Genomic DNA, 63,957 nt, shown 5'->3' with positions numbered 1-63,957 from the left:
CGAATCACGACCCTGTCTCCAAAGAAATTCTTTCTAATCTCCGTTCTGAATCGATGTCCCTACATTTTGAGGCTGTGCCCTTTGGTCCTGAACTCCCACAGCAGACGCTCCACCCGCTCCCCTCATTCTTCTAAACTATGGCGTCTATAAGCCTAGATCAGTAAAATGTTCCTGAAATGTTAACCCTTACATTTCTTGGACACCTCCTCCGGGCCTTCTGTTATGACCACATTGTGTCATGGCGGATTTCAAATCCCCTTATATGAACGGGAATCTTCTTGGTGCAATGGGTTCAGGTGGTGCAGAATTTGCGACGAATATTCAGGTACATTTCTTAAACGAATTTGTAGAAGGTCCAACGAGATGTTGAGAATCAACCTGGCCAGAGGAATGAACTTCCATTTGGAGAGTAGTTAGGGAACAGTGACCATAAATTTCAGGAGAGCTATATATAAGTGGTGTGGGAGATTCTTAAACTGGTTCAGCATGTTTCGAAAGCATAAGGCAGGAACAAAGAAGCTTTAATTGGGAACTCTGGTAAGTCCTCATCAGACATGTAGAGGGTGGTTAGAGATCAACTGCATAGAGCACAGGAAAGAGATGTTCCTGTTAGAAGGAAGGACGGGTATGGAAAGATAAGAGAATCTTGGATGTCGAGAGAGGTGATGACATTAGTCGAGAAGGCAAATGAAAAGTATGTTTTACTTCTAAGTGCGATCAAACAAAGCACATAAGGAGTATAAAGAAGCTAGAAAAGAACTAAAGAAGGGAATTAGATAATCCAGGAGAGGCCATTAAAAGTTCTTGGCAAGTAGGATTAAGGTGGAGCCTAAGGCACTCTGTGCATTCATCAAGAACAAGATGATATCTTGAAAGTGGGTGGGACTGCTCTATAATAAAAGGCGCAACATTTGCACCAGTGCGGGAATGTGAGTGTGGGACATTTACGTAATAAGTACTTTGCTTTTGTGTTTACCCTAGAAAAGGATATGGAGGATCAAGAGATCAGTGCTGAGGGTATAAGTATGTTGAGGCGTTTAGAGTTCAAGGAGGAGCAAATGTTGGGCTTTCTAATTATTATTAAAATGGATAGGGCACCAGGGCCAAATGGGATTCACCCCAGATTTTTGAAGGAGGCAAGAGACGAGATTGCTGAGTCCTTGACCAGTATCATAATGTCCTCTCTCGCCACAGGCGAGACCCCGGAGGTCTGGAGAGTGGCTGAAAATTTACCTCTATTTCAGAAGGGAATAAGGGAAACTTCTGGGAAATATAGACCGGTCAGTCTCACGTCATTTGTGGAAGAAAATTATGGGGATAGGATAGATGAGCATTTGGAAACCCGTGGCATAGTTAGGGATCATGGCTTTGTGTGAGGCACTCTGTGTCTTACCAACTTGATGGTCTGTTTTGACAAAGTAACGAGCAGGATTGCTGAGGGTATGGTATACGTTGTCTACAAGGTATTACGGTCTGTGTGAAGGAGTTCCCCCTCTGGCTCCCCTGAGACATTTCACTTTTAACATTAAACCGTGACCTCTAGTTGTAGTCCCGTCGAACATCGGTGGATGAGGTCTGCGTGCATTTCCTCGACGTATATACATCTCATAATTTTGTATCCCTTTATCGAATCTTCCTTCATTCGCTAGAGAAAAAGGCCTATCGTATTCAATTTTCTCTATAATCCAGGTCCGCGGCCCTGGCAACATCTTTGTAAATTTTCGCTGCACTTTTTCAATCTGGCTGATATATTTCTTCGAGGTGGGTGGCTGTTATTGGACAGATTTTTTTTTCCATAAGTATTCACCAAAGTGTTATACAACTCAACATAACATCACAAATCCTGTACTCGACACATTGATCCCAGGAACCCTCTGTTTTACCGCACTCCGTAATACCCAAACACTCACTGCATATGTGGTGACCTGGTCTGTCCCCATAAGTGCAACATTTCACAACTGTCTGCAGATGGTAAGCGGCTGAATGCTGGTAACAGTGAAGTAAGCTATGAACAGCTGAACCGAGAGGTGATGTTCACACAGGACCCACATCCATAAGCTCGCACCTAAATGACTTATCGAACTGTTCTTCGAAAAAGGCCGAAGAGAGGACTTTTAATAATTGATTAAATGATAACCAGTCGGGCCGAGAAGTTAAGGAGTGTATTATCAAAGGGAAAGATTGTAATGTTGCAAAAAATGTGGGAAGTAGAAATCAGCAAAAGTGATTCAAGCGGTTGAAAAAGGGAAATAGAGCTCTCGATTTAGATAGCGATGAACAAAAATAACTTATTACACAATCTTCTATAAATATATGAAAAATGTGAAATGAACATTAAAACTTCATGTGGATCCGTTTAGGACTGAAAATTGAGACCTTCGTTTAGAAATTAGGAAATGATGGATACGTTAAACAAATAAATTAGAAAAGAAATAATTTTCCAAAACAATATCGTGATCCACAGGCGCTAAGAGAAACTGAAATAATGTCATTTTTGTTCAGGGTACGTCAAAATGCCCAGAAAGCATATAAATTCCTCAAGTAACCTCTGACTAAGTCCAGCGGAACTGTTTCTACTTGCCAGGAGAAGAGGAAAAGAGGGTTTCTGGACCCGTAAAACCAGTCGCATCGAGAAGAACCATAGAACAATAGAACAGTACAGCACAGTACAGGCACTTCAACCCTCCATGTTGTGCCGACCCATATAATCCTTTAAAAAAGTACTAAACTCACACTACTCCATAACCCTCCATTTTCGTTTATCCATGTGCCTGTCCAAAAGGCTCTTAAATACCCCTAATGTTTTAGCCTCCACCACCATCCCTGGAAAGATATTCCAGCACTCACATCCATCTGTGTAAAAAGCTTACCCCTGATGTCTCCCCTAAACTTGCCTCCCTTAATTTTGTACACATGCCCTCTGGTGTTTGCTATTGGTGCCCTGGGAAACAGGTACTTACTATCCACCCTATCTATGCCTTTCATAACCTTGTAGACCTCAATCAAGTCCCATCTCATTCTTCTATGCTGCAAAGAGTAAAGTCCCAGCTCTGTTAACCTTGCTTCATATCACTTGTTCTCCAAAGAACCTGGTAAATCTCCTCTGCACCCTTTCCATAGCTTCCACATCCTTCCTATAATGAGCTGACCAGAATTGAACACAATTGAAGAAGCGGCTCCTCTGTCGTAGTTGGCAGCAAATATGGGAGAAAATTAAATATGGTCCCAATTTTACGCTACCTTGCGGCTATACTCACTCATGGGAAAGGCTTCTGGAGCAATCCCTGAGGAAAAAATCTAGAGACCCTGAATCAGACCTACGTCCAGCTCAATACCGACTGGGTACTCCAGGGGACGCCGTTGATGCCATTACTTTGGGTTGCTCAACTGCGTGGAGAAGGGGGACCTTTCTACATTGGCAGCAGCTTGTACACCATATTGCACTGCACATGGTTGACAGCTAAGAGTTAACCTTCATGGTCGACCCTGAAAGCCAGTGGCCGTGTGCGTCTGTTTATGTATATTTGTGTGTGTGTGTGTGTGTGTGTGTGTGTGTGTGTGTGTGTGTGTGTGTGTGTGTGTGTGTGTGTGTGTGTCTGTGTGATGACAGAGATACAGTGGTGATGATTTTATCGGCAACACTATCCAGAAGTGCAGAGGCCGCGATCACTACAAAAATACCGAATACCATTGCGGAAAACAAATAAAACAGGAATTTTCAACCCCTCTGCCAACCATTCTCAGCACATTCTACTGGAACATAATCGAGAGTGTCCTGACCAGCTTTATTACCGTCTTGTATGGAACTTCTAATGCATCAAATGCGTAGGCGCGTGACGTAGAGCGCCAAAGGTTTGAAATGGAGAGGAATTTGAGAGCGGGCAGCGGATTTAGAGTGGGACGGTTTTGTCTCAACACGCTTCGCATTAGGGTTTGTTTAGAGTAGAGCGAATGCCACGTAGGATGTTGGAATGCTCCTCTTGCAGGATGTGGGAAGTCAGGGAGTCCTTCGGTGTCCCTGCACTCAACACCTGCAGGAAGTGCATCCAACTGTAGCTCCTAACAAACCGCGTTAGGGAGCTGGAGCAAGAGCTGAAGCTGGATGACCTCCGGATCATTCTAGAGAATGAGCAGTTTATAGATAGTAGTTTCATTGAGGTAGTTAGGCCAAAGAAACAGCACACAGGTAATTGGTTTACCCACAGTCGAGGGAAGGGGAAAGGACAGGCAGAGCAGTGTTACCCTGTTGTCATTCCCCTCAACAACGAGTATGCTGATTTGGATACTGTTGGGGTGGGGGATGACTTACTGGGACAAGCTACGGCATCCGGATATCTGGCTCTAAGCCTGGTTCTGCAGTGCAGAAGGCAGTATTGAAGAAGAGGAGAACGGTAGTGATCGGGGACTCGATAGTTAGAGGTACTGACAGAAGGTTCTGTGGTCGTGACAGGGACTCCCGGATGGTTTGTTGCCTCCCGGGTGTCAGGGTCAGGTATATCTTTGATCGTGTGCACAACATTCTGAAGTGGGAGGGTGAGCAGCCAATTGTGATGGTACACATTGGTACCAATGACGTAGGAAGAAAGTGTGAGGAAGTCCTGAAGTGTGAGCATTGAGAGCTTGGTAGGAAGTTTAAAAGCAGGACACCGAGGGTTGTAAGCATAGAATTGCTACCTGTGCCACGTGCCAGTGAGGGTAAGAATAGGTTGCGCTGGAGGATTAACACATGGCTGAGGAACTGGTGTAGGAGGCAGGTTTTAAGATTTCAGGATCAGTGGCGGTGCGGGGGGGGGGGGGGGTTAAACTAGATTTGCAGGAGAATGGGAGCCAGAGTGCCAGAGCAGATAGTGGAGCGGGAACCTTCATGCAAACTCACCAGTAGAATGATAGTGTGTGGTGGTAATAATCTTCTGAGGTGTGTCTATTTCAATGTGAGGAATATTTTGGGGAAGGCTGACGATCTCAGGAGGTGGTCTGATACATGGAATTATCACATTGTAGCCATTAGTGAAACTTGGCTACTGGAGGGGCAGGACTGGCAGTTTAATGTTCTAGCGTTCCAATATTTCAGACGTGATAGAGGCAGAGAGGTGAAGGGTGGGGTGAGGGTGGCATTGCTAGTTAGCAGTGCTTATGCAGAACAGATTAGATCGTTTGTCTACCGAGGCCATATGGTTGGAGCTGAGAATATGGAAATGTATCACCACATTAATGGGCTTGCGTTATAGACCTCCCAATAGTCAGCGAGAATTGGAAGAGCAAATCTACAGAGAGATAGCAGACAACTGCAGGACATATAAAGTTGTGATAGTAGGGGATTTTAATTTTCCACATATTGATTGGGACTCCCATACTGTTAAACTTCTAGGCGGGTTAGAGTTAGTAAAATCTGTTCAGGAAAGTTTTCTAATTCAATATATGGAGATACAGACCAGAGAGGATGCAATATTAGATGATGGAAGTGTGTTTAGGGGAACATTTTGGTTCCAGTGATCATAAACTCCATTAGTTTCAACTTCATCATGGATTGAGATAGATCTGGTCCTCGGATTGAGTTTCTAAGCTGGAAAAAGGCCAAATTTCAAGAAATGAGAAAGGATCTAAAAACATGAATTGGGAAAGGGTGTTCTCTGGCAATGATGTCATTGATAAGTGGAGGCCTTCAAGTGAGAAATTTTGGGGAGTGCAGAGTTTGTATGTTCCTGTCAAGATTAAAGGCAGAGTGAATAAGAATAAGGAACCTTCTCTGATAAAGAAGCAATAAAGGTCCTCGAGGAATATAAAAAGTGCAAAAAAAAAACTTAAGAAAGAAATCTGGAGGGCAAAAAGAAGACATGAGTTCTCTTTGGAAGTAAAGGTGAAGGATAATCCTAAGAGCTTCTACAGGTACATTAAGAGCAAAAAGACGGTAAGGGATAAAAATGGTCCTCTTGAAGATCAGAGCGGTCTGCTATGCATGGAACCAAAAGAAATGGGGGAGATCTTAAATGGTTTTTTTTTTTTTGCGTCTGTATTTTCTAAGGAATCTGACATGGATCAATGGAAATAACGCAACCAAGTATTAAGGTCATGGAACCTATACAAATTGAAAATGGGGGTAGTGCTTCCTATCTTGAGGCAAATCGGACTAGATAAATCCCCAAGACCTGACAGGGTATTCCATCGGATATGGAAGGAGACTACTGTTGAAATTGCAGGGGCCCTGGCAGATATATTTAAAATGTTGGCATCTACAGATGAGGTGCCGGAGGATTGGAGGATAACTCATGGTGTTCCGTTGTTTAAAAAAAGGATCTAAAAGTAATTCGGGAAATTATAGGCCGGTAAATTTGAAGTCGGCAGTAGGTAAATTATTGGAAGGAGTACAGAGAGATAGGATCTACAAGTAATTGGTCAGACAGGGACTTATCAGGGAGAGTCAACATGGCTTTGTGCGTGGTAGGTCAGGTTTAAAAAAATCTATTAGGGTTTTTCGAGGAGTGTATCCAGCGATACCGGTCACGTGACAGATGCACTGCCACCTGGCTGGTTGGAGGACACACCACATTCCAATCAACATTTGGTCCCTCCCAACTAATGAATGCACGCCTAAATTATTGGTCACCTTATTTGGTTTATCTCGCCCAGCCGCACGCTATAAAAGGTGAGATATGTGCCTGGCTCGGTTTCTCTTACAGACCACCTCATTGAAGGTAAGTGCATTGATTTATGTTTGGGAAGGTGTATCGTTTGTCCTGGTAAGGGAGCCGCAGCTATCCAAGGTCAAGGGGGATAGCTGTCATAGTGCTTTTCCCTTGTTCTTTGTATGTGTAACTGTACCCTGTCCCCACACCGCTTTCTGTGTACTGTAGTTGCTTGTGTTGACCCGACTTCCCCATGTAATTAAATTACTTGTTATTAAAACTGTGTGTATCTAGGCCTCTACTGTTGAGACTCAAATAACCAGTTATTACAGTTATCTCCTGGTAACAAGGAGGTTACCAGGAAAGTGGATGAAGGGAAGGCAGTGGATGTTGTCTACATGTACTTCAGTAAGGCCTTTGACAAGGTTCCGCATGGGAGGTTAGTTAAGAAGATTCAGTCGCTAGGCATACATGGTGAGATAGTAAATTAGATTAGACACTGGCTCAATGGGAGAAGACAGAGAGAGGTAGTGGAGGATTAGTTCTCTGAGTGGAGACCTGTGACCAATGGTGTGCCACAAGAATCAGTGCTGGGTCCATTGTGGTTTGTTGTCTATATCTGGATGATAAAATGATAAATTGGATCAAAAAATGTCATTGGTCGAAAAATGATCGTGGCAAATCTGCATAAAAGAGGCAGAGAGTAGATCGCTTCCTACGCGACACACTTGTCCATTGGTGTCCCACCTTACACTTATCTTTGCACTTATCTTTGCAAGTGGGATAAGTAATACACACGTCCTTCTTTTCTACCATTCCGAACTCCAAACAGTCCTTCCAGACATTTCACCTATGAGTCTGTTGCGGTCATATACCGTGTCCGGTGCTCCCGGAGTGGCCTCTTGTATATTGGTGAGAAACCCATAGATTGGGAGACCGCTTCGCTGAGCACTTACGGTCCGTCCGGCAGAAAAAAGCGAGATCTCCCAGTTGCCACCCATTTTAATGTCACTTTCCATTCCCATTCCGATATATCAATCCTTGGCCACCTCTACTCTTGCGATTATTCGACACTCAGGTTGGAGGAGAAATACCTTATATTTCGCTTGGGTAGCCACCAACCTGATGACATGACTATCGATTTCGGGAACATTCAGTGATGCCCTTCCACCATTCTCCTTCCACTTTTCCCTCTCTCGCCTTATCTCCTTGCCTACCCGTCACCTCTCTCTGGTGTTCCTCCCCCTCTTCTTTCTTCCAAAGACTTCTGTCCTCTCTTATTAGATTCCACCTTCTCCAGCCCTGTATCACTCTCACTAATCAAATTCCCAGCTTGTTATTTCATCCTTCCCCCTTCCAGGTTTCACGTATCTCCTTCTCTCACCCACCTTCTAACTCTTGACTCCTCGGTTTTTTTTTTCCAATCCTGCTGAAGGGTCCCGACTCGAAACGTTAACTGTACTCTTTCCCACTGGCGTTGCCTGTCTTGCTGAGTTCCTCCAACAATTTGTATGTGTTGCTTGAGGTGATATCAGTTGTAGATATAACTACTGGGGCAGTAAATACCCTGTTCAACTTCCATTGCCCTTCAGCTTCCTTTTTTAAATCAACGCATATGGTGTTTTCCATTCCTTGATTAATGCAATTTAAGTGCATTTGCATGGACTGTATCTATTAAGTAAGTTGTTCTTGACAGTTTATCCTGTGCTGTTATATCCGACCTATTATTATGCATTGTTGTATCTGTTATACTGGATCAGTTAAAATAACTTGTAGAACTCCAGCTCCAAAACTGGATCAGACTTGTATTTATACTAACGTATCATATATGTTGAGTTCGTATTTTAAAGCTAAACTGCGCCAAATGATGCTTGCACATTATGTGTATGAGTAAGTAATCCGATTGATTTAATCTACTATCGGATCCAATGATGTGTTACATTGGTTCTGGTTTTCTTGGCAGTTTCCGCATTTATCTTTTTGAATGTCTTTTTATTTTATTCTGTTTTTATAACATTTTTGTATTAACCGCTTGATCTGGTATTGCCTCAAGAACCGCTCCGTTTCTTGGAAGTGGTCTCCAACTCTGAGTCAGGGTTTTGACACTCACTTGTCGATATCTACTTTGCTTTGACAGTTAGGAGATCAACCTTGGAAGGTTATGCTCTTCCATTGGTAAACCAAGTTTCTTTGATGGTGATATTTTCTTTTTTTTCTGGATTATGCTTCTATTTAAGTTCAGTTGTGTGTTCCTCTTTTCAGAACTGCATATCCTCTTGTGTAGGGCTGAATCTTGTTTTCGTTGAGGTATATATATCGTTAGAAGTTTTATCTATGTATTGTTATGCATGTTCTTTCTTCTCTCGCTTCTGCCCAAGTCAGTGTTAATCTAAATGCTTTCGAGTAATGGTAGCGTTTTCTAAAATTCGTAATTTCAGATCTTATTTTCTTTGTAAATTGTCCAGATCGGTTATGGACCAGGATATCATTCCAAAATATTGCAGTGTGCTCATACGCCTATAGGGAAATTGATCAACGCCTTTGTTATATCTTTACTATTGAGCTCTTTGGCAGATTTCCTTGAGCCTTGAAAAACATTTTGTTGAAAGTTTTCTGTTTCTCACCCTATGATACATTTTCTTTCTTTGCTGACATCCCAGATATTTATAGGTTTCCTAGTCAGCCATCGGTTGTAGTGTGCTCCGCTGACCATTTGTTATATTCTACTAGCTCCATTACATCTTTCGTTATCTTCAATTTTCTGCCCTTATCTTGTCAAAAGTCCATTTTTCTGTCTTTCGAAATCAGTCCTACTATTTGAATTAATTGTTTTAGCTTTACTGCTAAAGGAGAGTATAATTTCTAATTGTCCATCGATAGAAAGTTTGCCAGGGTATTGTTCGCTTGGTTGCTTCTGATTTTACACTGTATGCTCGTCCGATTAAGTGAAATAGAGAGCGTGTTTAAAGCTAGATAAGAACCATAGAGGGAATAGAGAGTCTTGAACTTCTGAAATGCCAGGACATAATTTCTTCGATATGGAGCCTAGAATTGATCACAATATCCAAATGCGGTTTGACTAAATGCAGGCTGATAGGCACAATCACTGCTCAGGCATAGCTGTTGGTGGGGAGAATGCAATCATAATTCATACCACGGTTACTGTATGTAGTGTGAATGACGCCTGCTTCCCACTAGTCTTGCCTAAGTTTTGTCCGAATGTTAAGTCGCGCTTCATTATTTGGGGAGATACGAATGCCATAGGTACAGTCAATGATAGGTTCACATGTCTTGTCCCGATTTCATGATTGGAGACATGAAACTGGTGAAGCAAGGACAGATCCAGATGTCTAAGTACCCAGCGCCCTCGATGCTGCTTTATAGAAATCGCACGATTTTACCGTTATTTCAGAGATCAGATTTATTTTAAACCTATTAAACCAGCAATGCATGGCTTTCTAAATGCGGGATTTGATCTGGTGTAATTATGAAGCAGTTTATCCATATGGCAGAGCAAGATGCAAAGTAACACCATCAGTGAAAGTGGTTGGAATCAGTTGTCCGTTGCTCAGTGGTTGTTGATTTCTTTATCTTTGAGCTGTGTCGTTTGATTGTTTCAATATATTTCTTAAGGCTATCTATGTAATTCCACAGATAGGAAATGCCTTCGAGTGGGCAACATTTTGGAGTGTGTTTCTTAAGCAGGTAAAGTTATCAATGAGAAGAAATAGAGGAATGATTAAATGAAAGGTTTTGAGATTTCGAGTCTCTGTGACGTTTCATTATAAGCTTGGTGCGGTGTAAATCTCTGTCTTGTCTTCGGCTCTCTATATTTCATTTCAATGTCAGCAAGAGCCTCAGGTGCATTTTATCCGTCATTGCGTATCATGTGTGATATATCCTATGTAGCTGACGATAGAAAGCTAGGCAAAAACAGTGACTGGGATTTTTTTTTAATTAAGTGCAATCGTGAACAATAGCCAGATCGGAAAATCCGATCAAAACAACTAGCTCCCAAAGAGAACTCTGATAGGCCAATCAGATGGTCCACTGCCGCTCAGAAATAGAACATTAAAAAAAATCGTATGTACAATTAAGAAACATTGAAAAATAGCAGAAATACTGCAGTCATGATGACCGTGATGAAGTCTGCCAGAGAGAGACATTTATGCACATGCAGTCCTCCAGAATTCAGAATGATTGAAGGATAAGGTTACAGAGTGACAACACGTGACAGATGCACTTGGAAAGAATGAAAAGATTTCGTAAAAAATTATATCAATGGATAATTAGAGAAAAATGTGGCATCATGTGGATAGCTATCAGTTTGTTGACAGTGATATTTAAAAGCAGGACTGCCATCGGGTCAATGATGTTTCATGAAAGGCTCTTCACTTAGATCTCAAATATTTATTGAACGTAATTTCAAAAACAATTAAAAGGGTAACGAGAGGAAATTAATGCATCGGTGTACAAGTCTGAAATTCACTTACGGAAAGCTTTATGATGCTGAAAGTCAGTATGAGCTGCAGAAGGGATTGTTGTCTTTGCGATCATTGAATTATTGAATGAATATGATGCAGTACTTCCAATAAACAATTCACTTCTGTAGTGATGAAGGCGAATTTAAAAATTGCAAAGTTTTGCATAGCTCTCTGTCAAAGCGTAACGGGAAAATATGATGCTATTCGGCAGGAACTTGTCAGCATAAATTGGGAGCAGGTGGTCTCATAGATATGCACGGCAGAAATGTAGCACATGTTCAGAGAATATTTGCATTGAACTCTACATAGGTATGTTCCATTGAGGCAGGGAAAGGATGGTAAAGAATCATGGTGCACAAAGGATGTAGAAAACCTAGTTAAGAAGAGAAGAAAAGCTTACGAAAGGTTCAAGAAACTAGGTAATATCAGCGCTCTAGAAAATTACAAGGTTTCTTGGAAGAAGCCTAAGAATGGAATTAGGAGAGACAAAAGGGGCCATGAGAAGGCATTAGGCAGGATGAAGGAAAATTCAAAGGCATTCTACGAGTATGTGAAGAGCATGAGGTTGACCTGAGTGAGGATAAGACCAACGATGTGCGGTAGTGAAAACGTAGGCTTGGAGTCAGAGAGCTAGCAGAAGTACTTAATCGAAACTTTGCTTAACTCTTCACCAGGAAAGAGACCTTGGCCATTGTGTGGATGACTTACAGCGGACTTAAACGTTTTAGCATAGAGACATTGAGAAAGGGGATGCGCAGGAGCTTTTGAAAAGCATAAGTTAGGTAAGTCACCGGGACAGGATGAGATATACCCCAGGCTATTGTGTGAAGAGGGAGAAGATTGCTGAGCCTCTCACAACGGTCTTTGCATGATGAATAGGGACGGGAAATATACCGGAGGATTGCAGGGTTGCAGATATTGTTCCCTTGTTCAAGAACGGGAATAGAGATAAACCAGGAAAGAGTAGACCAAAGAGTCTGACTTCAGTGGTGGTATAGTTGTTGAAGAAGATCCTGAGTTACAGGATTCATGAGCATTTGAAGAGAAATAATTTGGTTAGATATAATCAGTACGGCTTTCTCAAAGCAGATCGTGCCTTACGAGCCTGATTGAATTCTATGAAGATGTAACGGATCACATTGATGAAGTTAGAGCAGTGGATGTAGTGTATTCGGATTTCAGAAAGGCATTTGATAACATTCCTCATGCAAGCCTCCTTCAGAAAGTAAGGAGGCACGGCATCCAAGGAGACGTTGCTTTGAAGATCTAGAATTGGCTTGTCCTAAGAAGGCAAAGCGTGGTGGTAGATGGTTCCTATTCTGCATGGAGGTCGGTTACCAGTGGCGTTTCACAGGGATCATTTCTGGGTCCCCTCCTCTTTGTGACTTTTATAAATGACCTGAATGAAGAAGTAGAATAGCTGGTTCGTAAGTTTCCTTATAGCACAAAGGTTGAGGATGTTCTGGATAGTGTGGAGGTTTGTCAAAGCTTACAGTGGGACATCGACAGGATGCAGAACCGAACTGAGAAGTGGCAGATGGACTTCAACCCAGATAAGTGTGAAGTGGTTTATTTTCGGAGGTCCAAATTGAAAACAGAATATAATATAAAGGGGAAGATTCTTGGCAGTGTGGAGGATCTGAGAAGTTTTCGGATACGTAACGATAGGACACTCAAAGCTGCTGCGCGAGTTGACAGGGTTGTTAAGGTGTATGGTGAGTTTGCATTCATCAGTTGAGGGATTGAGTTCAAGATCAGCGAGGTACAGTTACAGCTGTATAAGACCATGGTCAGACCCCACTTGGAGTACTGCGTTTAGTTCTGGTCACCTAACTACAGGAAGGATGTGGATACTACAGAAAGAGTGCAGAGGAGATTTACTGGATATTGCCTGGAATGGAGGGCGTAACTTATGAGAATGGCATGAGTGTTCTTGGCCTTTTCTCCATTGAGTGACGGAGGTTGAGAGGTTAAATGATAGACGTGTATAAGATTATGAGGGGCATTGATCGTGTGAATAGCCAGAGGCATTTTTTTTCCAAAGCTGAAATGGCTAAAACTATGGGGCATAATTTAAGGTTCTTGGAAATAGGTAACGAGAGAATGTCCGGGGTAAGTTTTTCACACAGAAAGCGGTGGGTGTGTGGAATGCACTGACAGCGGCCGTGGTAGAAATGGATACAATATGGGTAATTTAAGAGCCTCTTAGATAGGTGCATAGAGCTTAGAAACTATAAGGCTATGCGCTAGGGGAATGCTAGATAATTCTAGAGTAGGTTACATGGTCAGCACTGCATTGTTGGCCGAAGAATCTGCAATGTGCTGTAAATTTCTATCTTCTATATTTTAAAAGTGAGCGGGTGCTGAGAAAAATATAGCTCTGTGAGCTCGAAGTTTCGTTAGTAACCATGAGGTGGCGGTACAGAGACACCGATGTCATTCCAGGTGTTGCAAAGCAGTTTCGCGACGATGCGTTTTGCTGGCGCCTGTCGCCATTCTAGACAGCCCAGCAAGCGGTTTACACCATGAAGGCATTGATGAGATGTAGTCATTTCTGTAATATATTAAATAGGGCATTTGGTGGCAAACCACATTATCTGCTTTGCCAGTTCTGGTCACTGGGAAGAATGGTTCACCTTTAGTTCAGGTGTTACAGGTACTAGGGTAGGCAGTGGATACGGATAAGAGGAAATTGTGTAGACTAGGTTGCGCCTGGGACATTGTGCACTAAACAGAAAAAAAAATGAAAGTGATAGGAAAACACCAGACAGGATTGTGTGAGGAATGCCAGGAAGAGGAGTCAGTTGAACTTGTAAATCTGAGTTGCAGGATGTATGGGATACAGAGAGAGATGATGATGATGATGATGATGATGATGGTGTGTGTGTGTGTGTGTGTGAGAGAGAGAGAGAGAGAGAGAGAGAGAGAGAGAGAGGAGAGAGAGAGAGAGAGAGAGAGAGAGAGAGAGGAGAGAGAGAGAGAGAGAGAGAGGAGAGAGAGAGAGAGAGAGAGAGAGAGAGAGAGAGAGAGGAGAGAGAGAGAGAGAGAGAGAGAGAGAGAGAGAGAGAGAAAGAGAGAGAGAGAGAATGGGTGAAGGGATTTAGAAAGTAAGTCCATCATCTGATCCATATTCCGAGGAAGAAGGTGGCGGTAATGCACCATCATTAAGCAGGTTGCCCACCGCCGTAAAACAAGAAGAGAGAGAGAGGTTGAGTACAATTGTCTGAGCTAGCAACTAAATAGTTACACTTCACAGAAACATCTTAATATTACCACTCTGCCATTGCCTTTCGCTTAGTCCAATATTTACTGCTTCCGTCCAGTTACTCGCTGACTTAAATCACGTGAAGCAAGTGAAAGCGCTTACTCAGAGCAGGTACACCGGTGCAGAGATGCAACACGGGAACAGTTGAAAGCCATTCGGGACCCTAGGAACTGAAAGAAACCAGTTAGCAACACTGGGAGTGGAACCCCACGAACCAAATACAAACATGGTTTTGTTTGATTCGAGGACCTGTTATCTGTGGAGTAACACAGAGATTTGACCACTGCGGCCTGCATTGGAGGAACAGGATTTGATATGCCGTTCATCAAGTATGCCATACAAGAAGCTTTAGAACCATTTCCGTTACCAGTTCATTGCTGGGATAAAGGCGGAAATCTTCCTATCACTGACATAGAGATTAGCTCCGTGCGATTTATTGCAATGGACGACTGTGGAGGCCACGTCCTTGGGTATATTAGAAGTGGAGTTAGATAAGTTCTTGAATCAGAATGGAGTCGAATGTTACAGGGTGAAGGCAGGTGAAAGGGGATGAGACGAATAATAAATTACTCATGATGGAATGCCGGACAGACTTGATGGGCCAAATGCCTAACGCTGCAGCTATGTTTTAGGTCCAAGCCTAACCAGTACATTTTACAGGTCTCAGGGTCTATTCCCACTCACAACTTTAATTACTCCTTAAAATGATATGTATCTCGATCAAATTTTTCCGAATCATCAGGTACACCAGACTTAGTACAAGACGAACAAATGGGATAACCCATCAGGCAAGAAGGAAGTAAACAGTCACTGAATAGTGAAGGAATATATCGAGGTGGAGGGCACCAGTTTGGAGTATGGAGATTTTTGGTAACCTCGAATTGCGCGATGAACTGCCTGTTGTCTATATGGACTAAATGAATCCTTGACAGGATTCAGCACGCTGGGCTGCTTGGGAGGCTTGGATAAAGGTCCCAGGTGAGTGAAACATTAGACGGAGAGTGCTTCTGGAGTATCTTTTTTAATTTGAAGAATTTTTACCGCTGCTGTTCCTCAGAGACCGATACTGGTTCTACCATTGGAATATTGCGATAAGAGAGTTTTTTGCATTGTTGGCAAGTTACACTTGGAGGAAATAATGCAGGCCTTTGCGTGGCAAGTGGCAGAACACTGGGGAGAGTTGTAACATAGACATACGAAGGGGCATCCTTCGTGCAGGGCATGATGCTGAATCACATTGTGCCGAACGAACTGTCAATCCCACACTGGAAACAGGCCAGGGCCTAAGAATTGATGGGGCTCTAAGAGAGAAAACTTCGTAAATTGATGAGCCCAGACCGTACAGGGTCACGTCACTGTTGCTCATTGTGTCCACCATCACTTACCCCTCACACCACTCAAAAAAGGAGTCACACCTCGCTTCGCCTTTGCTGTTAATTCAGTATCTTCTCTTTCAATATCATCGCCCTCGTTTCCCTAAACTCCAGAGCGTATCGTTTTTTTTATCTCTCTCAGACCCAAAGTCCAAGTCAAAGCAAATTGATTACCAAAGTACATACTTGCAGCGTATACTATCTTAAGGCTCATTTTTGAGAGCATTCAGTGTAAAGACAAAGAATCAGAGAATCAATGAAAAGCCGCACATGGCAAGTACTGGCAAAAGACAACGTCGTGTGGAAATACATCAGAGAAAAAGCAGATAATGTTCGTAATAAATAAATAAATACATATATACATACATGCATACATAAGTAAGTAAATAATACATATCAAGAACAGGAGCTGAACAGAGAGTGAAAATGAATCCACGGGTTCAGGAATCCGTTCTGTTTTGGGGAGACTAAAGTTGGGTGAATGTATCGGCTTTGGTTCAAGTCTCTAATAGTTCAGGGATAATAACTTTCCCCGAACCCAGTAGTGTGGGACCAATGCTAGAGTACCACCTTCGTGATGGCAGAAGCGAGAAAGGAGCTGATTGACGATGGATGCTGCTTTCCAGAAAGAACAACCCTTTTAGATGAGGTCACTGGTAGGAATAGTTCCACACGTAATGGACTGGGCTGCATCTAATAATTTCTGTCGACTTTTCTGTTAGAACATAGTACTGCACATTAACAGGCCATTCGCTCCACGATGCGGTGCAAAATGAATTTAATAGTCAATGAAATGTCAAACTGAGCCTGTCACTTCTGCGTCCACCACGTCCTCGTCTTCACATATACATGTGCCTATCGATAAGTCTCTTGAATGTGCCCAATTAATCTGCCTTTACTAACACGGGCACCGCATTTCATGCATCTATAAACATCTCCTTTTAGATTATCTCATCTCACCTTTAATGCATGTCCTTAGTATCAGGCATTTGAACTAACGGAAAATGGAACTTTCTATCTAATCTAACTAAACTTATTGAAATATGATACACCTCTACATGATCGCCATTCAGTATCCGCCGCTTCAGAGAAAGCAACGCATGTCTGTCCATACTTTCGTTATAGCACATAAACGCTGAACCAGGCAGCACCCATGTAAACCTATCCATCATCCTCTCGAGAGCTTCGACATCTTTCTTAGAATGGGGGTCCCGAGACTGTATACAATACTCCCAATGCGACGTAACTAGATCTTTATAAGCTTCACATAACTTCTGACTTTTGAAGTCAGTGTCACGGCTTATAAAGACAAGCGTTGCATATACCTTCTTAACCATCCAGTTAACGAAGGAAACCACTTCCAGGGAGTTCAGAACTGCACCTGAAGTTCCCTCTGTACATCAACATTGCTAAGGATCGCGTCCTTAACAGTGTACCGTCTATTTGTTTTGTTATCTAACAAGATGCAACTCTATATTTTGCCGCGTTACACTCTGTCTGACATTTATCCACCCATGACCGCAAATGATCTATATCCCGTTGTATTCTTTGACAATCTTCTATACATCATAACATCACAACATCAGTAGACTTCATATAAACTAGAACCTTACTAAACCACCCATGTACGCTTTCATCGAGGTCATTTATATGAATCTCAAGCAGTAGAGGTATCAGTACAGATCTCTGCAGAATCACAGACCTCCGCCTACGATAAGTCCATCGACCACTGTCCTCTGTCTTCTAAGTGCAAGCCTGTTGTGAATCCAAATGGCCAAATGACTATAGATCCGTTGATCCTTCACCTTCTCGAATAGCCACCAGATGGCACCTGATTAAATGCCTCACTAAAATCCGAGTAGACAGCATTCACAGTTCCAATTTCGTGAAGCACGCCCCGCACCTCTTCATGAAACAGTCAAGTTAGTAAGACACAACTTGCCCGTACAAAGCCATGATTTTCCAAATGATCACAAATCTTATCCTTAATGTTTCACTCCAGCATCTTTCCTCCCATTGACGTGAGACTCGCAGGTCTATAGTTTCCGAGGTTATCCGTTGTTCGCTCTGAAAGAAATGGGGGAAAAAAACATTAACTATTCGCAAACAAGAGAAAATCTGCAGATGCTGGAAATTCAAGTGACACCCACAAAATGCTGGTGGAACGCAGCAGGCCAGGGTGCATCTATAGGAAGAAGTACAGTCGTCGTTTCGGTCCAGACCCTTCAGGACTAACGGAAAATAGAGATAGTAAGAGATTTGCAAGTGGGAGGGGAAGGGGGCGACCCGAAACGATAGGAGAAGATAGGAGGGGGAGCACTGAAGCCTCGCGCTGGGAAGTTGATTGGCAAAAGGAATACAAGGCTGGAGAAGTGGTAGTATCATAGAACAGAAGGCCTTGGAAGAAAGAAAAGGGGAGGGAAGCACCAGAGGAAGATGAAGAACAAGCAAGGAGTTATTGTCAGAGGGAAAAAGATAAATAAAAAAAATATTAAAAATTAAAAATTCGGGATAGGGTAAGAAGGGGAGGATGGGCATTAACTCCATTCGCCGCTATTCCGATATCTTGCCTGTAGCTTTGGCGGACACCAATATATCAGCCAATGCCACAGAAATCTCTTCTGCTACCTTTCTTCGTAAGCCGGGGTATATCCCAACAGGCGCTGGGTACTTATGTACCTTATTGCTCTTAACAAGACCGAACACCGCCTCCTCCTTTACCTCGAAATGCCCTGTAACATTGATATACTTGGAACTAATCTCCCTGTCCTCCATATCTTCCTACTTTGTAAACGAGCCATTTGTTTCTACAGGGCAGGCATTCCAGGCATATCAGGCCGTGATACAATCAGTATACTCTCCTTTTCAGGCATCTACAGACGTTTGTGAAAGTTTTAGTTACATAGAAAACATAGGCAGGGGCGCTGCCGTGCCTTCATTGTAACGGCAGTTATGTGATGGACACAGGATAGATTCTCTGAAATGGCAACACTTAGGAATTTGATGTTGCTGACGATCTCCACCTCTGATACACCGATAAGGCCTGACTCATAGACATCTGGTTTCTTCCTTTTGCAGTCAATAATCATCTCCTTGTTCCAACTGACATTGAATGGGAGGCTGTTTTTGTTGCACCATTCAGCCGGATATAGTTATTGAATGTTCTTGAGAGTATGGGTCAGGCCTATGCTTGAGGGAAGCAAAAACGACACGATCAGCATTAGGAATTAAATTCGAAGGACAGTGGTGGGTAGGTTTAATGAGATGCTAGTCTTAAATCAAACGCAAGTAAAACTGCGCAATTTAGCAGACATTTAGGCAGCTGCAAGGATATGAAAAACATGGGTGACATTGGGAAAATGCAGGCCAATGGGCTTAGCACAAGTAGGCAACGATCGGCATGGAAGAATTAGGTACAATTCTGCGCTGTATAACAACGTATATCTAAATGCCGGGTTTGGTGATAAACAGGGACAAGCTTTTAGTATCTGTGTTTAACCCGTGGTACGATGCACAACTGTGAAGTGACTTAGCCCAGTCATCGGCTGTGCAGAATTTTCTCTGATGCTGATTAGATTCCAGGCTGGGATGGATATATATTAGTGAATAAACTGATTCAGCCCCACGTGGATCAAACAGGGCAGTACTGGGAGGGCGGTGGGATTGGTGATGATTAACTATGGCCCTGGGCAACGGGGGAGCAGGTGAGCGCAGTCAATTAGTGGCATTTATTCCCATGTGTGTCCAGACATGGTACCATTATTCGGGATTCCTCATTTGCCGCGATATTATTGTCCAGTGCGCTGCGGCTGGTTCGGAGAAGCAGAGAGACGTCAAGCCCATGATCTTCTCTCTCCTCGGACTCTTCCTCTGCTCCCGCCCCTCCTTCTTTCTCTCTCTTCCTTTCGCTGTCTCTCGGATTCATTCAAAGTTGAAATTTTACATTCTATACATTAAAACAACTTAATCGCCGGAGCAGCAAAAATCAAAATTGTGCAAACGATCTTTCAAAGATTTAATTTTATAATTTGCGTCTTCTAGTTTCTAAGTTTTAGAACTTTTTAAGATGTTCACCCCCCATGTGTCTCCTTTCCCGCGGGTCTCAACGACCGCGCCACCTGCACGGCTTCAAAAACAAGACAGAAACAGCAGCAATTTGTGTACATTTGCTAAATAAAGGGTTGTGCCAACACCGCTCGGTCCCCATGGGGAGATGAAGTTCTCGCAGCTGCATCAGTGACGTTCATCGACACGAGCTGCCTAACCCTGTGAACCATCATGAGGGAGGGCTCAACTGGACAGAACAGTATCTGATGGTCAGGAAGACTTGAAGGAAACGACTCAGTTCATTGCCCACTGGTTTTCAGATCCCATTCCCCGTTCTCGATGCCCAAAAAGAGCATTTACATTTTTTTTAAAAATGCTTATCCAACCCAAAACTGCAGGACGTTATGAGTAAAGTTTCCGGAATAAAAATAAGCAGCATTATTAGACAAACGTTGAGACCGAGTCATATAAGCAGAATATTTATTTGGAAAAAAACCTTCTCATGCCGAATCCAATATCCTCCCATCAGAGTAGAAATGGGAGCTGAACGGGTGGGTTTTGACGTGGTGCTGAACAAACCACGGACAACAGAAGCGAGGGGGTGAGGTCTCACACAGGGCCCACTGTCAGTAGCATCTACCTTTAGAATCAGGATCAATATCAGAATCCGATTGATGCCTAATATTACTAGCGTATGTCGTTATTTTTGTTATTTTTAGTTATTCATTTAGTTTTTCTATAAGTACATTGTACAAGAATTATTTTATCTATATTCAGTATATATAATTTAATAAACATGCATTGTAAGTTTAGAAATCTCATGACGAATTGGAACGAGCTGTTCTTTAAACGCTGATTTTTTATGTCTTCAGGTTTTTTCCTGATAAAGTGGATGACCTCACATTTTCCAACATTGTCGTCTATACCCTATCTGCCAGACTCTTGCCCAATCACTTAAGCAATCTATACCTCTCAACAGACTCTCCGTATACTCTGCACAATTTGTTTTTTCACTCAACCTAGTTTCATCTGCAAACTTACATACACTACACTCGGCCCCCTCTTCCAGATCTTCAACGTGTATCATGAACAGTTGCGGGACCAATGCTGACCTCTGCACCACACTATTCACCACTGATTATCAACCAGAGAATCATACATGTATCCCAACTTGCTTCTTTCTATTGGTTAAAGAATCATTAATCCATGCCAATACATCAATCTCAACACTGTGCATAGATACCTTTATATGTGGCACCTTATCGAAAGTCTTAGAAACATAGAAACATACTGTGCTGTCCACAGTGCTGTGTCCAACAGGTACTTACTTCAGAAATTACCTAGGTTTACCCATAGCCCTCTATTTTTCTAAGCTCCATGTACGTATACAGGAGTTGCTTAAAATACCCTAACGTATCGTCTCCACCAACGTCGCCGGTACTCCATTCCACGCACTCACCAGTCTCTGCTTAAAAAAAACCTACCGTAACATCTCCTCTTTACCTGTATCCAAGCACCTTAAAACTGTGTCCTCTCTTGCTAGCCATTTCAGCCCTTGGAAAAAGCTATCCACATGATCGAACTATTGCATCCGCCATTTATATGAGAAACTCAATCATACTGTGATCATTCTTTGCAAGAGCATGCCTAACTATAAAAATGCTAATTTTACCTGTCTCATTTCACAAGACCAGATTTAAGAAAATATATTCTCTTGTAGGTTCAACAACATGCGTTTCAAGAAAGTTATCGCAGATGCATTCTTTGAAGTCCTCCTCAAGACTGCCTGGACCAACCTGATTCACCTAGTCTATGTGAAAGTTAATATCCCACGCTATAACTGCTGTTGCTCTTACATGTCTCAGATATTTCTTCGATCATTGCCTGTGCCAAGGTCATGTTATTATTCGGCGGCCTATAGGTAACCCCTACCAGAATTTTCCCCTTTACTATTTCTAATCGCTCCTCAGATGGATTCAACATTCTGCTCCTTAGATCTTATATCGTCTCTCACTATCCTTGATTAAGAGGGTTACCCCATCACCGTTACGTTTCTCCCTATCACTCCATATTACCTGATATCCTTGAATATTTAACACCTAATCCTCTCCTCCCTGCAACCATGTTTCTGTAATGGCCACTATGTAATACGCCTTTCCTCTGATTTGTGCCACAAGTTCACTGGCCTTTTTACAAATACTGCGGGAAACCAGATTAACTGCCATTACACTCGTTCTGCCTTTAAAATCGGATAATCTTTATCTCTTATGCACTGGACTTTCCTGCACACCACCCATACTTTGCTCTTTTTTGTCATTACCTTTTACTTTATCTGTATGCACACGTTTCTCGTTTATGTATCCATAATTCTCCAATCTGCTGAGCCCATCCCCTGCACTTTAGTTTAAAGCCCTAACCCCACAACCCTAGTTATGTGATCGGCCATGATCCAGGTCCCATCACCGTTCAGGTGGAGCTGGTCCCAACAGGTCAGCTCCCGTCTTCCCCAATGCTCAGGTCCGGGTGCAGGTCGATAGGAGCAGGCAGCATAATTCTTCAGCTTGGAATAGTTGGGCCGAAATGCCACTTTCTGTGTTGTAGTATTTTATGAATCTAGTTCTCTTCGGTCCTAATGACAGCACTGTTGAAGTATTGTGCTGAAGTCCAATCTTTTGTGTTATGGAAGAACATGGAACTGATCGAGGAATTGTCAGAGCATAGAGTCATAACGTCGTATACCACTAAAGCAGGTCCCTTGTCTCAATCAATCCATATCGACCTAGAAGTCCACACAAACTAGTCCAATTTGCAATCCTTTCTCCCATGTCACAACAAACCTTTGCAATGCATGTCGAAATACCTCTATACAAGCCGGTTAAATGTTGTAAATGTGCGTGTAAATATCAACTCGCCTCGGAGCTCATTACATATGTGGCTTCCCTCTGTTGAAAACAAATGTCACTCAATTCATATTAAATATTTTTCTTACTTACCGTAAACCCATGCACGCTTGTTCCTCATTTCCCAACCCTGGGTAAAAGAAGCCTAAATAATCACCTCTGCTTGCTCTTTGCTATTTTTATACCCTTCAATGACATTTCAATCTCCTACGCTCCAAATAAAAAAGTCCTAACCTACTTTACCTATCCTTATCACTCAGTTCCTCGAAACCTACCCACGTCTTCATAAATATTGGCTGCACATTTCCCTACTTAATGGTATTTTTTTTTCTGAATACAGCGTGACTAATAGTTAAGACAATATCAACAGCGGCCTGATCAACGTCTAATACATATGCAGCATTGTACCTCCAACTTCTAAACTAAGTGCTCTGGCTGATGCAGGCCGTCTTGCCAAAATATTCTTCACCACATTACATACCCATGACTTCACTTCGGGGATAAAATTTTCGATGTGAATAGAATTGACAATTAAGAATTCAGAACAGGAAGGTGGGTGATAAGCCCCAATTCATTAGAGAAAGGAGAAAGTGCGAGAGGCTGATAACCGCATAGCTTCCCTGGCCTTATTTTTTTTTCTTTGTAATTTATTTTTTTTATTGAAGTTCATCATCAACCGAACATTTCCACAAGATGTATTTCAGACATTGTACGTATATATCATATAATCTATATATCACAAATCTCCACAAAGTATTTATCTGAGGTATACACTTATAGAAAAGAGTGGAAAGAAAAAACAAGCAAAAGGAAAGAACTATCTACAAGTAGGGAGTGATCTTTTTTTTACAAAAGATTCATTGATTTGCGAGAATAAAATCAGGCCTACGAGGCATTATGTAGTTAAACCATTTTTCCCAGTATGAATCAAATTGTTCCAGCTTATGATTAACAGCTGCTGTTTTATCTTCTCCATTTTGTAAATGTCCATTGTAATTTCCATCCATGTATTTACGGTTGGGCTCTCCTGTGATAACCATTTCCTAGGAAGAGTCTTTTTACCAGCCACTAACAGTATATTCATTAAATATTTATCTCTTTTCAACCATTCTTGAGGTATATATCCGAAATATATGGTCTTAAAGGGTATTTCACGTTTAAAGATGTCTTGTAGGGCATTGTGTATCCCCCTCTAATAGTTTTTGATAACAGGGCAGTCCCAAAAAATATGATAATGATTTGCAGTTTGATTTCCACAATTTCTCCAGCAAACAGGGCGGTTACTATCATAATGGGATTTCTGACAGGGTGTAATAAAATATCTTATCAAGTTATTCCATCCAAACTCCCTCTATTTCTGTGAACTGGTACACTTCCATTGATATCTCCATATTGTTGTCCATTCTTCTTATTTTTTCAATGGCCCACACTGCGGACTTCTTATGGTGGTGGTGCGATTTTCTCGAGATTTCCCAGAGCAGTGGAACTTATGTCCAGGTAATTGGACAGCTTTTTTGAAAGTCATCAAAGGATTTATAGCATCAGATACGTGTCCAGTTTCTTGAACCAAACTTGACAACTTCAGTCAACTCAAGAGCAGACTGATTCTAAAAAATATGGACTCACGTTCAAGGAATCTACAACGCTTGTCATTTACAGTATTGATTTGTCTGTCTGTCTATCTATCTATTTGATTATCTATTTAAGTATTTTCATGTTTGTACAGTTTGTCTTATTTTTCTGCACTAGTTGTTTCTCCGTCTTTATGTTTAGTCTTTTATTGATCCCCTTGTATTTTGTAGCATTTACTGGGGATGCATGCGGGAAAATAAATCCGAGGATTTTTTTTTTTGTCTTTGTACATTGAATTGTATGATCCCCAACCATGGGCGACGTTCTAACTTGTACCTTAATTTAATAAACACAGTGGTTTCTGGACAATGGTGTCCACTGGATGCTGATGACGAAGACATCAACAATGTATGGGAAGTGCATTGAGTAATTCTGGAGATTTGATAAGTGTGACTTCGAATAATTTGATCTCATTAACAATTTGGGCAGAAGTAATGAGCCGAATGGACCTTGTTTTTTTCTTCATAGAACAGCTGCTGATATAGATGCCTAAAATCAGTTTACTTTGAGCATTTGTCAAACACTTCCAAAAATGACGCAACTGAAGATGAAACCTTCTGAAATTAATGGTTAACTTTTAAAGATCATTATTCATAGATTCCAATGGCTGTGTGATCAATCTCCGCCCTTTCCTTTCCCTGGCGCCTCCCATTTATTAACAGTGCGCTTAATAAACAGATCACGGTGATGCAAGTTAGAGAATCTGGAGCCGGAGTTGCTCTCGGTATTTGTTGAACAGCACGGTTTGGTCGGAAAATTCAGCATTCGCTGTCGCCACCAGTCCAGAGCAATGTCCCGAGTACTTCATCTCCTGTGGCCTCTGCTGGTCCATTTATCAGGTAAGAGACGTATTACTTTATTCACGGAATATCCGTGAAAATTGCAGTTACTGCTCATTTAACGTGAATTTATCGCGATTTTGTCATTTGGTGAGCCTTCTGTTAGATCCAAGTTACCCAATGGTCTCATTGTTTTTGTTGCAGGTATCCTGACGGCCCCAGTCCTCAATCAGACACCAATGTCCGGTCCCGTCTCCGCAGGACAGACCGCCCGCTTAGAATGTCGGATGCAGAACGGTAACGTTGAAAGTTATTACATGTCCTGGTACCGACAGCATCCCGGACAGAGACCGGAGTGGGTGATTAGATATGATTCTGATGGTTATATAGCTCGAGGGACAGGGATCACAGCCCGATTCCAACCGTCCAGAGACACCTCCAGCAACAGTTACATCCTGACCATCAGCAGTTTGGAGCCCCGGGACTCCGCCGTCTATTACTGTGCAGTGTGGGATAGTGGAGTTTTCATCGGTCCAGGCACCATCCTGGATATTAAGAGTAAGTGACTCCCTCATTCCATTCCAAGCAATTACCATCACAGCCGGTCTTATTCCCCACCGCGACAGAAATATCTGTGCAGGGAATCCTGGTGCCCTCTTAAAGCTGTGGTGGAGTTCAATCTGTCTCTTATAAGGACATGAGGTTATTCAGTTCCTCTAATAAACCATGATTGAATTTAATGATGATATTTTTTACACCATATGCATCCTGACATTCAATCGCCTCAGTCTGATGTACTAAAAGCCCAGACCGATCAGATTTTTTTTTTTTTTAGAATTTAATGACCCGCTGTCCAGATCTGACGAAATTGGAGACAGCACAAATCACTCTTATACTATCACTAAGATATGCTCATAAAAATTTCTACAATATTTCGAACTGCTATAAATTGTGCTGTCGCATTCAGAATTGGCTGCTTCAAACCTTCAACGAGGTCGCAAACAATAAAGGGAGAAATGTAATTTTTTAAAGTTACATTGCAGGACACACGGATGAGCTCCCAGAAAGTGGAGCTGGTATAGGTGGGTTCGTTCATGACAGGGAGGTATTCCCGGTCTGAAGTGAACTGTTCCATCTTACCTCGCCCGTCTTCCGCTCACACAATTGTTCGTATATATCGCCAGTTCCTCTGTCATCACTGGGCGACGGTTTGGACAGTCTGAAGTGGAATGTTCACAAAACCAGTGACGGGCGAATTAGATATCTGGGGTATTACCTCAATTTAAGGCGGAATTCCACCCAGCCAAGGGGCCAGTAACATGTTAGTACCGGGGGCGTATTTGAGTAATTCTTAACCGGAATTGGAAATCCCTGTTATAGAGTACAGTGGATTCGAAATCCAGAATTTGCCGAGCTCTTTAACATAGCTGAAAGAGTAATATCCGTCAATTCATGGCATGGTAAAAGATCTTGAAAAGTATTGCAGACCGGCAGTAATCCCGAACCTACAGACAGACTAATAACCAAAGTACTGTGTGCAGGGAATAGATGGTTGGAATGAGTGAGACTACTTCCTCCTCATGGTTGACGTACGGGATTCCCCGCTCGTAAAGATAATAAAAGTTATAAACGCATTTCGGAGCTGTGATTAACATGGGAAACTCTTTTCGCAAGATTTATTCACCGAATCATGACTATATCATCCGCCAGACATTTAGCTGTTTGCCTTAATACTTGATGGCTTGTGTTTTTAATTCCTTTCTGTAGCGGAGTTATTTTTTAACTCCTTATTTCCAGTCATCCCTAACATTAATATGTTTTTTTTCTATTCTCATCCGGCTATTCTCTCACACACAGGCAGCGAGTCCCGAAGACCCTCAATTCTCCTGCTTCCTCCCTCTCCGAAGGAGACCGACTCGGGTTCAGCCACTCTGTCCTGCCTGGTGAGCGGCTTTAAACCGGGCTTGGCAGCGCTGCGCTGGAGCGTGGATGGAGTCGACACTGAGAACGGGGTGACCACAGGTGCCGTGTCTGCAGACACCGACCAGACCTATAGGCTGAGCAGTTACCTGCGAGTACCCGCCGCTGCCTGGAAAAAAGGTTCAAGCTACGCCTGCATCGTGAGCCACAGCTCGTTGAGCTCGCCGTTGCGGAACACCATCTCTTCGTCAGCTTGTGCGCAGTAAGGCCGCGGCTTCTGTCAGCACAGTCGGATTGTTAGCACCTGCTTACTCAGTGAAACACTCACTGGGACTGTGCAGCGATCTTATGCAATGTAATTGTGCAGTAATGTTGTTTATGGGAAAAAACAACCGTTTAACAAGTTTGGAAAGTAATGTGATGACTGTCTTTCGCGACGCGTACTTATCTGTAGAATTGTAACTACTGTGCTGGGTCTTAAATGCCACTGTGTATAGAATGGGTAATCTCTGTGTATACGGTGACCGTGTTGTAATTGGATTTTCTGATAAACACAGCTCGTAACAGAAAAGCAACTACCGGTGGATTTATTGTCCTCTGTCTTTACTCGGCTGTTCGCAGTACGTCGGGAGTTTGGTAGCGTATACCGTATCATCTGAAAGTCCCCTCACATAGAATTATACTCAAATCCACTGAAGTATCCTATCCCGCCGTTCCTGCAGAATACTGATCTCTTGTGTCCTAAGCTGGCCTCTTTGTCTTTGCTCGCCTCTCCGCCATCACCGGATTCCTCATTTCCTCGCTGTCCAGCATCTCTGCACTTCATTTCCAACCTTCTCTGTGGGAAGGAGATCAATATTCTTACTGCCTTTTTAGCTGTACTCTGACCACCACTGGGAGTGTTTCACAGTGACATGAGCATTCTGTCCATATCAGCTTTTCGATTCTCTGAGTTCCTCCACAAAGGCCCAAAGGCCTCACACCACACACACACACACACACACACACACACACACACACACACACACACACACACACACACACACACACACACACACACACACACACACACACACACACACACACACACACACACACACACAATCTTCCAGGAAACACTTCTGAGAATCCAATGCTGACGGCTATACCAATCCAGGCGACAGTATCTGCTCTATTACCTCATGTGACGCGTTTTATTGGTTCCGTCTCAGGAATGATTTAAAGCTCTGGGAAGGAGAATATTAGAACGTAACACAGAAACGCCGGAGTAGTCTATTATAACACTTTCTCCCACTGCATCATTCAATGCAATCAGGGGTGACCTTTCATCGCAGTTCCACTTTGCTGCAGTAATCCTTGATTCACTAAACTCTGAATATCTGAATATTTCTCAGAGTCTGGAACTCCCCATCAGATGATGTCACGTCCGCTTCAAAGTTCGATGTGAATATCCTGACAAAGTATTTATATGTCACTATATACTACCTGGCGATTCATGCTCTCGTGGGCCTTCACAATAGAACAAATAATTATTTTTTACTGTAAGATCAACGAAACTGATAAGCAACCAATGTGCAAAAGGAGAATAGCTGCACATAAATGAATAGATGGATAGATGGTTTATAAATATACGGATGGATAGATAGATAAAATAGATAAATATCTTATTTGATAGATATGTAATATATATAGCATGAGTTACAGTTATGGAAAGAGAGCCCATAGTTTCTGAAATCAGATCAGAATTTTAGCTTTTGAAGTCACATCCGCTTTTTCAACAAATTACTATTTGAAAGTGCAAACTTGATGTTGTAGGGCCGAAGGCTTCTGTATTTTTCACATGGCATCAAATTGCTAAACAAGTAAACAGCGTGATGGGTGTTGCTAAACCATAGTGTGTACATGTTGACGAAGGGATCTCTTCAAGTTTGGTTCGAAGCGGGGAGACGACGAGTAGGAAAGAATAAACAGCAGCTGGATTAAGTAGCACACACAAAGTTCAAGAAGAACTGAGCAGGTCAGGTGACATCTATGGACACCAAATGCTGAAAGTAGAGTGGTGCTCCACAAACATCCTCCTAGTGCCCAAACACACACAAGGAGAAGAGCTACTACCGGTCTCTCTGCCGGTCTTCTCCCAACACCCACAGGGAAGAAACAGGGAGAAGTTCATTCCAGGTTGTGAACAATTGGTTAATGGGCTTGTTCAGAAGCAAAAGAGCTTCCAACCAAACATGCAGTGATTGTAAGCTGGCTGATGTTTGACAAGTTTATTTCATTGTTGAGGGTTGGGCAGTATTCCTGGTCAGATCCAGTCCCGCATTTACAGTGGCGACCATGACACAGATTTGGCATCGCCTGGCCAAAGTAGAAACGTCATAAACTGAAGAGATTTTGCAGAGCAACACATACAAAATGCTGGAGCAATTTAGCAGGTCAGGCAGAATCTATGGAAGCGAATAAAGAGTCAACATTCCAGGCGGAGTCTCGTCACCAGAACAGCAAGTGTCTCAGCCCGAAACATCGATTCTTTGTTTCGTCACATTGATATGTCCTGGCCTGCTGAGTTCCTACAGGATTTTGCGTAGAAACCTCATTTGTCCTACGATGGTTGGGATGTGTCAACATGTGCCCTGACTTTCAAGAACAAGTAGTACCACATTAGGTCCTCTGATTCTGGAGCATATGAACCAACGTACGCGACATAAGAAAAAAAACAAATTCTGTCCAGGCGATCGGAATCAAATGAGCAGTCGTTTATACGACGCCCTCACCTGGTTAGCTGAAATGATTAATATTTTTTTTAAATAGAGAATAACTGAGAAAATGCTGAGACGGCCAAAAGCGTTTCAACACATACAAGGAGAGGATTTAGTACAAATGTGAAGGAGGCTGCTGAGAGCACGGACTGCGGTTTTGACCCCTCTGTTTATGAAAAGGTGCACTCGCATTGGAGGCATTGTAGCGGCCGTTCGCATTGTTGGCTCTAGAAAAAAGCAATTGAACATAACAGAGAGGTTGGATAAGTAGTTCTCCTCCACACACAATAAAATTTCCAGCTTCAGCTCAGTTATAGGAAGCCGAGTTGGCGAATTTTCTCGGATTCGTCATCTTTGCATCCGCACATAGAACACTTAAAACTGTGTAACTCAGGACTGCATTGCGTAATAGAAATCCCGTGACAAATGAGAGGTACCGTATAAATCACACACGATAATTTCAAAAGAGAGGGACCGCGCCCCGTGAGTGTATTTCACTCCATATTTCTCTTCTTCCATTTTGCACTAAAAACATTGTACAACAGTTACTTAAATACACAATATAAGTAAAACGCACCAACCTAGCAATTGTCCTGCATGCCCAGAGATAAATGTATTTTTCATGTCTGCATGGCGTTTTCATGTCATCTGCAATGACAATAAGCTATCTAAATGCAATGGTTTACTGAATTATATACGGTACTGGGTATAAAAGGGTGCGATCACCAACTGGAAAGGAGAACACTAATAATATCGTGGCGTAGGATGAAGACATACACCGGATTTTAGCCAGTTAACCTGGTTGAAAGGCGAAAGGAAGCGTGATTTGCTTTCCTATAGCAACTATTACCCCTTCTTCTGACACATTACCATCAGGCAGACCATACTTTAGCAATAGGACAAGGACAGTGAGAATGGGAAACAGAGAATTCACCCAGGCCGCAAGACTACTGGACTCCCGATCACCAGCCAGATCTCATCACGTATAAAGACCATGGTCAGCAACAGAACATCCTTCGGTGTTATCATTTGAAAAGATTCGTTCTGACCATGACACCACCATACATTCAGAGAAGTTTGTCACGTAATTACAATTACGAGGAAAGCACCCGTTTATTTCCTTAGAAGTTTGCGAAGATTTGGCATGGCATCTAATACTTTGACAAACTTCAATGAATGTATGGTGATATCATGGTCAGGTCCGTGATGTTCGCGTTCCGGTTCACGGTCTGGTCCTTGGACCCGGACTCCGGGTCTTCCGGCTGTCCCTTGGTTTTGTTGGGCTTATTCATAGGCAACCGATGCTTGTCTTGGGACTGGGAATATAAGTGGCCCTGGGTTCGAGTGTGGGTGCTGTTTTCTCTCGTCAGTATCCCATCCTCGCCTCCATGGGTTAGGTCAGGCTGTCTTTGGCGTTACCCTGTGGTTGGATCTGTCCCTTTCTGTCCTTGATAGCGTTGGGTAAACCAGGCCGTCTTTGCCGTTACGCTGAGGCTGCTGAACTGTTCCCTGCCCTTCCATTCTGAAGCCTTGCCTGCAACCTTTGCCTGATGAAGCCTGGCCTGCAACCTTTGCCTGAACACTTACCTGCAACCTCGTCTGCGTCCTCGTCCGTATCGTTGTCAAGTTCTACCGCCAGAGCAAGACCGGAACCTTGATGTGTCTAGATAAGGAATTGTCTATGGTTGTTTGGAATTATCTCTGTGCCCACGCCTTCGCTAAGCCTTCGCTGTGTTGGTGACCATCTCTCAGTGTTCTGCGTTCGAGTCCCGGTCCTACGTCCTGCTCCCTAGGAGGGGTGCGGCCTCTGTGTAGAGCCCCGGCACCAAGTCCTGTTCCCAAGGAGGGGTCCCGACTCTGTGTTCCTGTCTCTCCCTAAGGCTCTGTGTTCCTGTTCTGCAAAGACCAAGGTTCTGTTTTCCATGTCCCTGTTCTACCAAGACCCTGTGTTCCTGTTCTGCCAAGATCAGGGTTCTGTGTTCCCGTTCTGCCAAGGCCAAGTCAAGGCATTGGGGTCTCGACCTGTCTTTGTGCCTCGCCCAACACAGGAGTAGCTCGTCCTGCCCAGGAAAGCTTTTGGCTTGGAGTCCACACCCAAGCCTCGAAAAACCCAAACCATGTCTAGTCCTGTAGCCACGTCATGTCCTCGCCTAGTTCCGGGGTCCGAGCCTGTCAAGACGCCGGTTCTGGGTCCTTGTCCATTCTCTGGCTCGGAGTCCTGACCCAGGCTCTCGTTCCTAGTTCCTTGTCCTGGTCCCGCTGGCCTAAACAAAGTCCTAGCCTAAGTCTGTGTTCCTGTCCCAGCTCCTAGTCGGCATTCAGTCACGTCCCTAACTCTAGTCCAGTACATTTCCCTGTACTTCAGTATTTGTGTTTTGCAACCGGGTCCGCTCCCAGCGTCCCCAATTATGACAGGTGAAGAGCATATTGACCAGTTGGTACAAGGCCTGGTAAGCAAGCAACACGCCCTTCAGTGGGGAAGCCTACTAAAAGTTCTGGATGTGGCCTGTCCATCACGGGCAAATCTCTCCCCACCACCCAGGCCATGCTCTGTTCTTGCTGTTGCCATCAGGAAGAAGACACAAGTACCTTTGGATCAGCACCACGAATTTGAGAAACTGTTATTACCCCTCAGCCATCAGGCTTTTGAACAAGAGGGGATACCTTCATGCAACTTTTCTCGCCCCATCATTGAACTGTTCCACAACCTAAGGGCTTGTTTGAAAGGAATCCTCATCTCATGTTGAATATAATATATATTTTATATTATATTTATTGTTTGATTACTTTCACCACAATGCATACAGCCCACTCGACAACAACGTTCCCTGAGATACTTCACATCCTAAAATCCTCAGTTTACAAATGATGTACACGTTTCTCTTTTAAATTCTGAACGGTAATTCTAAAGATCCATGCCCACACCTATACAATCGAAATGTATCAAATTTTCGATCCCTCACCCTGTTGCAGTCAGCATCTGTCCGCATCAGCCTTCACTGTGAAAACACCAAATGACTTGGCCTTTATAGAAACTGTGGCAGTAAATTCATTTGAATCACCACTTTGTCTCTGTTATGTGTGTTGAACAAACCAGATGGAAATGGGGTCCAGCGGCTGACCACCCCCCCCCCCCCGCCCCCGAGAACTATGCTACTAATGAGAGAGAGAGAGATGAAGAACAGAGGTAGAGGCATCTGCAACAGATGAGAGAGAGAGAGAGACGACTGATATATGTATTATGGCTTCTTCACTGATTATTTACCTTTTGCTACAAGGACACTTCTTTGCTTCTTTGCTTGTTAATATTCCTGAGGAGACAGCAGGGAGTTGCCTAGTTTGATGGACATTTATACGTTGAGTTGAAGGATGGCTGATACCCCGTCAGTGGGGATAATGTACGGGTTTGGGGAGACACCCTCAGACACACCAGTGGACACTGAAAGAGTGTTGTGCACCCACAGGAAGGTGGGGGCCTTGAGGATCGGTTCAGAAGAATCGGTCTGGAGCACGGTGGATGAAGGCAGACCGGTGGGGACTTGTGTGTGTGTCCGCCCTTGCCTGGGTGACGAGTTCATCACTGAAGAACGGTCCAGCCTGGAACGGAAGGGTCATAATCGGTGACTCCAACTGTACAACAGAACAAGAAGACGACGGAAGGTTTGCCTGCTGCAGCTGCTCATCTCTTGCTCGCTGTCTCTCTCTCCAACATTGTAAAACAACAACAACTACCTCAGCACGAACTGAACTCTATATTCTCTTATGACAATTCATTTACCCCTAGACTTTGATAGAACTTGTTTTTTACAGTTGATTATTATTCCTACACTTCTGTTTTTATTATTGCTAAACCTATTTTATTTGTATATTGGCATTTTTGATACTGTATTGTTTAGTTTACTAATAAACAGCTTTAGTTACAGTACCACCAGACTCCAACGTATCATTCCATTTCTGCTGGTCTGTTAACCCAGTTACGGGGTACGTAACAGTCTCTAAAGAAATTCCTTCTAATCTCCATTCTAAATGTATGTCCCTACATTTTTAGGCACTGCCCTCTGGTCCTAAATTCCCACACCACTCGTACCACCCGCTCCATTCTATCTAGGGCCTTCGACACTCAATAGGTTACAATGATATCCCCCCCCCCCCGCCTTATTCTTCTAAACTACAGCGTCTATAGGTCTACAGCAGTCAACTGTTTCTCAATTGTCAACTCTTACTTTTCTTGAAATCCTCCTCTGGACCTTCTTCTATGAGCACATTGGTTCATGGCGGCTCTCAACTCCCCTTATATAAACTGGAATCTTCTTGGTTCAAGGGGTTTATGCGTGGCAGAATTTGCTAAGAACATCCAGGTATGTTTCATAAATGATTTTCTGGAAGGTCCAACGAGATGTTGAGAATGAAACTGGCCAGGTGAATGAACTTCCATTGGGTGAGTAGTTAGGGAACAGTGACCATAATATTCAGGATAGCCATATATAAGTGATGTGGGAGATTTTTAAACTGGTTCTGCATATTTCGAGAGCATGAGGCAGGAACAAGGAAGCTTTGATTGGGAACTCTGGCAAGTCTACATCAGACATGTAGAGGTAGTTTAGAGATCAATTGTACAGAGCACAGGAAAGGGATGTTCCTGTTAGAAGGAATGACGGGTATGGAAAGATAAGAGAACCTTGGATGTCCAGAGAGGTGATGACTTTAGTGGAGAAGGAAAACAAAATGTATGTGATACTTCTAAGTGCGATCAAACAAAGCAGATAAAGAGTATAAAGAAGCTAGAAAATAACTAATGAAGGGAATTAGGTAAGCCAGGAGAAGCCATGAAAAGTCTTTGGCAAGTAGGATTAAGGTTGAGCCCCAGGCATTCTATACATTCATCAAGAACAAGATGATAACTTGAAAGAAGGTGGTACTACTCTATGATAAAGAGGGGAAAATTTACACAGATGAGGAGAATGTGAGTGAGGTAGTTAATGAGTACTTTGCTTATGTGTTTACCAAAGAAAATGATATGGAGGACCAGGAGATCAGTACTGAGAGTATAAATATGTTAGGGCGTTTAGAGGTCAAGGAGGAGTAAGTGCTCGGCCTCCTAATTAGTACTAAAATGGATAAAACGCCAGGGCTTAATCGGATTTACCCCATGTTATTGAAGGAGGCAGGAAACGAAATTTCTGAGTCCTTGAACAATATCATCGTCTCTAGCCACAAGCGAGACCCCAAAGGTCTGGTGAGTGGTTAAAGTTTTACCTCTATTTCAGAAGGGACTAAGGGATACTTCTAGGATCTATAGACTGGTTAGTATTAGGTCAATTGTAGAAGAAAACTCTTAGGGATAGGATAGATGAGCATTTGGAAACCCGCGGCCTAATTAAGGAGCATGGCTTTGGGTGTGGCAGGTTGTGTCTTACCAAGTTTATGGACTTGTTTGAGAAAGTAACGAGAGGGGTTGCTGAGGGTATGGCATATGTTGTCTACAAGGCATTTGTAGTCCCTCATGTGAGGCTAACCCAGAAGATTAAGATGCATGGGGCTCTCGGCGAATTCGCTGTTTAGGTTCAGAACTAAATTGAGCATAGAAGACAGAGTGTAGTGGTTGAAGGGTCTTTCCAGCTGGACGGCTGTAATTAGTGTTCCGTCTGGATGTGTGCTGGGACCTCTGCCGTTCGTCATGTACGGTATATAAATAACCTGGATGAAAATGTAGATACATAGGTGTGTTAGTTCGGGAATGATAACAAGATTGGTGGAATTGTGCATAGTGTAGACTGGCAAATAATACAGCGCGGTATAGATCAGTTACAGATCTCGGCAGAGAAACAGCAGATGGATTTAACACAGATAAATGCCTGGTGTTACCATGAATAGTTTTGCTGAGTAGAGAGATCTTGGGTTCGAAGCTCATAGCTTCTTGAAAGTTGCTACGCGGTTGATAACGTGGTGAAAACGTCTTATGGAATGCTGGCTTTAATTGTTAGACTTGAAAGGTTATGTAAAACTCTAATTAGGCCACATCTGCAGTGTTACATACAATTCTGGTCGCCCACTATTGGAAGGGTGGTGAGACTGTGGAGAGGGTGCAGAAGAGATTTACCAATGTTGAACCTGCTTTAGAGGGGATGTGTTATCTCAATAGACTGGATAAATTTGGGTTGTTTTCTCTGAAGCGCCCGAAAGAGATTTACAAGTTTAGGTGTGATATCGGTAGAGAACATCCGTTTCCCAGGGTAGAAATTATAATACCAGAGGGTATGCATTGAAAGTGAGAATGGGTAGGTTCAAAGGTATGTCAAGGGCAACCTTTTTTACTGAGAGAGTAGTTGATGGCTGGAATTCGCTGCCTGTTATGGTGGTAGAGTCAGGTACGATAAAGGATTTAACAGATGTTTGGATAGGCACATGGACGTAAACAAGATGGAGGGATACAGTGATGGTGCAGGTAGGAGCGATTACTCTTTGGCTGTTTTTCACTTGCTTTTTAATTGATTCAGCATAATATTGTAGGCCGAATAGCCTGTTCCTGTGTTGTATTGTTCTATCCCCTCTTAGATAAAGAACTTAAAATTGCACGATGTCCTGCAAGTGCAGACTGATCAATGTCTTATAAAGCCTCAGCATTACAGCTTTGTTGTATATTTTACTCCTGATGTAATGAATGTAAGCATTGCATTGGTCTTCCTTACGCTAACTTCAGTCGTGTGTGAGTCTCACGCTGTGAATAAATGTTTACCAGAGAAAGACTATACTCTAGGACTTCGGATAAATGAGACCTGATCTATAAAGCACGCTGCAAAGACACCCCTAAATGTGCGACACGGTAGCGTAGATATTGGTGTAACGCTATTATAGCGCAATGAAACGGGCTTCAACCTCTCTAACCAAGCAGTTTATAAGTTTGCCCCATGACTACGTGGGGTTCATCCGGGTGTTCGGGCTTCCTCCCACATTACAAAGCAGTGCTGTTTAATAAGTTTATTGAACGATGCGGTCTCATTCGACGGAGAGGTATGAGGACGTGTTGTATCTTTAAATTTCAAAAAGTATCAACGATTCTCGTAAAATATTTAGCAAAAGAGAACGAAATGATTCACAGTGTCCTGTCAGAAATACATTGACATCGGTGTCCATAAGACGCACTCGGGGAAAGGAGAAAACACTTCGTTCTTCAGAAGGTCAGAGAGTGCCTTGGGAAGACAGGGATGAGTTTATGGAATGCATCTCATAATTTTGTATTCCTCTATCAAATCTCCCTTCATTCTCCTTCGCGCTGGAGAATAAAGGCCTATCATATACAATTCTCTCTGTATTTCAGGACCTTGCCCTGGCAATATCCTTGTAAATTTTCTCTGCACTTTTCCAACATTTTTGATATGGTTCCTTCAGATGGGTGGCAGGTACTGAGCAGAATATTACAAATGTATTCACCAAAGTGTGAAACAACTACAACTTAACATCACAACTCCTGCCCTCTACACTTTGATCCCATATCCCTCTGTTTTACCGCACTCCTTCGTGTCTAAACGTTCACTGTATATGCGGTACACTGGTCTGTTCACCTGAAGTGCAACATCTCACAACTGTCTGTAAATGGTAAGCGGTTGGATGCTGGTGATGGTGAGGTAAACTATGAACAGCAGAACCGAGAGGTGATGTTTCACACAGGGCCCACTGGGCGTGATATCTATAAGCTTGCACCTAAATGTCTTATCCAACCGCTCATCGAACAGGGCCGAGGAGAGGACAGGCCCATCACCGCTGGTGTGGTGCATCCACAATGGATGGCGGTACTTCACTCACTAAACGACCCCACTTTGAAACCACTGGCCTTCTCAAGCCACGTGAGTCGAGTGGGTCACAATAAAACCAAGCAGAACTGTTCATGCCAATATCTCCTCTGGAGCATATGATTGTAATTCCTCATAATGGACTGTTTACTGATGTCGCGACTTAGCGATTTTTAAATGCTGTAAAGAAGCATAAAGAAATGTGCAAATGACATAAAGGACAAAGACGATGGCAAAAACAATTACTTCCCCAAATCAGTCAGTGACTACCCATTAACCATCTCATCCCCAACACCACTCGCCCCACCATCACTGCATACAGATTACCTAGTGTCATTTTATATACATAACAGTCCATGTATATCGACAACTACTTGTCGACTGTGTTTATCGTAATGTTTTATATTTATATGTAGGGTGTTTTATTACATTTTTATGCATGTTGTTTGCGTTTTAAGACTGGATCAGATCTGGAGTAATAACTGTCAACTATTTCGTACTCCTTTCCAATCGTGTACTGAAGAATTGCGGTAAACAATCTTGCAACTTAAATCTTGAAAGTCACATAGTTTTAATGTTTATGGCTGCACTAAGTGTCAATCTAGAAATGCTTACAGTGCTGGAAAACAGTTATACATGACCTCAACGGAGCTAAACGCTAGGCAATCAACCTTAGACCTAAAATGTGCAGGCCAACTCTCCTGCAATGTTAAACCATGCTTGCTGTGCTGAATGACCACACATTAGTATGTCTGTTGATTCCGGAAAGCGTGCATTGCGTATATTTTATTATGGCATCTGTTCTCTGGAGGGTATGTTAAGAGGAGCCAGATAACATACTGATGGTTACGACAATGGAACATGCAACCGGAAATTCGACATTTTGCAGACACAACAACCGATGTGAATGATTTTGAAGATTGTTTGATACAATAGGTGTCTTTCAGTTTAAGGTATAATAATTGAAAATGAAAAAGTCAACCAGCCGGGCCGAGAAGTTAAGGAGTGTATTATCAAAGAGAAAGACTGTAATTTTGCAAAATAATGTGGGAAGTAGAAATCAGCGAAAGTGATTCAAGGGAAATAGAGCTCTAGATTTATCTAGCTACGAACAAAAAAATCAAATTGCACAATCTTCTATAAATATATGAAAAAATGAGAAATGAGCATTAATGCTTCATGTGGATGTGTTTCGGATTGAAAATTGAGACATTCGTTTGAGAAAATAGAAAATGATCGATATGTTTAAAAATAGATCAGAAATGAAATGAATTATCCTATACAATATGGTGATCCATAGACGCTGAGAGAAACTGAAATAATTATATTTTTAATTCTGGGTTCCTTAAATGCCCTGAAGGCAGATGAATCCTTCAAGTAGCCTCTGACAAAACAGTCTTGTTCCTGATATTTGCGCATCGCATAACTACTAAGTCCGGCGGAACTGTTTGTACGGGCAGGAGAAGGGGCAATGTAGAGTTACTGGCTCCGTAAAACCAGTCGCCTCGGGAAGAAGGAGTCCGTATTTGGCAGCTCATCTTGGAGAAAGTAAAAAATACTCCCAAGCTTCCGCTGCTTTGGGGCTATACACGCTCAGGGGGAAGGCTTCTGCAGCAATCCCTGAGAGAATATCTAGAGACCCTGAAGCAGCCCCATGTCCAGTTCTACGCCGACTGGCAACTCCAGAGACGACGTTGATGTCATTACTTTGGGTTGCTCAGTTGCGTGGAGAAACTGAGCTTCTGCATGGGCTAAAGATGTTAATACCATGCCGCAGTCATGACAGATAGAAAACCTATCTGAATAACCAGCGAAACTCTGCCACTCGCCCCCTGCTCTCAAACTCACGAACACACCCTTATCATCTACTGATCAGTTTTCATCTTTTATTGCTGTAGTTTCACATATTTAGTGTGCTACCTGTGTTATTGTAACTGTCCCATTAACATCATGTACTGTGAACTTGCAGCTCACACTTTAAAACAACCTAATAATCCTCAGGCCTTGCTCTCGGGGATTTGTGCTAGCATTTTTTTTTTGTATCTGCTGGATCCTGACTACAGTATATGTAAAACACCACATGTTCTGCGTTTTGCTCATTTCTCCCAGAGAAACTCTCTTTCCTTTAGTTGTATACATGTGCATGTTGAATATCATAAATTTGAACTTAAACTTGAACTTAAACTTGAGCCCTGGGGTTCAATTGCTGGGTATATTCATGAACGTGTGTGAGAGATTTTGAATGTGACGGCAAACAATACATATAGGTTTACATTCTGGTCAAAGGTCCCCGAGGGATAGTGGTAATGGAAGGATTCAGTAATGGTGAAGTTTATTGGATGGCTCACGGACTGGTGCCCGGACTCCTTGCTGAATGAGGCCATTGCATGACACATAATTCATATGAACGACAGCTGCCTGAGTGTCGCACGAATCATGTCCCATATTTTATTATCTGGCAAATGAAATCAAAAACTCGGCGAATTTAAGAGTTTTCATCTATAGTTATGATCTAATAACCTGGAGATTGTCATTAGCAAAAAAAGGGACTGCACAATGCCCCGATGAATTTCCACAGTTGCTGTACTGGGGTTGCAAAGCTTAACCTCAAAATACATCGACCTTTGCTCAAAAAATGACTCCAATTTGTGGGGTTCGACCCAGTCCTTCGTCCCAAATGCTTTAGAATCTATCAGTTTTCGGGATAGTTTCACAATACGCGTTATTTTAAAACTAATGATAAACAAGTTAAAAGGCGACATGATCTCGGCTTGATTTTCTAATCCCAGCTTTCCCCTCGCTCCTCTCCGTCCTGAATCGGGGCATTAATAAGGTAATTTTGGTGACAGTTGAGACAGACTGTGGGGATTGGATAAATCTAATTGCTGGACATGGGTAAGGATCTTAATAGCCTGATGTTGTACCAGAAAGCAACTATCAATTCGCTGTCTCAAATCGCTTTGCTGTGGATGCTTATCCAATATCCAGAACCATGGATCTGCAACACAACTGAAACTGAATCTTTTACAAATGAAAGGATAAGATTTAAACCGTCATTTAATTCTCCATTGGTAGATTTTGAAGGAGAGTAGTCAGTCTCCGACCCCATCCTTTCTCTGGCACCTCCCACTTATTAACATCCCGGTTAATAAACAGGACAGGAGGCTCCGGTTTACAAACGCTGAAACCGATGCAACTCGCAGTGTTTGCAGAACAGCGTGCGGTTCGGTGAGAAATTTGGGCACTCACTTTCTCCAACTGTCCGGAAAAATGTCCCCAGAGCTGCATCTCCTGTGGGCTCTGCTAGTCAATATACCAGGTGAGAGTCGGGTTGGCTCATGCATATCATCTGCCCCGAAATTCGTTAAAAACCCTATTTTGGTAGGTATTCTGCGCGTATTTATCTTCTGTTGCCACACCTAGGTCAACCAGTGGTTTTACTGGATTTTATTGTACGAATATTGGCACTCCCTGTCCTCAATCAGACATTAATATCTGGAGCCGTTTCCGGGAGACAGATCGCTTAGATTGTCAGATACGGAACCGAACTTTTGATAAACACTACGTGTACTGAAACCGACAGAGTCTCGGAAAAAAAGCATTAAGGCACAAACTAGATGATTCCATACTGAGAGGAACTGGAATCACTGATCGTTTCCAACCGTCCAGAGGCAGCTCTGCCAGCAGTTACATCCTGACCATCAGTAGTCTGGGAGCCACACAACACCTCCGGCTTTTACTGCGTGGTTTGGGAAAATGATGTGGGATATTTTTTCGGTCCGCGGACGATCCTGGATATAACAAATAAGTGATTCTCAATCGCTTTCCAACTTTTCCCATAAAAATCCCCGTCATTCCCCAATGCTGGAAAAGCTCTCCAACCTTGGAAAGTTGATGCTGTCTCTGCACCGTGCGAAGGCATGAGCTAAGCAAAGAGACGAATCATCCTCTCGAGTCAGCTCCGTCTTCAATCGCATGATCCACAACGCGATGAGGTCACATTTCATCGTTCTTCGTCCAAGCACTGGGGGGAATTCGAGGCATTAGAGCGACGATCCCCACATCCCGCCTGCAATTCAACTCAATGAGCATCGGTCTATTTTCTGCGAATCTCTGCCACTACTACTAACCCGTGGTCACCGACATCCAAACCCACACTTTACACGAACCACCCACCTACCCCCAAACCAGCTATACACACGCCGAGAATTCGGCATCATGAATTAACAATGGAACTTTTTCCCAGCATTTCTGTACGTAGTTTAAACATTAGATCAGAGTACACGAAGTTATTTTAAGATGACTTAAGCCGCCATTGATGGCAAAGAGAAGGATCATTATTATCGCAAAAAAGCGATAAAAATTGTAGGATTTTTCACAGAGGTTACTCTACGTCAAGATTCCGAGCAATCAGCAGTCTGGTCAGGGGCTGCCGCAGGATAATTTCGGTTAGTCAATTTGGAGCCGGGCTTACTAGCGTTGCGCTGGAGCGTGGATGGCGTCGAGACGAAAACCAGGGTAACGACCCGCTGAGAAGTTACCTACCGATACCTACAGCTGCTTGGAAAAAGGCCAAATTTGAAGAAATAAGAAAGGATCTAAAAGGCGTGGATTGGGACAGGTTGTTCTCTGGCAAGGATGTGATCGGCAAATGGGAGGCCTTCAAAGGAGAAATTTTGAGAGTTCAGAGTTTATATGTTCACGTCAGGATTAAAGGCAAAGTGAATAAGAATAAGGAACCTTGGTTCTCAAGGGATATTTGAACTCTGATAAAGAAAAGAAAGAGAGATGTAATACATGATTAGGAAACGGAAAAAATAAGCTGCTTCAGGAATATGAAAAGTGCAAAACTACTTAAGAAAGGAATCAGTAGGGCTAAAAGGAGACATGAGGTTGTTTTGGCAGTCAAGGTGAAGGATTATCCAAAGAGCTTCTACAGGTACATTAAGAGCAAAAGGAAAGTAAGGGATAAAATTGTTCCTCTTGAAGATTAGAGTGGTCGGCTATGTATGAAACCAAAAGAAATGGTGGAGATGTTAGATGTTTCTTTTTTTGCGTCTGTATTTTTTTTGTAATTTATTTTTTTATTGAAGTTCATCATCAAACAAACATTTACATAAGATGCATTTCAGACATTGTACATATATATCATATAATCATATATCACAAATCTCCACAAAGTATTTATCTGAGGTATACACTTATAGAAAAGAGTAGAAAGAAAAAACACAAGCAAAACTGTGTACAAGTAGGGAGTGATCCTTTTTTTTTTACAACAGATTCATTAATTTGTGAGAATAAAATCAGGCCTATGAGGCATTATGTAGTTAAACCATTTTTCCCAGTCTGAATCAAATTCTTCCAGCTTATGGTTAACAGATGCTGTTATCTTCTCCATTTTGTAAATGTCCATTGTAATTTCCATCCATATATTTAAAGTTGGGCTCTCCTCTGATAACCATTTCCTAGTAATAGTCTTTTTACCAGCCACCAACAGTCATTAAATATTAATCTCTTTTCTACCGTTCTTAAGGTATACATCCAAAATATATGGTCTTACACTCTAAGGGTATTTCACATTTAAAGATGTCTTGTAGGGCATTGTGTATCCCCCTCCAATAATTTTTGATAACAGGACAGTCCCAAAAAATATGATAATGATTTGCATTTTGATTTCCACAATTTATCCAGCAAACAGGGAGGTTACTATCATAATGGGATTTCTGAGAGGGTGGTATAAAATATCTTCTCAAGTTTTTCCATTCAAACACCCTCCATTTCTGTGAACTGGTACATTTCCATTGATATCGCCATATTGTCGTCCATTCTTCCTCAGATATAGTTATCCCTCCTTCCTTCTCCCATTTTGTTTTAATGTATGAAATCGAATGTGTTTTAAGATTTGAAAACCCCTTCTACGTGCTTGAAATGATTCTACCACCTTTATCTGAATTATATGCTTTTCTAAAGAGCTCTATCAAGCATTTATTTACCTTGGTTACATTTTTCAGCGTCTTATTAACATATTGTCGCATCTGTAAATACCGATAAAAATCTTGTCTTTCTAATAAATGTTTCACTTTAAGCATTTCAAAACTGAACAGTGTTCCTTCTTTCATTATATGCAAGAACTGTTATTCCTTTAGCTGTCCAGTCCTTAAATCTAGCATCCAGTTTATCTGGTGTAAAATCTGAGTCATTTGCACACCATTTAAGAATTGTAATATCTCCCTCTGGATTATATTCTTTTATAGTAGTTTTCCATATTTTAAGAGTCAATTTCACCCATGTGTTATCAATAGTATTTATGTACCTTTGCAAGTTGTTATCAGCCAAAATTGCTTGTATTGGGATGGGAAGTACCCGCTCCTCAGTGTTTTTCCATTGAGTGTCATATGATGGGTTACACCAACATATCACAGCTCTCAACTGTGCTGCAAAATAATAATCTCTAAGGGAAAGTAGGCCCCATCCCCCTTTTCCTTTGCTAATTGCAAAGTTTTGAGACGAGCTCTAGGCCTTTTACCCTGCCAAATATACTTTGATAACATCTTGTTCCATTCATTGAATTGATTTTGATTAATCTCTATTGGTGGGGTCTGAAAGAGATATAACAGTCTGGGCAGTATATTCATTTTAATAGACTCAATCCTTCAACTGGGACTGAAAAAAAAGGAATCAGGTTCCATCTTGCCACATCTTCCTTAATTTTTTTATATAAAGGCTGATAATTACATTCTGATAAATTTGCCAAATCTTTTGGCATAACGATGCCCAAATATTTGAAAGACTCTGTGTGCCATGCCCAGGAGTATCAACTTTCAATTTCTCTTGGTGGGCTATAGTAATATGAAAGTAATTGGGTTTTATCTATGTTGATCTTGTATCCTGATAATTGATCATATTGTTCAAGGAATTGCATCAACTTAGGTAAAGAGTATGTTGGTTGCCCTAGATAGATCAAAATGTCATCCGCATTACAAGCCAATTTAAGCTCTGTCCCTATAATAGTAATCCCCCTGATATCTTCATTTTGTCTGATGTATTGAGCTAATGGTTCCAGATATAACGCGAAGAGTAGTGGTGACTATGCACAACCCTGTCTCGTGCCCCTTTCTAGGGTAAGACTATTTGATAAATATCCATAGATTTTAATCCTAGCAGTAGGATTGTCATATAGTGTCTGTATAGTTTTAATAATTGTATCTTGGAAATCAAATCTATGTAAAACTCTGTAAAGAAAATCCAATTAACCGAATCAAATGCTTTTTCAGCGTCCACGCTTATCACTATTGCTTCGATTTTATTTTTTTTTTGTATATGATCCATAATGTGAAGTGTCCTTCGTATATTATCTTGTGCCTGGCGTTGTCGTATAAAACCTGTCTGATCGTTACGTATCAGTATGGGTAGAAACTCCTCGAATCGTTTGGCCATGATGGAGGTAAATAACCTATAATCTACATTAAGAACGGGTATTGGTCTAAATGACCCGCATTCCATTTTATCCTTGCCTTCTTTCGGTATAACTGAGATTATCGCTTCCTTCCAACTGGGTGGCATTTGTGCCTTTCTTAGAGACCAGTTCAGTGAGGGGAGTAAAAAAAGAATTAACTCATTTTTAAATTATTTGTACCACTCTGCCGTATACCCATCTGATCCTGGTGACTTGCTTAATTTAAGCCTACTAATTGCAGCTTTTAATTCAACTTCAGTTCTGTCAGCAGTCATCATTCTATTTTGTTCTTCGCTTAAAGTGGGTACCTCTAGAGAATTCAAGGTGTCAATTTTGGTTATGCTTACCCCTGGAACTTTGCAATATAGAGTTTTGCAAAACATTTCAAAAGCTTCTTGAATTTCACTTAGCTTATTTTTTCTCATTTTCGTTCTTGGGTCACTAATTCTACGAATTGTATTTTCTGCTGTATTTTTTTTCAGTTTCCACGCCAGTATTTTCTTAGATTTCGATCCACTTTCACAAGGTCTCTGTTTCAGAAACATTAAGTTTTTCCTGATTTCTTGCATAGCCAAATTATTTATTTCATTCCTAATTATTTTAATTTCCCCCAATGTATCCTGTGACAAATTCAATTTGTGTTTTTGTCTAGTTCCTTCACATTATTTTGTAATTCCTCTAATGTTTTATTCCTTATTTTTTTCTTGTATGAAGATATCGCTATAATTTTCCCTCTTAAGACCGCCTTCAGAGTATCCCATAAAATGGGAGGTGAATCCTCTCCATTATCATTAAATTCTATGTAGAGACCAATTTCTTTTTTAATTTGTTCCTTAAAGTACGGATCATTAAGTAGACTTGAAATTAGTTTCCAAATAGTCTTCTTTGGTTGCAGGCCACAATCAACAAATAAATATATAGGTGCATGGTCACTTCCATCTATTGTCCCAATTCCACGGGTGTTTATTTTGTCTTTGTCTTTTCCAAATGTTATGAAATAGTCTATTCTTGTATATATAGAATGGGGAGCAGAATAATGAGTGTAATCCCTTCTGTTAGGGAAAAGGTCCCTTCATATATCAATTAAACCAACATCCGCAAAAAGTGTATTAACTTTCTTTTGTAAAAATTTTGATTCATAGGTTTTTCTATTGGAAGAGTCTAAGTCTGTTTGTAATTGTTAATTTAAGTCTCCCCCACATATCAGGAGACCTTCTGTTTCCGTTACCATAATATCAGTAATTTTCTGAAAGAAACCAATATCACTTCCCTGGGTGCGTATATATTCAATAGAGTAACTGAATTGCCGTCTGTATTCCCCCTTACCAGAATATATCTGCCCTCTTTATCTCCCATTTCGAATACTTTTTCAAAATTTACCTTACTTGAGATAAGAATAGCAACTCCTCTCCTATGTCCTGATTTATATGAGGAGAAAAACAGATTAGTGAAGCCCATTCTCTTTAGTTTTTTATGCTCATTATTACTTAAATGAGTTTCCTGTAAATATACTACATGGGCTTGTTCTTTTTTTCATTTCGGATAAAATTCTCTTACGTTTGATTTGATTTAATAGCCCATTGACATTAAAAGAAACGAATTTTATCTTGTCCTTAGCCATCTGTATTTATTTGTCAATGTATCATTGAAATTAGAATAAAACTTAATCGATCTACTCCCTGAACAAATAAGAACAAAGAAACGCAAATAATAACAAAAATGGCAACGAACGTGTGATTGCAAGGCTGTGGTCTCTAGTAGATTACCCTACGTTGAGCTAGAGGAAATGTCTAGCTGTGGGGGATAACCCCTCCTACTTTTGAGTTGAGGGCCCCAATTGCAGTATTCATAAAAGTCAGCGTACAAATCCATTGCACAGAAAAGATTTCCCTATGTACTCCTCCTATATATATATATATATATATATATATGCACACACATTACACGCATACACATATACGTATATACGTATCTATATATATATATATATATATATATATATATATATATTCTCATTTTGGTGGGTAAAAGGAGTAAGTGAGCGAATAAAGAATAACAGCTAAGTAATATAGAATCCACATTATATTAAGTATTTCTCGAGATAGGTATATCACCGTGTACTTATGCTTCCGTTTAGCTTCTCAACACTTTTAAAGTTAGCCAAACCTTATGGCTCTTCTGAAGGGAGAGAGGATTGTCTTTGGGAAACTCACGGTCTCTTCCTGATATATTTCTCTCGGCCTCCTCCCGTCTCCTGCCTTCTCGATTCTCGCACTATCTCCCAAGCGGAGAGGGTTAATTCCTCAGCCAGGCTTTCCTTCATTTTGGTCATGCTGACGGGCAACCCTCTGGCCTTCATGTCTGTAGTCACCTCTTCCACTGTCTGGTACAACCGCGTCCCGTTGTCATAAAACACTCGAAGTTTAGCAGGGTACGGAGTTTGAAATCTAATCTTATTTTCCTTTAGTACTCGCTTTACTTCAGAGTATTCTTTGCGTTTCTGGAGGACCGCGGGGTGGGGGGGTAATCTTGGTCGAAATATATTAATTTATCCTCTAAAAATACTCTCTTCTTACCCCAGGCCCTTCGTAGAATCACCACCTTCGTGCTGTACCGAAGGAATTTAATTATTATTGAGCGTGGCTTTCTATGCTGGTTAGGTTTCGGAACTAACGCTCTGTCGGCTCTCTCGATTTCCAGCTCCTTAGCCGGGGGAAGCTCCAACGCGTTCCGCAGTAACTTTCCGACAAACTCCGTCATAGACGAGCCCTCCGCTCCTTCAGGAACGTTACAGATTCTGATATTTTTTCCGCCGTGATCTTCCCTCCAGGTCAAGCAGTTTACCTTCTTGGTGATGTAATATTTTTATTGTCTTACTCAGTATCCGTTCGACTTTTTGAACGCTATCTTCCACCTTCTCGATTCGAGTCTCTGCCACCGCTATTTTTTAATTAACGCTGGCGAGCTCAGATTTAAAATCACCGAGCTTCTGCTTTATTTCTTTCTGCTCTCCATTATCTCTTTCAAGATTTCGAAGATATTCGCCGCTTCTCCTGAACGAGGCCCAGCAGCTGCCTCGCTAGCACGCGGTCGGGTAGGAGAGCACTCCTCCCGGACGCAGGCTCCGCAGTGTCACTTTTTTTTATTTCCATTCCTTGTCCCCATTCTTGCCCCTCTTTTCAGTTCAAATATTTTTCGAATATTATTATATTTGATGGGTTAACGGGGCTTAATACGCGTGTTACTGGAGGAGTTAGTACTTCAGCTGCCATTCTCGACGACGACGTTACCGGAACTCTGCGTCTGTATTTATTAGGACAAGTGGCATGGATCAATGGGAATAAGGCAAACAAGTAGTGGGATCATTGAAGCTATACAGATTGAAGAGGAAGAGGTGCTTGCTACCTTGAGGCAAATCAGAGTAGATAAATCCCTAGGACTCAGCAGGGTATTTCCTGGGACCTTGAAGGAGACAAGTGTTGAAATTGCAGTGGCCCTGGCAGATATATTTAAAATGTCAGTATCCACGGGTGAGGTGCCGGAAGACTGGAGGGCAGCTCATGTTGTTCTATTGTTTAAAAAAGGCTCTAAAAGTAATCCGGGAAATTATAGGCTGGTATGTTTGACGTCAGTAGCAGGTAAACTATTGGAAGGTGTACTAAGAGATAGGATCTACACGTATTTGGATAGACAGGAACTTATTAGGGAGAGTCAACATGGCTTTGTGCGTGGTAGGTCATGTTTAACAAATCTATTTGAGTTTTTCGAGGAGCTTACCAGGAAAGTAGATGAACAGAAGGCAGTGGATGTTGTTTCTTGTTTCCATGGACTTCAATAAGGCCTTTGACAAGGTCCCACATGGGAGGTTAGTTAGGAAGACTAAGTCTCTTGTGATACACGGTGAGGTAGTAAATTGGATTCGGCATTGGCTCAATGGGAGAAGCTAAAGAGCGTAGTGGAGGATTGCTTCTCTGAGCGGAGGGCTGTGACTCTGTGACTGGTGGTATGCCACAGGGATCAGTGCTGGGTACATTGTTATTTGTCATCTTTATCAATGATCTGGATGATAATGTGGTAAATTGGAACCTCAAATTTGCTGATGATACAAAGTTTGGAGATGTAGTGGACAGTGTGGAAGGCTTTCAAAGCTTGCAGAGGGATTTGGAGCAGCTAGAAGAATGGGCTGAAAATGGCAGATGGAGTTTAATAGAGACATATGTGAGGTATTTCACTGTGGAACGGCAAACCAAGGTAGAACATACAAGGTAAATTGTGGGACACCGAGGAGTGCAGTAGAACAGAGGAATCTGGGAATACAGATACAAAATTCCCTAAAAGTGGCCTTAGAGGTAGATAGGATCGTAAAGAGAGCTTTTGGTACATTGGCCTTTATAAATCAAAGTATTGAGTATACGAGTTGGAATGTTATGGTGCGGTTTTATAAGGCTTTGCTGAAGCCGAATTTGGAGTATTGTCTGCAGTTGTGGACACCCAATTACAGGAATGATAATAATACGGTTGAAACACTACAGAGAGGTTTACAAGGATCTTGCCGGGACTTGAGAAACTGAGTTATAGTGAAGCGTTGAATAGGTTAGGATATTATTCCCTGGTATATAAAATTATGATGGGTATAGATTGTGTGAATGCAAACAGACTTTTTCCACTGAAGCTAGGGAAGAAGAAAAAAAGCAGAGGACATGGGTTAAGGGTGCAGGGGGAAATGCTTAAAGGGAACTTTGGGGGTTCTTCACACAGAGAGTGGTGGGAGTGTGGAATGTGCTACAGATGAAGTGATAAATGAGGGCTCGCTTTTAGCATTTAAGAAAACCTTGGACAGGTACATGGATGAGAGGTGTATGGAGCAATATGGTCCAAGTGCAGGTCATGGGGACTAGGCAGAAAAATTGTTCGGCACAGCTAAAAAGGGCCAAAAAGCCTATTTCTGTGCTGTAATGATCTATGTTTCTATGGTTCTGTGGTAATGTTTTAATGCATTGTTCTCACCCTCCTGTGTCAGACCTACCGCCTTGTAGAATTCAGTGACGTTTCTTGGGGGCTGTAACTGTGTAATGCGATGCAGCTTTTAATAAAGTGTAATAGCTCCTAGTTTATATCAGTCGATCTTTACTCCGCTCAAGCTAAATTGAGGAGATTGGCTGTGACTACTGTTGTACTCAAGAGTCACCTTACACGGAAATCGTCTAACCAGCCCAAGCGGCTCACACCGTCCCTCTGTGCCCTAGAATGGTCTTCTCCGTCTTCTCCTTATTACTGCCTATTACTGAAACCTTTTATTGATCGTTCTTTCCAACTGTTTATCGTGTATCCCCATCGCATTCCCACTCTGCTCTGCTCTGTGGAAGGAAATACAGATTATTACCGCTCCTCAGACAATCGTTGTCATCGCAATTGAGAGTGTAAAATTTCCCTGCGACTTGACCCACCTCTCCAGTTGAGCGCTTAGTATCTCAGTCCATTCATGCAATACACCCATAAGGCAAAAAAAACGGATAATCAATCTCCACTAAACATTCCACTAAAGAGGAGATGTCATGGGTAAGTTGTTTACGCAGATAGTGGTGAGTGCGTATGGACAGCCGGCAGCTGTGGTGGAGGTAGGACCTTTTATGAGACTCCTGGATAGCTACATGGAGCTTAGAAAAATAGAGAGCTATAGGTGACCCGACGTAATTTCCATGCAAGGACATGTTCGGCACAACTTTGTGGGCCAAATGGTCTGTATTTGGCTGTAGGCTTTCTGTGTTTCAGTTTCAACTTCTACCAAATACGTAATTGCCTTCTGCCACGTCTCCTTATGATTTAAAGGCAGGAACTGGGCCTATCCGGTTGAAATCTTGTACACTGTCTCCAAGCGTCCCTCCTGAGATGCGTTTTTTCGTGTCCGTTCACGGATGCTCCGGCACTGGAGTATTTAAAGGGGTAGGGGAGAAGATCATAATAACAAATCATATGCAAGCCAAAGTAGACTGTTCGGCCCCTTGCACTCACTCCACCATTCAATATGTTTACATTTGATATTTCATCTCACTGTCGATTTCCTCATGTTCATCTCTCGGATCTCCCCACATGGGATCATTTATCATATGCAATGAAGTGGCTGAAACTATAAGCACATATCCCCTGAATACAGGGCCCCGGATGACTCTATAAACGTAAGATCATGTATGATCCAAAAAGGGCGTTCTTAGGAGGCGTCTCTGATAGGACAGAGGGAGGGTGGCGGCCTAACGTACCTACTGGAAATTCAATAATATTTCATTAAAAAATTCTGTGCATAGAGTGAGCGTTTGAAGTGGAACACAAAGGTTGGATGGAAGATGGTAGTTGCAGAGGCAGGACAAACGTGTAATGAACAGCAACATTTGTACAGTGGCACTGCACGGGGATCTTTTTAATGGCACAAGGTAGAATGGTAGGTATCATTGGGAACGTGTTTACGTCAAATATCTCACCAAAACCTGCTGTTGAATGAGTAGGGAGATGCTACTGACGTTTATACACGATGGAATTGTTAACAGACATGCTTTGGTGGAGCATTTGGTTCCTTCCAGTGATGCAGATTTTGTTAATGTTTGACAAGTGCTTTTCGCTCTGCAGGACTGTGTATGCGTCCCGGGTGGAAACAAGCTTGTTGTTATATGCAAGATATAACCACTAATATCCGCCGTTAATAAAATCGAGATTAGTTGGATGGTTGGGGGGACTCTGAAACTTTCATCAGATGCTGTGGGACCGTACTTTGTGTTTTTTTACTTTGACCACTTGAATTCCCATATGAGTCAGTCGTTGTTGGACTCCTTCCATCCGTAAGACGTTTCCAGGGAATAGGGGGCATCACAAAGCGACATGCATATATGAACATTCGGTTACATTTCGACTTCAGCTTCAATCCAAATCGCTTGAAAAAATTATGTGCGGAACACGAGCAACTGGGACTAACAGTAAGGTCCTGTGGTCTGCAATACGCAGTTGGATCAATTGGCCTATTTTCCTGCGGTATACCTCTGACTGGAAACACAATTTTAAATATACTTAAATATGTTTGGGTTTCAGAACAGAATAAAATCAGTTACATTAAATAAGGAATTCAAAAAACGCAAAGTTCAAAGTAAAGTTTATAATGAAAGTATATACATGTCACTGCTTACAACTGTGGGATTTGTTTGTTTTTTATTCCGCCGGCGTACTCAGCAAATCTACAGAACAGTACCTGCAAACTGCAAAGATCAGGATCCGTTAACTGTAAACAAACTGTGCAAATACACATATAAATAAATAACAATAAATAACTGCATGAAATAACGATATGAGGGAGTCCTTAAATGTGTGTAGCTACCCATTTTGTTCAACAATCAGGTTGAGGGATGATAGCTGTTCTTGTACTTGGTGGCGCAAGCCACAGTGCACATGTATCTTCTACTTGATGGCAGCAGCAAAAGAGGAGCATGGTCTGGGTGGTGGGGGTCTTTGATACTGGATGCTGCTTGTCATGTAGATATGCTGAATAGTTGAGAGTGTATTATCCGTGATGTTTCGGCCGAATGTATTAACGCTTGTGGGAATTTCTGCTCAAAGGCATTGGTCATCCTATACCAAGACTTAATGCAGCCAGTCAACACACTTTTTTATTACATATCAGTAGAGGTGGCAAAAAACGATTGGCAAATACAGAAGATAATAGCAGTAGTAGCAATTAATAATAATTGCTAATAATAATAATAATAATAAGTAATAGTAGTAGTGTTACTATTAATGTTATTATAATAAACAGAATACTAAAAATGCAGCCTGCTCCAGTTTTGGAGTCAGATTACCACAAGTTATATAATTTCTAACCGTTTATTACCGATACGACAGTCCATAATATCCGTCTGGATATAATACGACAGGATAAACAAGCAAGAACAAATTATTTCATTTATATAGCTATTCCAAACACACATAACTTACATAAATTAACAAATAAAATTAAAACAACATAAATATTCTGAACTAAAAGTGTAAATTGAAAGACTTTGGACAATTAACGGGGTATACATTGTTCTGATAGAAATAACTTCAACTGGTATCATCCCAAAGTCACTAAAAAATCGAATGTAATCGCATTTAATAATTAGAGCTACACAGCAGTATTTAAGTAAATCTTCAAAAATGCACAATGCTAAGCACACTAAAATAGTCCGAAAGTTCCTAGCAATTGAGAAATGAGCATGCTTTGATATGCCCGCAACTCAGGCTTTACCAGCTTAAGCTAATGAACAAATAAAGACTCCATGCGCTGCAGAGTCTTTAGAAATGAATCTATTGGTTGTTGCAATAATTTAATGATTCGCGTGTGAATTTGACTGATGTTATCCCTTCTGGTTCAAGAGCCTGATGGTCCAGGTATAATAAACGACAGTGAACCTAGCGATACGGTTTCTGAGGCTCCTTTTCCTTCTTCGTGATGCAAGTAGAGAGAACAGAGCTTGACCTGGATAGCCGAGGTCCTTACAGATTGATATTGCTTTCCTGCAGTAGCGCTCAGCTGTTGGGAAGGAATTTACCCCTAATGGACTGGATCGTATCTACTTTTTGTACTATTTTCCGTTCAAGGGCTTTGGTGTTTCCGTACTAAGCCGTGATGCAACTAGTCAATATACTCTCCAGCAAATATCACTAAAAATGTTTCAATGCCATGCTGAATTTTGCAGACTTCGAAGGAAGTAGAGGCACTGATATGCTTACCTCGTAATAGCACGTCCTTACCTGACCCAGGACAGTTCCTCTGAAATGATAAGACTGAAGAATTTAATGTTGAATATTTTCTGTAGCTCTGATGGCCTGATGACGACGAGCTCACAGACTTCGTGTTTTCTTTTTTCAGGAAGTCAATAAACGACCCCTGGATCTTGCTGGATTGATTGAAATGTCGTTCTATAACACCATTTAGCTAGAATTTCAATCTCACTGCCATATGCTGATTTGTCACCATCTTTGACTCGGCCAATAGCGGTGGTGTCCTGATCGTATTTAAATACGGCATTGGAACTGTGCTTACCTTGATACGTGTATAGTTCTGAGTTAGTGCTGACGAAGGGTTTCGGCCCAAAACGACGACGGTGCTTCTCCTTGGAGATCCTGCCTGGTCTGATGTGTTCCACCAGCATTTTGTGTGTGTTGTTTGAATTTCCAGCATCTGCAGATTGCCTCGTGTTTACGTGTATAGTCAGTACAGCTGGGAGGCTAGCACCTTATGAGTGCACGTGTGGTGAGGGAAATTTTGGGAGAGATGCCAATCCGAAGGACTCTGGTCTCCAAGTGAGGAAATCGAGGATCCAATTACTCAAGGAGGTTTGAGAGTGACTTAAAGACTATTTATTAGTTTTGAGGAGATGATGGTATTGAATACCATGCTGTACGCAATGAAGAACATCCTGATGTATGTATCTTCGTACTCCACATGTTGAGTGAAGAGCCAATGAACTGGCGTCTGTTGTGATCCTGCAGTAACAGTAGTTGGGGCGGATCCAGGTCACTTCTGAGGCAGAAGTGTCGAGAGAGTTAAGCATTGCATTGATTGTTAATGAAGTGATGCTAATATGGGAAGTAAAACTTCCTTCTTATTTTCAATGCCTCCAAGTACCTGCATGGATGCACTAAAACCGCAGAGTTATCAAGATTGGGAAGGTTCGGAAATAATTTCCTAGACTTCCTGCAACCGGAGCAGATAGCACAGATACTTAATGAATAACTTTGTTTCAGTATTAACTATTGTTTCAAACCCCGTGGGTATATTGTGACTGTCTTATGACCTTGACGTAATTGAGTATCTGGTGAGCATGATGTAATGGTCTTGTGATGGTGAGGTGATGCAAATTCCCGCCAGTGAGAGGTCGCGTGATGACATGTTCTCAACAGATGTAAAACGGGGAAAGCCTGCTGTGACGCAAGTGTTTTGCGCTGAGTCGTCATTCAATTCGTTAGTTACTCCGTTATGCTGTGTATTTGGTCTCATAACACAGTTTCGTTTTAAAGTGTAGTTTTACTTTCGACTGTAAGATACAGAATCGTTGTGCCGGTATTTTTTGCTAATCGCTGCCAGACGTCTGATGTATCTTTGATTTAATTTTAAAGTCTAAGTATTGGAGAGTGAAGATTTTACAGAAGCATGGGAACCCGAAAGATCGATTTAAGTTGCTGTTGTCAGCGGTAATACAGGATCAACGTTATTGGATCTTTGGTCAAGGAAGTAGTAACCTGCATCTGAGATAACACCTAATTGTAAGAGTAGAAAGGTTTGTGAAGTGTTCATTCGTCAAGAAAAAGGTCAGTTTCTTTAAGCCGTTTTTATTTCCTTCGTCGTGAATCCTTCGAATAAGGCACATTTCAGCTGGGATCAGCAGTAACGTCGCGTTGTAGAGGAATTCGTTACTTTAGGAAAGTCTCTCCTAATTGACTGTACAAATCTCTTGGACCTTCGTAGTTACCACGTTAAAGACTCTGTTTGCATTTACCACTTTAAGAATTGTTCGAGCTGCCGTATAGCAGTTAACTTCCGATTAAGTTAGTCGTTTGTTTACTTTTCATTTTTATTGAGCAGAGTTTAAAAAAATGTTAATGTGTTGAGAAAAATGTGACTCAATTCTATATTCATTGTTGCCAGAGACGTACCGTAACAATTGGGGCTCGTGTCAAGAATATATTCCTTTTTTGAGCTTAAGTGATTATTTAATTATCTGTCTGATTTGGAAAAAGGAAATCCCCGATTCTTTTAGTAAACAAGAAGTACATTGCAGAGGCTATTGTCAAATCAACACGTACAAACAAGCTGGATCAGGACTCGAGGCAGGGTCTCGGCCCGAAACGTTGTCTGCTCATTTCAACAAATGCTGCCCGACCTGCTGAGTTGATCCAGCTTGTTTGTACGTACCGGATACTTTTGTTTGATTGATTTGCGGGTGGTATTCGGCAACAATGAGTATTGACGACTTTCTGGAATCGCCAGACGCGGAGTTATTAGGGAAAGTGAAAATGAGTGAAGTATCTAAGATTGCTAGCAGGTTGGACGTTAAAGGTATTTCGAAGGCTACAACATAGCCTGTAATTCAAAGAAAAGTCGCGTCACACTATGTAGAGTCGGGTGATCTTGTTGAAGCTGTGTTAGATATGCTTCCAACAAGTAATCTAGAGATGCAGTTACAAATCCAACAAATAAAATTAGAACTATGTAAAGCGGACTTGGAACGATGTAGGTTAGAATATGACAATAAAAAGAGAGAATTTGAAGCTAAAGAAGCAGAGAGAAAGAGGGAGATTGAGCTAGCGATGGAGAAATTAAGATCCGAGAATCAGTCCTCTGGTTCTAGGAAACAGTTTGTTGCTAGTCGGGAAATTATATTAGCTCCTCTATTTTATGAAACAGAAGTGGATAAATATTTCCAACATTTTGAAACTGTTGCCCTGATTTCAGAGTGGCCGAAAGCGAAATGACTAGTGATGATACAGAGTGTAATTAAAGGCAAGGTGCAACAAGTTTATACAGCTTTAACTGCTAAGCAAACACTTGATGACGATATAATGAAGCAGCATATATTGAAAGCGTATGAACTTGTTCCAGAAACTTATAAAGAGAGATTCAGAAATTTGAAGACATCCATGGAAAAATACTTACGCAGAAATTGTCTACGATAAAGCTGTGTGTTTTGAGAGCTGGGTTTCCTCTAAAAAGGTGAATGGGAAGTATACTAAATTAAAAGAGCTGATTTTAATGGAAAAGTTTAAAAGGAGCATCCCTGTTGACGTAAGAACATACTTAAATGAGAGGGAGACTGCTACATTGCAGGAGTCTGCTAAATTAACAGATGAGAATACTTTAATCCATGAGTACATTTCCTCAGGGTAAAACTTATAAAAGGGAAAATAGCACAGACAGTCAAGGTAAACTAGAAATTAAATCAGAAGCTAATGAGAAAGGTAAGGAGCAAGGAAAACATGTGAAGGAAAGACAGATTGGTCCCATTTGTAATTATTGTAAGAAATCTGGTCGTGTAATACCTAACTGTTTCCGATTGAAAAAGGAGAAAGAAGCAGACCCATATGCTTGTGTGCAACATATTGAAACACCTGAAAATCCACAGAGTTCAATAAATACAAATGAAGCTTTGTCAGAGTCTGACCGAGTTGAAAGGGGATATGATCATTTTATAGCCGAAGGATATGTATCCTTGAAAAAGGGATCCACTCCGGTGCCAATAAAATTCCTCAGGGATACTGGAGCTTCTCAATTACTAATGTTAGATAGTGTGTTAAAGTTTAGTGATGAGTCTGACATTGGTGAGGTAAACTATATATGAGGTGTTAGGAGTGCCCTTATGCCTGTACATTTTCATAGACTAAATTTAAGGTCAGGGTTAGTTACAGGACTTGTTAAAGTAGGACTACAACTCAGCTTACCATTGAATGATGTTTCTCTATTGTTAGGAAATGACTTAGCAGATGGACAAGTTTTTCCTGAAGTGCATTTGACGATAAAGTCAGAGGAACCACAGATGGATTCTAACACAGATTCCTCCTGTGTTGTATCTCGAGCTATGGATAAAAAAGCTTGATGTGCAGGATGAGGTTGTTACCCATGACTTTTCAACTCGGGATTCGAATTTTGAGGATGTGTCAGAAACTTTCTTACCTTCATTGTTTGATCAAGATTCTTGGAGTAAGTCTGACCTTGAGGATTTGTCTCTAGCTCGGAAGGAGATGATATCAGAGCAGAGTAGAGAGAGTGAGGTTATCAAATTAAAGGAACAAGCTCATCTGGATAGTAAAATATGTAAGTGAGAGTAGGATATTATTTTGAGAAAGGAGTATTACTGGGGAAGTGGAGATCACCTACAATTCCTGCAAGTGGTGAATGGAAGGTTGTTCCCCAGGTAGTAGTTCCTAAAGTTTATCGAAATGAGATTTTAACTTTAGCTCATAGTGTGCCCTTGGATGGACATCAAGGGGTGAGGAAAACTGTGAACAAGGTTTTTAAACATTTTTACTGGCATGGTTTGAGAAAAAATGTGGCGACATTTTGCAGAACGTGTCATACTTGCCAAATTGTGGGTAAACCTAATCAAGTTACTCCAGTGGCTCCACTGCAACCTATTCCCGCATTTGGTGAACCGTTTTTAAAATTATTGTACGTTCTGTAGGTTCATTACCAAACACTAAAGTTGGTCATAAATATTTGTTGGCCATCATGTGCACTGCGTCTAGGTTTCCAGAGGCAATATCACTTAGGATTTAACGGCTAAAACTGTAATAAAGGCTCTTATAAAATTATTTTCTTATTTTGGTTTGCCTAAGGAACTGCGGTCTGATCAAGGTAGTATTTTTATCTCTGGATTGTTTCAACAGATAATTTATAAACGGGGACCTAAACAGATTACCTCGTCTGCATACAATCCTGAATCGCAAGGAGCCTTGGAGAGGTTTCATTCTACCCTCAAGACTATAATTAGGACGTATTGTGTAGAAAATGAAAATGATTGGGATGAGGGCATATAATTACTTCTATTTGTAGTACGAGAGTCAGTACAGGTTATTAGGTTTTAATCCTTTTGAACTTGTATTTGGGCATAGAGTTAGAGGACCTTTGGCCTTATTAAAAGAACATTGGTTAATAAAGTGGTACACACTAATTTGCTGGATTATGCTTTAAAATTTAAGGATAGATTACATAAAGCTTGTAGCTTAGCCAGGGAAATTTTAAAATCAGGAAAATGAAAACCTGGTATGATAAAGAAGCTAAAATGAGGTAGCTTAAGACTGGAGGTAAGGTGATGGTTCTTTTCCCGCTGCAAACGAACCCTTTACAAGCTTGATTTCATGGTCTTTATGTCTAAAGTTAATGATGTGCATTATGTGATAAAGACACCGGATCGAAGACTGCCAACTCAACTTTGTCATATAAATATGATAAAACCATATTATGAGAAATAGTCTGCTACTATGACTGCTGTGGTCAATATTAATGAGTCTTATCTCACTAGGAGCATAATGGATGATTCATCTGAAACTCATTTTAAACCCAATATTTTTTCTGCCAGATTACCAAACTCAACAATTCTGGAAAATATTGATGAGAAATTAGCTCACTTACAGCCAGAGCAGAAGCAACAGATGAAGCAATTATTTTTTTTATATGTAGGAACTTATTCCAGACGTTTCTAAAAGAACCACAGTAGCTTCACATGATGTACATGTTAGAGATGCCAAATCCATAAAGCAACATCCATATCGGATGAACATGGAAAAATGTGAACTTGCTGGGAAAGAAATTAAGTATATGTTAGAGAATAATATTATTAGACCTTCTAACTCGAATGGGACTTCACCTTGTGTTATGATTCCTAAGTCAGACGATAGTATTCGGTTTAGGTACTGACTACAGGAAGGTGAATGCTGTAACTAAAACAGATACATATCCAATCCCTATAGTTGATGATTGTGTGGATAAAGCCGGAAAATCAAAGTTCCTCTCAAAGATTGATTTGTTAAAAGGGTATTGATGTGTTCATTGACGGTTAGATGTAGAGAGATTTCCGCATTTGTAACCCCATCTGTGATATATGTATATAATGTATATAATGATTAATTCTGTGATTCGTGGGTTAAAAGATACTGATGCCAATATTGATGATGTAGTTACAGGAGCTAACTTCACTATTAACTTAGCTAAAAGTGAATTTGCTCATGCCACTGTGACTTACCTTGGTTATGTTGTGGGTCAAGTTAAGTTAGCTCCTGTTCAGGCAAAAGTAGAGGTCTCCACTCCAACTGGTAAAAAAATTAAAAAAACGCTCAGAAGATTCCTCGGAATGGTAGGATATTACCGGAAATCCTGTAAACAATTTGTGAATATTGCCCTTCGATTAACTAACCTCTTGAAGAGAAATGAAAAGTTTGTGTGAACAGTGCTTTGTCAGGAGGCATTTAAGAAATTGAAAGCTATGCTATATCATCAATCTGTGCTCAGGGCAGCAGACTTTGAAAAACCATTTTCATTAGCTGTAGATGCTAGTGATGAGGCTGCAGGAGCAGCATTACTTCAAAGGAATGGCGGTGACGAGGTTGATCATCCAATAGCATACTTTTTTAAGAAATTCAATGAGCATCAAAGAAGCTATTCAACTATAGAAAAGGAATTATTATCCCTTGTTCTGGCTTTACAACATTTTGATGTGTATGTTGGTACAACACAGAAACCACTCATAGTTTACTCCGATCATAATCAGTTAGTGTTTCTGCGTAAGATGAAAAACAAAATTAGAAGTTTACTAAACTGGAGTTTGAAATTTAATGTGATTGCTGACTGTCTAGCTAGATGCTGAATGTGCAATGTAATTTTTTATGGAGTAGTATGTCAACATTTGTAGCACTCCTACTGTATATTAATTTGTAAGCTGTTGTGTGGCAGTACTATGCGTATTGTGTATGTTGCATGTACAATGTACTGTGTATGTTAATGAAAATGGCTTCTTTGGTTTGCTGGAGTAGGAATGCATTTATGTTTGATAAGTGTTTTCTCTCGCAGTTGCTTAGCTTTGGACTTGCTGATATGGGGATTGTGCTCATTTGTTAACCAATGGGGAATGTTATTTTGTCTTGTGAGGCTGGGAGCTTGGGGGTTTCGTGGTCTTTTCAGGAGAGGCGAGAAGGAGACCCCGAGGAAGGTGGGTGTGTGCTGCACTGCTCGGTCGACCACCGGGGGTGGTCCCAGGTGCGAGGGTGTGAAGGTCGAAGGAAAGTGACGAGGGGTCGAATGGTTCGATGGTTGAGCTCCAACGATGTGCACTAAACTGACTGAACTTTGATAAGTTGGCGCCTTTTAGTTTATTTTCTTTTCATTCATATCTACTGTATTGCATAGTACTCTTTTAGTTTTATTAAAATCTTTAAAGTGTATTCCATAACGGCATCTGGTGTGAGTTTGCTATTGTGTGTGTACGCACGGCATAAACTTGATTCTCACAGCACCTGCGTGTACGGGAGGTGGAGTTGGTGAGTGGCTGGATCTCCTTTTCCCCTGGACATATATCAGCCTGTTAGGTAAGTGTTACGTTTGTGGGGTGCTCGTCCCGGATTGGATTGTCAGGGGTTGTGGAATCGCGCAGGCAGCAGAGCAGAGATGGACAGAGATAAGATTGTTAACTGGTGCGAGTTCGAAGATGTACCGGTGCAGTATGCATGTTTAGTGAGCGGAGTGGATTTTCGAGTTTCGGGAGACGCGTTAGTGCGGGGGCTACGTTTTGTAAACGGTATTGGGCAGGTAGAATTGGTAGCTCGACAGTGTGGTAAAGAGATAGAGTCTAGTTGGGTGTTGGTTCGTACGAGTGCTGACGTCATGACGTTGGAACTGCCAGCGACGGTCAGTGTTCTGGGGGAGGCGGGGCCGTGGAGGCTCCACACCCTCTCCGAGGATGCGGTTGACGAGACACCGGAGGAGGAGCTAGAGCTAGAAGTGGCCCCCAGAGAGGTGCCCGTCACTAGTAAAGGATGGTCGGAGGGGGAAGGCGTGAATAGGCCACGCCCCGCAGGTAGGGTGGAAGCCTCGGAGCTGGCAGCCGCTCTTAACTCCCTGCTGGGAGTGGCTGAGTGACCACGCCTGAACATGGGGGTGTTCTCCGGAGCCAAGCCTACTCCGGACGGGGAGGTGGACTATGAGACCTGGATCGAGCATACGTCTTTGATGTTAGAGGAGTGGCCAGATTGGGAGGAGGAGAAGAGGCGGCGATTGGTGGGAAGTTTGAGGGGTTCGGCAGCCAAAATAGTCCGGGAGTTGAAAGCTGAAAAGCCTGGGGTTTCAGTGGAGGAATGCATAGAAGTTTTGGAAGGAGCGTTTGGGTTGTCAGGGGAACCCTGGCTGCTTTTAGCAGAGTTCCAACAACGGAACAACGTTGGAACAACGGAGAGGGGAAAAGCCTGGAACAACGGAGAGGGGAAAAGCTCTCCGAGTATATATTTCGGATGGAGGGGATGTTTACGGGGTTGCGGCACCGTGGGGGGGGGGGGGGGGGGGGGTGATGAAGGCGCCTGACGTGGCTAGCGTGAGGATGAGTCAGATGTTCAGTGGCTCTCTGGAGGAGGACAAGATGGCGTGGACTATCCGGCAGGCTTATAGGAAGGGCCCCCTTCCATCCTTCGGGCAACTGATCAGAGAGGTGCGGGAGGAATAGAGAGCGTTGGGGCGGAAAAGGGGCTTGGACCAGTGGGAGCGATCCTCAGCGATACAGGAAGTGGTGGCTGGGTGGAGGACTGAAAACCCCCATGGGAGGAGGGAACCCCCTCTAGAGGGGAAGAACAGGGAAGTTTCTCACTCCCGGTGGCGGCCCGTGCAGTGGGTTGTGAGCGCGGGCCGTCCTGGGAGAGGAGGAGCGGCGGGCAGCGTGTGCTTTAACTGTGGGAAAGAGGGGCATTTCAGCGGGACTGTGGGCGGCCGAGGGTGTGCTACAGCTGTGGAGAGGTGGGACATTTGCGGTGGGATTGTGAGAGACAAGGAGTCCCGCGGAAGGCAAGCCCCCCTGCGACTAAGAAGGGAGAGGCGTCGGGAAACTTAGGAGAGGCTCAGTGAGGGAACGGACTGGAGCATCTGGAGGAACACGCTCCCAGAGATCAGCCAGTGGACCACCGGGTGCCCACGCCTCTATTCCGGATGGGCTGGTAGCACCCCGTGCCAGTGTGTGTCTACGGATAGAGGGAGTTTACGCAAAAGCCGTTCTTGATACGGGATCGCAGGTGACCTTATTGTACCGGTCTTTTTACAACAAATATCCAAAGCATTTGCCCGTAACCCCATTTGACGCCCTGCAGATTTGGGGTGTGAGCGAGGGTGACTACCCGTACGATGGGTACCTATCGGTGAGATTGGAGTTTTCGGAGGGCGATGTGGGAGTGTCCAAAGCTATTGAGACGTTGGTGTTGGTGTGTCCAGACCCGTTGGAAACTGGTGGTGCTGCCCTCCCGGCGGGGACTAAGTCCCCTGTTGTGCGGCGGCTCCTGGGAGCTTGTAAGGAGAAAGGCGGAACGCTTTCTGGAGACCCTCTCGGTGCATCCAGTGTTTCGATCTGTATTCGAAGAAGGAGTTGCCTCCCAAGGGCTGGACCCGGAGTGTAAACGAGGGACGGTGTGGTGTACGCAGGCGAGGCCCAAGGTGATTGACCAGGGGAGGTAGCACTCGTGATGGGTACCCCCACATTCCCTGGAGTGCCGACGTGCGAAGCCCTGTTAGTAGATGCCCCGGACGATCTTGAAGGGGAGACACGATTTCCGCCGGGGGCGCTGGTGAGGTCCGAAGTGCAGAGACCAGGGGTGGTACATGCGAGGCGTATAGCCGTAAGTGTCAGGAACACTACGGCAAGAGAAATCACCTTTAAGAGGGGAATGCCGCTAGCGCATCTGTTCCCGGTGACGGTAAAGTCTAGCACACCAGTGAGGACCCCTAACGGGGAGGGGTTGGAGCATCGAAGGGAGCTGACCGCTGAAGCCTTTAACTTCGGGGATTCTCCAGCAACGCCGAAGTGGAAACGCAGGCTAGTGGAGAAGATGCTGATGATGAAAGCTGTTTTTTTCTCGGGGCGAATTTGACGTGGGCTGCTCCAAAAGCACTCGTCACACCATCCGGGTGACGGAGGACACCCCGTTCCGAGAGAGATCCCAGCGGCTGGCCCCGGCGGATGTTGAGGATGTGCGGCAGCACTTGTGCCAATTGAAGGAAACCGGAATCATAGCTGAGTCTCGAAGTCCTTATGCGTCCCCAATAGTGGTGGCACGGAAGAAGAATGCGAGGGTGCGCATGTCTGTTGACTACAAGTCTTTGAATCGGCGAACTGTCCCTGATCAATATACTGTCCCGAGGGTCGAGGACGCGTTGGCCTGCCTGA

The 63,957-nt window shown here is 42.3% G+C and overlaps 1 protein-coding gene across 1 annotated transcript; it reads left to right on the top strand.

Moving 5' to 3' along the window:
• The first annotated feature begins 25,081 nt into the window (after nucleotides 1–25,081).
• LOC140735133 (immunoglobulin lambda-1 light chain-like) lies at nucleotides 25,082–27,482 on the top strand. The gene is made up of 3 exons (XM_073059926.1): nucleotides 25,082–25,163; nucleotides 25,308–25,661; nucleotides 26,961–27,482. The coding sequence occupies exons 1-3, from the start codon at nucleotides 25,115–25,117 to the stop codon at nucleotides 27,287–27,289; spliced, it is 732 nt and encodes a 243-aa protein (XP_072916027.1). The 5' UTR covers nucleotides 25,082–25,114; the 3' UTR covers nucleotides 27,290–27,482.
• Nucleotides 27,483–63,957: the final 36,475 nt, after the last annotated feature.

This window comes from Hemitrygon akajei, chromosome 11 (assembly GCF_048418815.1).
Source record: "Hemitrygon akajei chromosome 11, sHemAka1.3, whole genome shotgun sequence".
NCBI classification, from domain to species: Eukaryota; Metazoa; Chordata; class Chondrichthyes; order Myliobatiformes; family Dasyatidae; genus Hemitrygon; species Hemitrygon akajei.
This window is presented reverse-complemented; position numbering and strand designations above follow the sequence as displayed.

Bases quoted from the DNA above. Each gene is read 5' to 3' on its own strand.
- LOC140735133 (XM_073059926.1), top strand. From the start codon at position 25,115: ATGTCCCGAGTACTTCATCTCCTGTGGCCTCTGCTGGTCCATTTATCA. The intron at 25,164-25,307 runs GTAAGAGACGTA...TTTTTGTTGCAG, and splicing joins TCTGCTGGTCCATTTATCAG to GTATCCTGACGGCCCCAGTC. The intron at 25,662-26,960 runs GTAAGTGACTCC...TCTCACACACAG, and splicing joins CACCATCCTGGATATTAAGA to GCAGCGAGTCCCGAAGACCC.